The following is a 72,089-nucleotide window of genomic DNA, read 5'->3' on the forward strand; positions in this document are numbered from 1 at the left end:
ACCTGAGACTATAACAACATTGCTAATCAGCTATACCCTAATATAAAATTAAAAGTTCCAAAGAAAAAAATCTAAAAAAAAAAAAAAGTCAAATTTTAGATCAGTTTAAAAAAAAAAAATGGCTCATCAGCTGAAGAACTGAAGCCTCCAGCCACGAGCTATGGGAGTAAACCGGGAAGACAATCCTTCAGTCCTGATCAAGCCTTCAAATGACTGCAGTCCCTGCTGAAATCTTGAGCCAAAACTATCCAGTTAAGCCATTCCTAAATTCCTGGCCACAGAAATAGTGAGATAATAAGTATTTGTTGTTTTCAGTTCAGTTCAGTCGCTCAGTCATGTCCAGCTCTTTCTGACCCCATGGACTGCAGCATGCCAGGCTTCCCTGTCCTTCACCGTCTCCTGGAGCTTGTTCAAACTCATGTCCATTGAGTTGGTGATGCCATCCAACCATCTCACCCTCTGTCATCCCTTTCTCCTCCTGCCTTCAATCTTTCCCAGAATCAGGGTCTATTCCAATGAGTCACTTCTTTGCATCAGGTGGCCAAAGTATTGGAGTTTCAGCTTCAGCATCAGTCCTTCCAATGAATATTCAAGACTGATTTCTTTTAGAATGGACTGGTTGGATCTCCTTGCAGTCCAAGGAACTCTCAAGAGTCTTCTCCAACACCACAGTTCAAAAGCTTCAATTCTTTCGAGCTCAGCCTTCTTTATGGTCCAACTCTCACATCTATACATGACTACTGGAAAAACCATAACTTTGACTAGATGGACCTTTGTTGGCAAAGTAATGTCTCTGGTTTTTAATATGTTGTCTAGGTTGGTCATAGCTTTTCTTCCAAGGAGCAAGCGTCTCTTAATTTCATGGCTGCAGTCACCATCTGCAGTGATTTTGGAGCCCAAAAAATAGTCTCTTCACTGTTTCCATTGTTTCCCATCCATTTGCCATGAAGTGATGGGACCAGATGCCATGATCTTTGTTTTCTGAATGTTGAGTTTTAAGTCAACTTTTTCACTCTCCTCTTTCACTTTCATCAAGAGGCTCTTTAGTTCTTCTTTACTTTTGACATAGGTATGGTGTCATCTGTATATCTGAGGTTATTGATATTTCTCCCAGCAATCTTTATTTCACCTTGTGCTTCATCCAATTCAGCATTTCCCATGATGTACTCTGCATATAAGTTAAATAAGCAGGGTGAAAATATACACAGCCTTGACATACTCCTTTTCTGATCTGGAGCCGGTCCATTGTTCCATGTCCAGCTCTAACTGTTGCTTCCTGACCTGCATACAGATTTCTCCGGAAGCAGGTAAGGTGGTCCAGTATTCCCATCCCTTTAAGAATTTTCCACAGTTTGGGACTTCCCAGGTGGTGCTAGTGGTAAAGAATCTGTCTGCCAATGCAGGAGATCTGGGTTCGATCCCTGGGTCAGGAAGATCCTCTGGAGAAGGAAATGGAAACCCACTCCAGTATTCTTGCCTGGGGAATCCTATGTACAGAGGAGCCTGGTAGGTTATAGTCCCTGAGCTCAAAAAGAGTCGGACACGACTGAAGTGAATTAGCACTTCACAGCACAGTTTGTTGTGACCCACACAGTCAAAGGCTTTGGCATAATCAATAAAGCAGAAGTAGATGTTTTTCTGGAACTCTCATGCTTTTTCAGTGATCCAGTGGATGTTGGCAATTTGATCTCTGGTTGCTCTGCCTTTTCTAAAACCAGCTTGAACGTCTGAAAGTTCTCAGTTCATGTACTGTTGAAGCCTGACTTGGAAAATTTTGAGCCTTACTTTGCTAGCGTGTGAGATGAGTGCAATTATGTGGTAGTTTGAACATTCTTTGGCATTACTCTTCTTTGGGATTGGAATGAAAGCTGACCTTTTTGCAGTCCTGTGGCCACTGCTGAGTTTTCCAAATTTGTTGGCATATTGAGTGCAACGCTTTCACAGCATCATCTTTTAGGATTTGAAGTAGCTCAACTGGAAATTCCATCACCTCCACTAGCTTTGTTCATAGTGATGCTTCCTAAAGCCCACTTGACTTCACTTTCCAGGATGTCTGGCTCTAGGTGAGTGATCACATCATCGTGATTATCTGGGTCATGAAGATCTTTTTTGTATAGTTCTTCTATGTATTCTTGCCACCTCTTCTTAATATCTTCTGCTTCTGTTAGGTAGCAGAAAGACATTAATAAAGCATGTTTCTGTCCTTTATTGTGCCATCTTTGCATGAAATGTAACTTTGGTATCTCTAATTTTCTTGAAGAGATCTCTAGTCTTTCCCACTGTGTTGTTTTCTTCTATTTCTTTGATCACTGAGGAAGGCTTTCTTGCCTTTCTTTGCTATTCTTTGGAACTCTGCATTTAAATGGATATATCTTTCCTTTTCTCCTTTGCCTTTAGATTCTCTTCTTTTCTCAGCTATTTCTAAGGCCTTCTCAGACAACCATTTTGCCTTTTTTAATTTCTTTTTCTTGGGGATGGTCTTGATCACCATCTCCTGTACAATGTTAAAAACTCCATCCTTAGGTCTTCAGGCACTCTATCAGATCTATACCCTTGAATCTGTTTGTCACTTCCACTGCATAATCATAAGGGATTTGATTTAGGTCATACCTGAATGATCTAGTGGTTTTCCCTACTTTCTTCAATTTAAGTCTGAACTTTGCAATAAGAAATTCATGATCTCAGCCACAGTCAGCTCCTAGTCTTGTTTTTGCTGACTATATAGAGCTTCTCCATCTTTGGCTGCAAAGAATATAATCAATCTGATTTAGATATTGACCATCTGGTGATGTCCATGTGTAGAGTCTTTTCTTGTGTTGTTGGAAGAGGGTGTTTGCTATGACCAGCATGTTCTCTTGGCAAAACTCTGTTAGCCTTTGCCCTGCTTCATTTTGTACTCCAAGGCTAAATTTGCCTTTTACTCCAGGTATCTCTTGACTTCCTACTTTTGCATTCCAGTCCCCTATAACGAAAAGGAAATTTAAGTCATTAAAAAAAAAAAAAGCAAACAAACAAGAAAACACTAATCATATTCACAAGGATTCCACCACAATGACTTAATCGTCTCCCAAGGACCCCACCTCACAATATACTGTACTGGGGATTATTAGCTTTCAACACATGATCTTGGGGAGGACATAACCATTCCATTTACAGCAAATTTTATGTTCACAAAGCAAGCTGCTATAAAAATGGAGAAGATATCTTAGAAGCTTTTTTTAAAAGTACATCAAAATAACTTCAATGGGGATGCTGAATAGTATAAAGAACATTTCTGAAATTCAATGCATGAATAACTAAAAAAAAAATTTTCAAAAAAGCAAAAGTCAAAGAAATAGACATTTTAAGACTAAGATAAGAAATATGAGGAAAGATCTAAGAGAGTCAGACACTTAAATGGGTTCCAATAGACAATAATTTACTTGGAAGAGAAGCCATAATCCAGTAAGTAATAAAAGAAAATTCCCCTGTGCCAGAGAAAGACTTACATTTTCACATCAAAGGAACACAACAAACACAAGGCAGGAATACTAAATAGAAGACGGTCAACCCAAACCGCCATGGTGGAGTGTCTTTCATTTCCCCCAGCTTCTTTGAGGGATGATTAACAAATAATATTATACATATGTAAAGTATATAATAAAATGAGTTGATAGATGTGTACACTGTGAAATGATTATCACTCTGTCTTGGGTTTGGAGACAAGATCGTAAGGGGGCAAAAGGGAACAAACCAAGATACAGTTTATTGCGATGATCCAAGATATATGTGACATTGTTTTGGACAAAGATGGTATTAGCAGAGGAAGTGGAGATTTACACTGAAGACAGAAGCAACAGAATTTGCTAGCGTATTGAATGTGCAGAGTATGAGAGAGAGAATACAAGTTTGATTCTCAAGTTGTTGACCTGAGTAACTGGACTAATCATTTAATTAATTAACATAAACACTGGATTAATAGGGTGCCGTTCTCTGAGATGGAGAAGAAGAGAGGAAGAGCGAGTCTGGATTTGGTTTTGGACATGTTAAGTTTGAGATGCTTACTGAACATCCAAGTAGAGATGTCAAATTGGCAGGTGGAATATAGGAAAAAGGTCAGGACTGAGGATACAAACTTCAGAATCTGCGAAACATGGTGTTTAAATCCATGGGACCGGGTGAGGTCACTTAAAGTGTGCGGCACATGAAGACCAGAGGTCTGAAGCCTCAGTCTTGTGGCATTTTAGTATTAAGGAGTTCAGAAGAAGAGAGAATCAAGCAAAAGAGAATGAGAGGAAGTATGCTAGAAGTAAGAGAACAGTGGGATTCTATGGTGTCATAGAAGCCATAGGAGGAAAGTGACTTTAAGAAATCAATTCAGGGACTTCCTGGTGATCTGTGGTTGAGAATCTGCCTTGCAATGCAGGGACAAGTGTTCGACCCCTGCTTCGGGAACTAAGATCGCACCTACTGCAGAGCAACTCAGTCTATATGAGCCACAACTAGAGAAGTCTTCACACTGCAACAAAGATCTGGCATGCCACAACCAAGACCCAACACGGCCAAATAAATAAATGTAAAAAAAAAAAAAAAAAGAAATCTGTACAAAAAATCATTGACAGTGTAGTTACACGACTTAATTTAATATTGTTTGAAGGAGGTTTGAAATAGAAGATGGTGTTTTTTCAAAAAATTTTCTAAAGAGTCTGAGGAGTAGTTTGCTGCTGCTGCTGCTGCTGCTGCTGCTAAGTTGCTTCAGTCGTGTCCGACTCTGTGCGACCGCATAGACGGCAGCCCACCAGGCTCTTCCATCCCTGGGATTCTCTAGGCAAGAACACTGGAGTGCGTTGCCATTTCCTTTTCCAGAGGAGTAGTTTGAGGTGGTAGTTAAGATCTTGGGGAAAATGAGACAAGATGTGTAAATCAAACAAGGTACCTGGCATGTGGCACTCAGTAAGTAATACTTATATTTCCACTATCATTATCAGCTACAAAATCTAGGTTGTAGAGAGGTGAGTAGGGAGAGTAAGAACATAAAATTCTCAGACTGTAGAAACAGAAAGGAAGGTGATTTATAAATGCTATTTAATTCTTGATGTTGATGGAGAAATGAAATGTGGCTTGAGATAGGCTTGGTAAAAACTTAGAATATCTAGGGACTTCTCTGGTGGTCCAGCAGTTAAGAATCACCTGCCAATGCAGGGGAAAGAGGTTCAATCCCTGGTCCAAGAAGATCCCACATGCCATGGGACAGCTAGGCCAGTTCCACACAACCACTGACCCATGTGTCCTGGAGACTGTGCCCGACAACCAGAGAGGCTACCACAGTGAGAAGCCTGAGCACCACATCGAGGAGGTAGCCCTCACTTGCTGCACCTGGAGAAAGCCCACATGCAGCATCAAAGACCAAGTAGGGCCAAAGTTAGATTAATTAATTAATTAAAAATTTAAAATATCTAATAGTAAATTTTTTTCTCCCACCTTTTTAAAATTTTCTTTTCTTATTTATATATACGTTTTATTGTTGTTGTTCAGTCCCTAAGTCATGTCCAACTCTTTGCAACCCCCTGGACTGCAGCATGCCGGGCTCCTCTGTCCTCCACTATCTTTGGAGTTTGCTCAAATTCATGTCCATTGAGTCAGTAATGCTATCTAACCTTCTCATCCTCTATCGTCCCCTTCTCTTCCTGGCTTCAATCTTTCCAAGCATCAGGGTCTTTTCCAATTAGTCTTTTTGTATTAGGGGCTGAAGTATTGGAGCTTCAGCTTCAACATCAGTCCTTCCAATGAATAGTCAGTGTTGATTCCCTTTAAGATTGACTGGTTTGATCTCCTTGCAGTCCAAGGGATTCTCAAGAACCTTTTCCAACACCACAGTTCAAAAACATCAATTCTTTGGTGCTCAACCTTCCTTATGGTTCAACTCTCACATTTATACATGACTAATGGAAAAACCATAACTTTAACTATACAGACCTTCGTAAGCAAAGTGATCTGCCTTTCAATACTGTCTAGGTTTGTCATAGCTTTTCTTTCAAGGAGCAAGCATCTTTCAATTTCATGTCTCCACTTGCCATCTGCAGTGGTTTTGGAGTCCAGGAAAATAAACTCTGTCAATATTTTCCATCGGTTCGCCATCTATTTGCCATGAAGTGATGGGGCCAGATGCCATGACCTTAGTTTTTTTTTTAATGTTCAGTTTCAAGCCAGCTTTTTCACTATCCACTTTCACCCTCATCAAGGAGCTCTTTAGCTCCTCCTCACTTTCTGCCATTCGAGTAGTGTCATCTGTATATTTGAGTTTATTGATGTTTCTCCCGGCAATCTTGATTTCAGCTTGTGCTTCATCCAGTCTGGCATTTCACATGATGTACTCTGTTAAATAAGCAGGGTGACAACATACAGCCTTGATATACTCCTTACTCAATTTTGTATCAGTCTATTGTTCCATGTCAGTTCTAACTGCTGTTTTTGACCAGCATATATATTTCTCAGAAAGCAGGTAAAGTGGTCTGGTATTCCATCTCTGGAATAATTTTCCACAGTCTGTTGTGACCCACATAGTCAAAGGCTTTAGCAGAGTCAATGAAGATGAAGTAGATGTTTTTCTGGAATTCCATTGCTTTCTCTATGATCCAGCAAATGTTGGATATTTGATCTCTGGTTCGTCTGCCTCTTCTAAACCCACATTGAACATCTGGAAGTTCTTGGTTCACATTCTATTGAAGCCTCACTTAGAGAATTTTGAGCATTACTTTGCTAGCATGTGAGATGAGTGCAATTGTGTGGTAGTTTGAACATTCTTTGGCATTGCCTTTCTTTGAGATTGTAATGAAAACTGATTTTTTCCAGTCCTGTGGCCACTGCTGTGTTTTCCAAATTTGTTGGCATACTGAGTGCAGCACTTTCACAGCATCATCTTTTAGGATCTGAAATAGCTCACCTGGAAATTCTATCACCTCCACTAGCTTTGTTCATAGTGATGCTTCCTAAGGTCCAGGATGTCTGGCTGTAGGTGAGTGATCACTCCATCATGGTTATCTGGGTCATGAAGATCTTTTTTGTACAGTTCTTCTGTGTATTCTTGCCACCTCTTCTTAATATCTTCTGCTTCTGTTAGGTCCACAACATTTCTGTCCTTTATTGTACCTGTGTTTGCATGAAATGTTCCCTTGGTATCTCTGATTTTTTTTGGAAGAGATCTCTAGTCTTTCCCAATCTGTTGTTTTCCTCTATTTTTTTTTTTTTTGCACTGATCATTGAGGAAGACTTTCTTATCTCTCCTCACTATTCTTCAGAACTCTGCATTCAGATGGGTATAGCTTTCCTTTTCTTCTTTGCCTTTCGCTTCTCTTCTGTTTTCGGCTATTTGTAAGGCCCCCTCAGTTAACTGTTGTGCCTTTTTGCATTTCTTTTTCTTGGGAATAGTTTTGCTCACCACCTCCTGTACAATGTTACAAACCTCCATCCACAGTTCTTCAGGCACTCTGTCTATCAGTCTAATCCCTTGAATCTACTTGTCACTTCCACTATATAATCATAAGGGATTTGATTTAGGTCATACCTGAATGGTCTTTCTCTGCTTTCTTTAGGTTTGAATTTTTCAATAAGAAGTTCATCATATGAGCCACAGTCAGCTCCTAGTCTTATTTTTGCTGACTATATAGAGCTTCTCCATCTTTGGCTGCAAAGAATATAATCAATTTGATTTTGATATTGACCATCTGGTGATGTCCGTGTGTAGAGTCTTCTCTTGTGTTGTTGGAAGAGGGTGTTTGCTATGACCAGTGTGTTCTCTTGGCAAAACTCTCTTAGCCTTTTCCCTGCTTCATTTTGTACTCCAAGGCCAAACTTGCCTGTTACTCCAGGTATCTTTTGACTTCCTACTTTTGCATTCCAGTCCCCTGTGATGAAAAGGACATCTTTTTTTGATGTTAATTCTAGAAGGTCTTGTAAGTCATCATAGAACCGTTCAACTTCAGCTTCTTCGGCATTAGTGGTTGGGGCATAGGCTTGGATTACTGTGATACTGAATGGTTTGCCTTGGATATAAACCAAGATCACTCTGTCATTTTTGAGATTGTACCCAAGTACTGCATTTCAGACTCGTTTGCTGACTGTGAGGGCTACTCCATTTCTTCTAAGGGATTCCTGCACACAGTAGTAGATATAATGGTCATCTGAATTAAATTCACCCATTTCAGTCCATTTTTAGTTGACTGATTTCTAAAATGTTGATATTTACTCTTGCCATTTCCTGTTTGACCACTTCCAATTTACCTTGATTCATGGACCTAATATTCCAGATTCCTATGCAGTATTTTTCTTTACAGCATCAGACTTTACTTTTATCACCAGACACATCCACAACCGGGTGTTGTTTTTGCTTTGGCTCCATTTCTTCATTCTTTCTGGAGTTATTTCTCCACTCTTCTCCAGTAGCATATTGGGCACCTACCAACCTGGGGAGATCATCTTTCAATGTCCTATCTTTTGGCTTTTCATAATGTTCATGGGGTTCTCAAGGCAAGAATGCTGAAATGGTTTGCTATCCCCTTGTCCAGTGGACCACGTTTTGTCAAAACTCTCCACTATGACCCATCTGTCTTGGGTGGTCCTACACGGCATGGCTCATAGTTTCATCAAGTTAGACAAGGCTGTGATCCATGTGGTCAGTTTGGTTAGTTTTCTGTGATTGTGGCTTTCTGTCATATTTATTTACATACCATAAAAAATCTCCTTTCTAAAGTTTACAATTCAGTATATTTTAGTAATAGTCACAAAGATGTACAACTGTTACAATTATTTTACTACAATCACCACAAAAAGGAACCTCCATACCCCTTAGCAATCCAGTCCCATTTTCCCTTCCCCACACCCCTCTATCCCTGACAATCACAAATCTACTATTTATCTCTGGATTTTCTTATTCTGGATATTTTGTATTAATGGAATCATACAACTTGTGGTCTTTGATATTTGATTTCTTTCATTTAGTATGATGCTTTTAAGATTCATCATGTGGTACTATGAATCATTACTTCATTCCTTTTATTAGCGGAATAATATTCCATTATATGGATATAACACATTTTGTTTATCTGTTCATCAGTTGATGGGATTTTAGGTTGTTTTTACTTTGTGGATACTCTGAACAATGTATGAACATGAATGAACATTCATGTATAAAGATTTGTGTGAACATATGTTGTCATTTCTCTTGAGTATGTATCCAAGAGAAGAATTTCTGGGTCATATGAAAACTATATTTAACTCTTTGGTGAAATGTTAAACCCTTTTCCAGAGCAACTGTACAATTTTGTATTCTTGTCGGTAATGTATGAGGAGTTTAGTTTCTCCACATCACTGTCAACACTCATTATTGTCTGTCTTTGATTATAACAAACCCAATGAGTGTGAAGCAGTATCTTATTGTGGTTTTTATTTGCATTTCCCTAGTGATTAATGATATCGATCGTATTTTCACGAGCTTAATAGCCATTTGTAATATTCATTGGAGAAATATCTATTCAACTGTATCCCCACTTTTAAATTGGATTATTGCCTTTTTATTGTTGAATTTTAATCGTTATTTTGCATTCTGAATACTAGACCTTTATCAAGTTTATGATTTACAAGTATTTTCTCCCATACTATGGCTTGTCTTTTCACTTTCCTGATAGTGTACTTCAAAGCATACATTTTAAAATTCTTTATAAAATCCAATTTATCTATTTTTCCTTTAATTGCTTGTGGCTTGGTGTCATATCTAAGAAAAAGTTGCCTATTCCAAGGTAACGAAGATTTACACCTATATTTTTTTCTAAGGGTCTTTCCTGGTGGTTCCGATGGTTCTAAGAGTTCTTCAGTTTCAGCTCTTACACTTAAGTCTTTGATTCATTTTGAGTTAAATTTTAAAGATGGTGTGAGGTAGGAGATACATTTCATTCTTTTGTACTGTGGATACCCAGTTGTCCTAGCATCATTTTGTTGAAAAGATTATTTTTCCCTCATTGAATTGTCTTACAGTGCTGTTGAAAATTAATCAGCCGCAAATGTGTGGGCTTATTTCTGGACTCTCAATTCTAGTCTATTGTCTACATGCCAGTACCACACAATCCTGACTACTGCAGCTTAAGTTTCAAAATTGGAAACTCTAAGTTCTCCAGTTTTCTTGTTCTTTCTCAAGATTGTTGTGGCTATTATGGATCCCTTGTATTTTCATATGAATTTTAGGACAACCTTGACAATTGTTTCAAAAAGTAAAAGCTTGAACTGTGATAGAACTGTGTTGAACCTGAAAATCTCTTTGGGGAGTATTGCCATCTTCCTATCTGTGAACATAGGGTGTCTATTTATATAGATTTTCTCCAGTTTTTTTCACCTAATATTCTTTAGTTTCCAGTGTACAAGACTTGTACTCCTTTTGTTAAATGTATTTTGTGGATGCTATTGTAAGTGAAATTGCTTTCTTAATTTCATTTTTGAAATGTTCATTGCTAGTGTATGGAAAAACAATTGGTTTTTGTATACTGATTTTTTTTTGTAGATTCCTTAGGATTTTCTATATATAGAATCTTTTTCCTTTTAGTTTGTTTGCCATGGTTTCCTTCAGTTTTTTAAAACATATTTAACAAGACTGACTTACTTTGCGTAGTAAAGCTAATATCTGTGCTGCCTGAGAGACTGCTTCTATCAACTGCTTTTCTGCCTATGTGTGATAGTTCATTGCTTCTTTGCATGTCTCATAATTTTTTGTTGAAGATTAAACAAATAAAATAGCAAATTGATTGCTAACAAATTGAATTGTTAAACAAATTGAACAAATCAATTGTTAATAAAATTGAACAAATCTGATTTTCAGATTCCATCCCAGATTTTGTTGTTGTTGTTTGTTGTATGTTTGTTGAATTTTCTGAACTAGTTCTGTGAAGTGTGTATTCCTTGTTGTATGAGAACACTGAAGTCTCTGATTAGTGGTCAATTAATGATTCAGGAAAGGAGTATGCCAAGGCTGTATATTGTCACCCTGCTTATTTAACTTATATGCAGAGTACATCATGTGAAATGCTGGGCTGAATGATACACCAGCTAGAATCAAGATTGCTGGGAGAAATATCAATAACCTCAGATATGCAGATGACATTGCCCTTATGGCTGAAAGCAAAGAAGAACTAAAAAGCCTCTTGATGAAAGTGAAAGAGGAAAAAAAAAAAAAGAAAGTGAAAGAGGAGAGTGAAAAAGTTGGCTTAAAACTCAACATTCAGAAAACAAAGATCATGGCATCCAGTCCCATCACTTCATGGCAAATAGATAGGGAAACAGTGGAAACAGTGAGAGACTTTATTTTGGGGGTGTTCCAAAATCACTGCATATGGTGATTGCAGCCATGAAATTAAAAGATGCCTGCTACTTGGAAGAAAAGGTATGACCAATCTAGACAGCATATTAAAAAAGCAGAGACATTATTACTTTGCCCACAAAGGTCTGTCTAGTCAAAGCTATGGTTTTTCCAGTAGTCATGTATGGATGTGAGAGCTGGACCATAAAGAAAGCTGAGCGCTGAAGACTTGATGCTTTTGAACTGTAGTGTTGGAGAAGACTCTTGAGAGTCCAACCAGTCCATCCTAAAGGAAATCAGTCCTGAATATTCGTTGGAAGGACTGATGCTGAAGCTGAAACTCCAATAATTTGGCCACCTGATATGAAGAACTGACTCATTGGAAAAGACCCTGATGCTGGGCAAGACTGAAGGTGGGAGGGCACGGGGACAACAGAGGATGAGATGGTTGGATGGCATCACCAATCCAATGGACATGAGTTTGAACGAGCTCTGGGAGTTGGTGATGGATGGGGAAGCCTGGCATGCTGCAGTCCATGGGGTCGCACAGAGTCCCCTATGGGTATCCATTGCCCAGATTTTCCTTTTAAGCTTTTTGGTTAGCCTATTGTTTGTCCCAACTCTTATTCTACCATCTTAGGTGATCATGCTGTTCAATAATTGCCTCTGATTGTTTTCAACACACACCTCTATGGAAAAGACTGTCTGCACTAGATGAACTCTGAATGAGATAAAATAAAGACAATCTCACAAGGGGTGGGGGGGGTCTCCCAAAGAACTATCAGACAGTCAATTATGACATTACTCAAAGAATGGGGCTTCAAAAGAGCTTCAACCCCATTCCGCTCCCTCCAGTAGCCATTGGGCTGCTGGTTTTCGTTGTGATTGCAGGCTGTTGGATTTTGAGGCTGCTGTGGTGCTGGGGAGGCGCTAATGGAATACGACAGGAGAAAATGACACAAAGCTCATTGCTCCCACCAGGATTCAGCTATTTTTTTTTTTTGAATAAATGCTCCCAGATTGTTGCAAGCTTCTGGGTAATTTCCAGAGTTCTGAAAATGTTGATTCTAACATTTTTGCCAGCATTCTTGTTGCTTTTATGGAGGAGAGAGTTTTTGGAGGTCCTTATTTCATCATTTTTACTGGCATCTTAAAATGTAATTTTGATGGAGACTTTCAAACCTCTAAAAGTATGCCGTCTAGTACAGTAGCCATTAGCCACATGGGGCGACTGAACCCTTGAATCATGGCTAGTGCAAATTGAGATGTGCTGTAAATATAAAATACACACTGAATTTCAATACAATAAAAGGCAATACAATAAAAAAGAATTTTAAATATCTTCTTAAAGACTTTTTACTTTGAATATATTTTTAAAATTGGAGAATAACTGCTTGACAATGCTGCATTAGTTTCTGCTGTATACCAGTGTGACTCAGCTCTAAGTATACACATATCCCCTCCCTCCTGGACCTCCCTTTCACCCCACCCCCACCCCACCCCTCCAAATCATCACAGAGCACTGAGCTGAGCTCCCCGTATTACACAGCAGCTTCCCATTTTTGCACATAGTAGTGTATATGTCGATGCTATTCTCTCAATTCATCGCACCCTCTACTCCCCGCACTGTGTCCACAAATTCATTCTCTACATCTGCATCTCTATTCCTGCCCTACAAATAGGTTCATCAGTACCATTTTTCTAGATTCCATACATATGTATTAATATATGATATTTGTTTTTCTCTTTCTGACTTACTTCACTCTGTATAACAGGCTCTAGGTTCCTGTACATCACTTAAGGAATCTCCATACCATTCTCCACAGTGGCTACATCAATTTACATTCCCACCAACAGTGCAAGAGGATTCCCTTTTCTCCACATCCTCTCCAGAATTTATTGTTTGTAGATTTTTTTTGATGATGGCTATTATGACCAGTGTGAGATGACACCTCATTTTAGCTCTGATTTGCGTTTCTCTAATAATGAGCAATGTTGAACATTTTTTTCATGTGTTTGTTAGCCATCTGTATGTCTTCTTTAGAGAAGTATCTGTTTAGGTCTTTTGCCACTTTTTGTCCAGGTTGTTTGTTTTTCTGATGTTGAACTGCATGAACTGCTTGTATATTTTGGAGATTAATCCTCTGTCAGTTGCTTATTTATGATTATTTTCTCTCATTCTGAGAGTTTTCTTTTCATTTTATTTATAGTTTCCTTTGCTGTACAAAAGTTTTTAAGTTTCATTAGGTCCCATTTGTTTATTTTTGGTTTTATTTCCATTACTCTAGAAGGTGGGTCAAAGAGGCTTTTGCTGTGATTTATGTTAAATATATGTTGAAATAATATATTGATTATCTTGGATTAAGTAACATATGTCATTAAAATTAATTTCATTTTTTAATAAACCATTTTTAATGTGTGTGGGAGTCAGAATTCTCAGATGATCCCCAGTGAGTCATGTCTTCGTGGCTGCTAGAAAATTTTAAATTACATATGTGGCTCTCATTAGCTTTCTATCAGAGAGTGTTTTCCAGAATGAAAAAAGCACGGAGGAAACTACTCATCTGGTAAAATAAAACAAAAAAAAATCTATTAAAAATTAGAAGGAAATAGCAAGAAAGAATACTAAACAGAAAACATGAAACATGGCTACAGGAATGAGACTAAACACATTTGTTAGATTCTGTATGATGGAAGGAGAAGTAAAAGTTAGCAGCACAATCGAGTCCGACTCTCTGTGATCCCATGGACTGTAGCCTGCCAGGTCCTCTGCCCATGGAATTCTCCAGGCAAGAGTACTGGAGTGGGTTGCCATTTTGTTCTCCAGGGGAGCTTCCTGACCCAGGGATTGAACCCGGGTCTCCTGCGTTGCAGGCAGATTCTTTACCAACTGAGGTACTAGGGAATTCCTAGTATGATGGAATACTCCATGGATATTGAGATGATAGGCATTGTCTTGACTGGTGTGTGAGACACAGACTCTGAGATGGAGGTTTGAAGGCTAGAGTTCTGCTGGGAAATGCCCTCAGAGACAACCCCTGTGCAAGAGTGAAAGTGGCAGGAGGACATAAAAGGAGAAATTCAACTGAAATGCAGGTCTCACAGCAGTCTCAGGAGACTCTGAAGCTGGGAAGGCCTTTCAGAGTGAAGGCCAAGCCTTTATAACCCTGCATTGACCAGCCTCTGGAGGTGATCTGTCCCCTGGGAGAACGCGTCACTTTGGACAAGGGCAACTTCAGGGCGAGGACTTAGCTGTGATCCGTCACCAGTCAGCTTCCAGACAGCTGAGGAAATGAGTGTCTCGATTCTGAAGCAGGACCCGGGGAGCACACCATACCATCCACTGTAGTGGTTGTCTGCTGTGCATTAAGTGAAAATAAGCAGATTTTACGTACTGGTTCACATGTTAAGTATTAAAAAAGTATGTTTATATGCAGGCAAATCACTAGCAGAGCCTGGGGAGAGCTAAAGGAAGAAGAGCCTCTTGATGTGGGTGAAAGAGGAGCAGGAGAGAGCTGGCTTAAAACTCAGCATCCAAAAACGAAGATCATGGCATCCGACCCCATCACTTCATGGCAAACAGATGAGGGGAAAATGGAAACAGAGGCAGAGTTTTTTTCTTGGGCTCCAAAATCACTGCAGGCAACGACTGCAGTCAGGAATTTAAAAGACGCTTGCTCCTTGGAAGGAAAGCTATGACAAACCTGGACTGCATATTAAAAAGCCAAGACATTACTTTGCTGACAAAGGTCCATAGAGTCAAAGCTATGGTTTTTCCAGTGGTCATGTATGGATGTGAGAGTTGGACCGTGAAGAAGGCCGAGGGCAGAAGAATTTTGCTTTTGAATTGTGGTGTTAAAGAAGACTCTTGAGAGTTCCTTGGACTGCAAAGAGATCAAATCAGTCAATCCTAAAGAAAATCAACCCCGAATATTCACAGGAAGGACTGATGCTGAAACTGAAACTCCATACTTTGGCCACCTGATGTGAAGGCTCATTGGGAAAGACCCTGATGCTGGGAAAGATTGAGGGCAGGAGGAAAAGGGAGAAACAGAGAATGAGATGGTTGTATGACATCACCAACTCGATGGACATGAGTTTGAGCAAACTCTGGGAGATGATGAAGGACAGGGAAGCCTTGCTGTAATCCATGGGGTCACAAAGAGTCAGACATGACTTAGTGACTGAACAACAACAAAGGAAGGGTTGGCAGTGGCTATTATGGGGAAAAATTTGTACTTTCAGCTATTCTAATTTTTTATAATCTTTATAAATTATGGGGATGCATGCATGTGTGTTAAGTTGCTTCAGTCATGTCTGACTTTTTGTGACTCTATGGAGTGTAGCCCATCAGGCTCCTCTGTCCATGGGGATTCTCTAGGCAAGAATACTAAAGTGGGTTGTGGCCCTCCTCCAAGGGAATCGTCCCAACCCAGGGATCGAAGCCACATCCCTTACATCTCCAGCACTGGCAGGTGGATTCTTGACCACTAGTGCCACCTGGGAAGCCAACGGTGGATGGTGAACATATGGAAATAAACAGGTTTCCTGTATAGGTATCCCCTATGGTGATCAACTGTGGCTCAGGATTAAAAAGCTTCCAGTTAGAATTGCCTTCTGAATTTTGTCTCCAATGTGTCCCAAGACTCAAAAAATAGACAACAGCCCAGGTAGTTCTGACATTAAATAGAATGACCCCTTCTTCACTGAATTCATTCTGGGCCAGATGACAGCTGCCTCATTGTACAAAACTCATCTTTTTTAGGCCATATGTCTGCTTATTTTATTATTTCAGTGACTTTCGTACTGCCCCCTGCAAAAAAAAAAAAAAAATGGCTAACATTACTTCTGGACCTTGTCAGTGGAGGGTCTTTTCTCAACTTGATTTTCTCAGTCATCTAAACAAAAGCAACACTTAGGGAGTCCTTTCATCCTGAAAGAACCATGGAGGCTTTTCCAAGCAAAGGAATGCATGTCACCTGACACCACCCCAAATGACAACTGTTTAATGACTACTTGCCCCAAACAGCAGCAATTTAATGATCAGTGTAATAAAAAGCATTGGCCAATTAGAATGAGCACAGACCCTTGCGGACATTGGAAAGTGTCCAGTCAATGGTTATTTGGCAACCAACGTGAAAGTATTTCAATATTTTAATAGACTGAGCTGAACGTGCCGAATATCAGTCCTGCCCACAGGTGCAAATGCAGACACATGACGAGGAGGGGAGGTCAGTTAAGCTTACTGGGTGAACGAATGGTCTCAACTCCACGGTGGCCTCATGATCCTTCTAAGTAAGCCCGGGAACATGTCAGATGGACAGAAAAGTACACGCACGTCATTCACTCGCCCACCTGGTTCCCCATGATTTAACCCCCATGACTCGCCCACCTGGTTCCCCATGATTTAACCTGAGTCACCAGCGTCTGCTGGTCTGTCGTGCACTTCAGTTCAGTGAAGATGGAAGAGCCCAAACAAAGGGCGAATAGTCTTCATTCGATGGAAAGTCCGTGTGTGTGCTACCGGCTCCAACAAACCAGGAGTGGGAGGCAGGAAAAGGAAAGGGGAGGGCAGATATTACACTTTAAAATTCCTCCGGACCTGGGGTAAATTGAAACATTGTTTTAAGGAATTGTAGGTATTTCCAGGCAGGAGAAATATGAGATCAGCTCCATCGAACTAATGTTGACTTTAATTTTAAGTAGTGTTCCTTGGGCAGAAATCTAAAACCATTGTGGACAAATGGTTGTTCTAAAACACCTCACCGTGGGCAGAGCACCGAGGGTTTAGGACGTGCTCTCGCTTTTTATCTAAATTGAAGAACTGCACAAGCTGTCTCTTTCCATTGCCTCTGAACTTGGTCATTAGACCCCTGTATGGGTCAAATCAGGTGATGAGCCTCGCCAAAGTCTCGCCTCCCCACTCAGCCCAGATTGCCTCCCTGGGTATCCTTCTCCTCTCTGAGTTGCAACCTTCTTGTCCTCCCAACAAGGTACACCCTCCTCCCTGAGTCCCAACCTCCTCCCAGGCTCCCACACAATCTCTGGGTGCTCATCTCCTCACTGGTGCCACTTCCCACCAAGGGAAATGCTCTTTCATATTACCTGAATATGTATTGCCTCCCAACCGAGAACAATTATCACCCACTTCTGTGTGGCCTTGGCATTTGACCAACCACATTCATTCACAAGATCTTTTGGACCCTCATCATCACCCTGGGAGGAAGTCAGGGTGGTAGCATCTTCCATTTGACAGATGAGGAAGTGAGGACCTAGCAAGAGTAAACAACTCCGCCCACTTCCCCATCTTCAGACCCTGGTGCCCTGTTCTTTCCGTGGTGCTCTGAGGCATCACAGCACCTGCCGAGGTGTAGACTTTTGTGTTCCACCTGAAGAGGGCACGTGTGTGCCCATACCCCCATGAGGCCCTCACATTCCAGAATGCAGGCTCTCAGGTGTCTAGTTTGGGAAGCGATGGGGAAGTGTGAGCACCTGAAAGGAGTTACCCTACTGTTTCCCTGCCTCTCTTCCAGAGAAGCTGAGAAGATCAAGAGATGATGCAGGTCAAGCGTGTATTGTCAAGACTGGTCCAACAAGCAGCCACCATTGTTGCGAGTTAGGTAGAGATGAGGCTCGGGAGGAAAATCTCCTTGTAAACCCTGTGCAGCCCTTTTCCCGCCAAGGACAGTTACCCAAGCAGTTCCACCGCTCACTTGGCAGTGTCAAGCCTGGGGCCCTGTCCAAATAACTTCTTTTGCAAGGCCATGCACCACACCTCCCAGGAGGCTTCCACTTTTGTGCAAGCTCATGCTCATACCACATGCCGTGCTCACATTCCAGAGCGTTATGACTGCGCGGCAGGGAGAGGACTTGTCCCGCCGTGTGCAAAGCGGGTGCCCAGACCAACATCCAGCCAGGCCCGGCATGGGAGCCCCATTCAGTCACTGCCCATGGGCCATCCCTGAGTTCCGGGACTGAGATCCGGGATGGATCCAGCCCCCTGATATTGTACGAGACTCCCCTTGCCCCAGGGGGTCCCAAATTACAGTCGGGATCTTGAGTTCCCAAGGTTATCAGAACAGCCAGCAGACCATGGAAATATACCAGGGTTTATACGGATGTAAGCTCAGAAGCTCCAAAGGATGTACCAAATTTAAGATGGGCTCATAGGAAAGGTATGGCTTAGAAGGTTACAGTCTATGCACGCACTACTATGTGGGTATTGTAAATGGAAAGGGATGGGAGGAGTGTCTCAGGAAGCTTACAGGCCATTTAAAAAAAAAAACAACAACTCAGTGATCTGAACGGGCTTGAGGATCATGGGGGGATAAACCAGCTGACCCCCAAATTGCAGATCTCTTTCAGGTGTCAAAACTGGGCTCGCCAAGATTGCATTTAGAAAACAATTGCCTCTTTGTTCTTGAGTTTAACCTCAGAAAACTACTGGAATCTAGAGAGATCAGGGTTGGAAGTGGTCCTGGCACATTTTCTGTAGGTGAAAAAAAAAGCAGGAATAACAGAGACAACAACAACAAACAACCAGATCCGGCGGGATTTTCCCTCCCTTCCCTGGTGCCTTTTCTCTGAGTGTTTTATCAACTACTGCTGTGGGAGGCATCTGGCCTACTGGTGTTTTTCTACTTAAAGGAGCAAGAAAATTCCATTCACCGAAGAATAACATGGTTGACTGCCCCAATGGGAAAGGCATTCAGCGTGCTGCGTTCTTGCTTTCTGGGTCGCTGTCAGGACCCTGAGGTCCAGACTGGCTGGCTCCTGTTCCCTGGGTCGCCCAGGCCTCTGGGGTTGTGACTCCCACCCACAGAGAGAGTACAGTGCGTGCTAATGGGGCACACAGGGACAGAGGGAAGAGAGAAGAGGGTGGGAGGCAGGTGAATTATTTCTTTTTCAAGAAAAAAAATAAATAAAGACAAAAAAAAAGCCTTGCATAAATCTGTCCTAGAGCTCACACTGTGGGCTCTGGAAATACAATCAGGTCCTGGAATCATCCAGAAAGAATCCAGGAATGGACTCCCACCCATCTCAACAATCTCAGTCTTCTTATTTTTTGTGTTTTTTTTTAAAAGAGCATCAACTATCAAGTGTGTTGGTGGACATATAAGATGGTATAGTCACTATGAAAATTGGACATTTTCTATAAAGCTAAACACACACCTGCTCTATGCCACAGCAATTCCATTCTGAGGTATATTTACCCAAGAGAAATGAAACCATATGACTCACAAGGACCTGTATAAGAATACGCCCAGCAGCTTAATTCAGAAAAGCCCCAAATTAAAATGCATCAAGAAGTGAAAGGATAAATCAAATGTGATAGGCACCTCTGTCCATGGAATTCTCCAGGCAAGGATACTGAGCAGCCACTCCCTTCTCCAAGGGGCCTTCCCAACCCAGGGACTGAACTTGGGTCTCCTCCGTTGCAGGCAGATTCCTTACCACTTGAGCCACCGGGGAAGACTAGTATAACCATACAGTGGGACAATGATAATTTCCTGTTGCTGTATAATAATAATAATTTCCGGTATAACAAATTCACACAAACCGGATGACTTAACATAGACTTATTCTCCAATAGTTCTAGAGGTCAGAAGTCTGAAATCACTTTCACAGGGTTAAAAATCAAATTGTTGGCATAGCTGGTTCCTTTTGGAGGCTCCAGGAGAGAATGTTTGCTTGCCTTTTCCAGCATCCAGTGACCCCTCCCGTATTCCCCAGCTGATGGCCTTTCCACAGTTATCACTTCAGCCTGCAGCTCTGGTCACATTGCCTCCTCCCCCTCTGAGGTCAAACCTCCCTCTTCCTCCCATGCATTGTGACTACACTTAGGACCTACTTGGAAAATCCAAGCTAATCTTTCCATTTCAAGTTATTTTGCTTAATCACACCTGCAAAAGTCTGTTTTGCAACATAAAATAAGATCCGTAGGCCCCAGGAATTAGAACCTGGACGTCTTTGAGGCCATTATTCAGTTGACCACAGGAAAATACTACCCAGGAGGAGAGGATGAGCTGCTAACACAGGCAACATGAATGAAGTTTACAAACAGGATGTTGAGCGAAAGAGGGCAGACAAATAAAAAAAAGGAAAACATATATATGATTCAATTTATATGAAGTTTCAGAAGAGGCATAAGTAATCTATGCTGATAGAAATCAGAACAGTGATTGCCTGGAAGTAAGGTAATTTACTGGGAAAGGACACAGAGAACTTTCTTGGGGGATGAAAATGTTCTGTATCTTGACTGGCAAGTGTACATGAATGTGTACATTTATCAACACTCATGGAGCTGTACACTCCAAATCTGCACATTTCATAGCGTCTAAATTGTTCCTTGGGCTTCCCCAGTGACTCAATGGGTAAAGAAATCCACCTGTGATGCAGGACATGGCAGAAACTCAGGGAAGGGGGAAATGGCAACCCACCCCAGCATTCTTGCCTGAAAAATCCCATGAACAGCAGAGCTTGGTGGACTGCAGTCCAAAGGGGTCACAAAGAGTCAGACACAACTGAGTGACTGGACACAAACTGTTCCTTAATGGTAAAAAAAAAAAGAGTGTAAACAACAAAGGAAAAAAGAAGAAAGAGGGCAGGCAGAGTAAAGCAAAGCTCAATGCATATTTTTTAGGGAAGTTTTATTATTTTATTTTGGCTGTGCTGAGTCTTTGTTGGGCTTATTTGCAGGCTTAGTTCCCCCGGAGCATGTGGGATCTTAGTTCCCTGACCAGGGATCAAACTCACGTCCCTTGCATAGGAAGGGGGATTCTTAACCACTGGACCACCAGGGAAGTCCCAAGACCAAAGTCTTTAGGACACATTTTCCTCCATCACTATCACCAAGACAAGCTCCTGTAGTGGAAGGAACCTGGACATAGAAGAGGGAGGACCTGGGATCTCACACACTTGAGGTCAGCCAACCTCCAGGAGCTTGTAGCATTTAAGGTACCTGAAGTCTATCTTGAATAAATTTACAAGACAAGACACCCAATGAAAAACCTTAAATATACTGAAAACCTCCCTCCTCTCACAAGTGAGAGAATAACTATAAATTTTACATAAGAAAGTTTTCACTTTCTTACTCACTTCTAGAACTTTTACACATTCCTGTATATTTTCTAGATCGTTGTTATCATGCCAGAGGGATCATTTATCTTCTGCCTTTTTCATTTAACATCACACAAAAACACGTTCCTGTTTTGCTAGAGAGTCTTCATAAACATCCCCTTTGATCACTGGATAATATTTCAGTGAGGTGATTGAAATCATAATTCAGTTAGCCTTTTCCTTATTATTGGATATTAGGCTGTTTCTTTGTGTTTTGTTTTGTTTTTTTGCCCCCTATGGAAAAATAATGGAGCTCTGGTTGACTTTGTTCTTCTTTTGAATTATTTAAGAAATGAATATTGGAATAAGAAATCAAGAAGAGTAGAAGGAAGCTGCAAAGAAACCTGTAGCACAGAATTCAGAGCTTAAGGGACCTCCAGAATTATCTAGTCTAAAATCCTAACTTTACAGTGGAAACCAAGGCCAGGGCATATCTGAAGTCCAACACTGCAGCTGAGTCACAGAGTTAAGACCCAAGCTCAGAAGCCCTGAATTTAATTCAAACAAAATAAGCACAAGCTACAATCTACGGCAAGCATCAACAGGGATAAATTTCTCCCATCTAAGCTTGTCTTAAAGTTGTGTCTCTCAGATAAATTGTGAGAGAAGTTAACTTAAACAAAAGAGAAGAGTTGATTAACAGAGACACAGTGTTGTACATAAAAGAGATAAACAACAAGGGCCTACTGTATAGCACAGGGAAGAGTATACAGTATCTTTTAATAATCTTCAATGGAAAAGAATCTAAAAAAGAATGGAGATATATATATACATACATATATATATAACTGAATCACTTTGGTGTACACCTGAAACACTGTAAATCAACTATACTTCAATTTTTAAACTACTTAAATTAAAAAAAGAACCTGTAATGCTGGCATAAGATTAGAATTTAAGCCACCCTTTAGTTCAGCTGGGAAGGAAAATACTTCATCTGTAAAATGGAGAGAAGAGACTTGTCTTTGCCTTTGTGTGTCTGGGAGATCCTCTGATCACACGGATGTTAATATGAAAGACTGTTGGGTCTCAATTAACTGGACTGATAGCAGGAAACCCTGCGGTAGATCACACAAAGGAGAACCAGAGGTGAAAATAATTTGCAAGTGCCTTACATAATTTTCCAGCAACAGATACACTTTCTTACCTTTGCCACAAAACTTGGGTTTCTAGAATTTTCATCAGTTGGAGCATGGAACGTGGCCTGATCTAGATCTTGCTAGGAGGAGGCAGATAACAGCTATTTACAACGTGCCTACTTAGTGCCAGGCAATAAACCAGATACTTTACATACCCTCCCTGGTGGATTTTTAATCCCCAGTAAGTAGGAATGTGAGCCTGGACTACAGTAAGTAACTTTCCCAAAGTCACTCAATTACAGTATCAAAGTTGCAGCACTGTCTGAAGCTGAAACCCACATTTTCAACCCAACCAGAAAAATCAGATCACATTTTGTTCAACAAATACTTATTTATGGGCCACCTGTGTTTCAAATCCTGCTTAATAAGTAGCAAGGATATAAAAATGCATAAGAGAAATAGCATTCCTAGGTAACGCACCATCTAGCAGGTGAAAAGAGAAGCAGTGACACAGCAGATCCTGCGTAAACACTGGATCAATGAGGGAATGAGTCCTCTCAGGTTTGCGAAGCTGCTCATATCTGTATGGTGGGTCAATAACAGACTGGGAGATTTTTTAAAAATTTATTTTTTTCAAGTATAGTTGATTTATGATGTTGTGTTCATTTGTGTGTACAATAAAGTGATTCCACGATACATATATATACATTCTTTTACGTACTCTTTTCCATTATGGTTTATCACAGGGTATTGAATGTAGTTCCCTGTGCTATACAGGAGGACCTTATTGTTTATCCGTCCTACATATAATAATTTTGACCTACTAATCCCAAACTCCCAATCCATCCCTCTCCCGCTTCACTACTCCTTGGCAGCCTCAAGTCTGTTCTCCACCGCTGCAAGTCTGTTTGTGTTTTGTATGTAGATAAGTTCATTTGTGAATGACAGGCTTTAAAAAATGCCAATTGACATAGTCATATGCTTGATTGTTTCTTATAGAATGTGAATTTCATGCAAATATTCAGTCCTACTCTAACTCCAAGACAAAAAGTATTGTGATTCCCGCTTCCCAGTGCGTTGTAAAAAATTATCCAAGTCTGAGTTTCCTAAAACCTAGACCAGTCTTCACCTAAAATAAAATATAATAATCTAAGGGTAATAACTTGTTTAAATAATATAATTAAATTCATGATTTCTAAATGGGAATATTTTGTGTTGTTAAGTAAAAAAAAAATTCACTAATTTAAAACAGTTTAGTAATAGGAAAAGTTTGTTATTTCTCATTTAAAAAAACTAGAAAAAGCACATTCCCCAGCTTGATTAAATTGGCTATTTGGTGATGTCATCAAGAACTTAGTTTCTTTGCATTCCCCACCCACCCCGCCCCCGAAACTTTCACCGTTAGCTTGCTAGGTTAATTGCCTTCTTGGCTTGCACTGCAGCTGCCATAATTCCAGACATCACATGAATGGCTTTTCAACTCCAGTTCCCAAATACCTCTCCCCAGACTGCAATGGTCCTAGTTCACATTGTCGCCATCTTGCTCCCAGACAATTGTAGGAGTTTCCAATAGTCCCCAGCTGCGGAAACCCAGATATTATTGTCATTTTCACATTGTCCTTATTACCCTCGAAAGAAAATCCAAACTCTTCAACTTGGTTTACAAGCCACTTCAGGATTTGGCCCAACCTACCCGCTAGTCTCATCTCTCCGTATCTCAGCTTCCCAGGTGGCCAGTGGTAAAGAATCCATCTGCCAATGCAGGAGACACAGGTTTGATCCCTGGGTCAGGAAGATCCCTTGGAGGAGGAAATGGCAATCCACTCCAGTATTCTTGTCTGGAAAATTCTATGGACAGAGGAGCCTGGCAAGTTACAGTCCATGGGGTCACAATGAGTCAGACATGACTGAGCACACGCACACATAGGTTAATACTCCAGCCAAACCAAATGGTTGTATCCCCCCACCTCAAATTCTTATGTTTAAATCTGATCCCCGGTGTGATGGTAATTGGAGACAGGGCCTTAGGGAGGTGATTTGTTATGAAGGAGAAGCCCTCAGGAATGGGATTGGTGCCCTTACAGGAGAGACCCCAGCGAGCTCCCAGCCCCTGCTTGTGAGGACGCAATGGGAAGATGGCCAGCTGAGAACCAAGAAGAGGGCCCTCCCCACACGTCAAGTACACTGGCCACTTGGCCTTGAACACCCAGCAACCAGATCTGTGAGAGATAAATGTCAGTGGTTTGTAAGCTCCCTAATTTGTATATTCTCTTATAGTAGCCCCTCCAGACCAAGACACCAAACCCATCTGTGCTCTACAGCTCCTGGTCCTTGCTTATGCTTATTCCTCACCTAGAATATTCCTTCCTGTTCATCTAATAGTTACATTTCCCAATAATTCATTCAACAAATATCTGCTGAGTGCCTACTCTGCACTATGAACTAGTCTAGGCACTGAGGATAAGGATACAGTAGGGAACAAAAGAAGGTATCTGAATTTATGAACTTACATTTTGGCTGAGGGAGACAGACACAAAGCATAAACAAGCAGCTATGTAGCGTGTGTCAGATGGTAATAAGTGCATTACAGGAGAATAAAGCTAGAGGGGGACAGGGTGTACAAGAGGCTGGGCTAACTGTTTAAGTAATGTGGGTATGAGAGTCCTCACCCAGAAGATGATATTTAAGCTCAGCTTGGACATTCCTTCTTCTTAGAAGCCTTCTTGAAAATTTCCAAGTCCAGGCTAAGTGCCATATTTATGAACTTCCACACAGTCTCTATTTCCCCATTATAATACTTCACATGTCATAGAGTATTTTTCTGTTTATTTGTGAGTGTCAATTGTAAACTCAGGGGCACAGGGAATTGTAGATGTTCATGCTGTTTGCTGAACCAACAAATGAAGTAACTACCTGTTATTTACAAGTCCTACAGATAATTTATAAAATGTTTATGGTAGTACGGCTGTGTTTTTACAAGGCACTCCTGCACACTTGGTCTCCTGTGAGATGGGCAGGTGGCATTGTCCCCTTTCAACAGACTCTCCGAAAAGTTACATTTCTTGCCCAGGGTGTCACAATGAGAGTAAATTCCAGCTCAATCCCACCCCTCACGTCTCCAGAACCAACGTGCTTTCCAGAAAAATCCCACTGCCTTCCTGAAGCATGTTCTGTAAAAACACCAGCCACTGACCCAAGCACACTTGGCATACTCAGCCAATGTCTGTTCACTTTTTATCACGAAAAGACCTCGGCTCTTCCCCGGGGTTCCCATATTCCCAGCCCCTAGGAAGCTTTCACCAAATGCTAAAGCCATTCTGTGAACCCAGAGGTAAACCTTCAGGAATTCCTTGATGGAGCCGCTGCCCGGTCTGTCTGCCTTTTCACACTATTTTCCCAAATGTTTACTGCCCTCCTCCAAGTAAGCTTCTAGCAGATCCAATTCAGACAACCACAGAGTGAGGATCCACTGAAATATTCCCACTGCTTGCACTTTTGAGCCAATGTTGCCTTTGCGATATGTTAATTAAAACATGTGGGGTTCATAAAAGCTGCAGGCAGAATCACTGACAGGAATCTTAGCAAAAGTGAACACCCTCCTGCCCCAGCCTCCCCACCCCGCTTGCTGACAAGGAGTCACTCCATTTGGAAAAGAGGAACTGAAAAGGGGGCTGACTGGGCAAAAAAGTCAGTGTTTAGCAAAATCTCTGCCCCTTAGAGCTGTCCCATGTCAAAGGAGCGCAGGGGAGGGAAGTGAACCCAAGATCCCCTCACTTCAGAGAAGTGATTTAAGCGGCAGGTGGGGCTGAGCAGTTCTTGGTAGTTTTCCACTTGCTGCTCACACACCCTGACCCTCTTTGGTTCTTTGTCACTTGGCCCCATAAAAACGCCCACTTCAGGGAATTTGAACGCTTGCTCCCACCACCCACCGCCCCAGTGGTATGTGGGGAAGAGAGTTAGAAGTTCACATACTCTCACGCCTTTGTTTTCTTGTGTGGTTCTCTCTGCACAAGCACCTCTAAACAAGCCAAGTGGTTGTCATTGTTGCCACATGATTTTGTACCGGCAGCTTCCTTCCATCCTCCCATCCTCCAGGAAGGTGGGCAGCAGGAGAGAGTTAACTATTTGATGTACAGTTCATAACATGAGTGGGCACGGACAACAAAGCCAGCCTGGATGCTCTGAGATGGGCCGCTTGGTAATCGGAGGGCCTCTTTCCACCTGCAAGGCTTCTTTACAGTTGAATAGACACTGCAAAGAATAAGCACTCTTATCTTCCTTGGGGAAATAAATGTGTTTTCTCAGGGAGCTGGAAAATTCTCCCGTTAAGTATAAACATTTAGAGGGGAAAAAAAGAGATAAACTCCCTAATTCTACTAACTAGGGGTAACCTGTTGGATCATATGTTCTCGCCTCTATCACTGTTTATTTCTAAGGTCTGTGCAGCCAGAATTCTGTCCACATTAGTTTCAAGAAGGAAGAAGCAATCCTTCCATTCCTTTCCCTGCTTCCGACCCAGAGCGTTCAAACAGCTGGACGCCTTTGAGAAAAATGACTTTAATCATGACAAAAACATACTACTTGCAACACAGAACTGAGAAAGAAAAGAAAAACATTTTCTGTGATCGTTTTTCCTTTGCATTTCTGAAAAGTGAGGGAAATTTTCATTTTAAAAAAATGCCATAAAACTTTCTCAGGGTCCCCTCCACATAGATGAGAGAGGACAGCCATGAAAAGAAATTACAGAATGAGGAAGCAGCACTGTTCTGATCCTCCACTGCTTCTTTTCAGAAGTGGATCTTTCCAGAAACTTCTAAACATCTAATAAAAAGCCAAATGTTTTTAAGTTATGAGCGACTTTTCAGAAAGGTGTCCCATGGCCTCAAAAATGAATAAGATAAATCTGTATGGAAGCAAGAACTCGATCAAAATGAATCAGCTTCTTTCTCAGCTAGAGATTCGTCTAAAGGATTGTGTTGAACCATTATTCTTGGTGATTGTGGACTGATGTTTCTGGAAGTAAAAATGTCCTGGCCAAATGGGGGACAAAAGAATGTGGTCAGAAGAGTTCCTTGGAGTTTGTACTCAGTTCAAATACAGACTGAGTCATTTCCTAGTTGTGTCCTCTTGAGCAAATCACTCGGCTTCTGTAACCTGAGTTTCCTCATCTACAAAATGGAAGTAAAAATAAATACAGCCCCATCCATCATAGGTTCTCAAGAAGATGAAAAGATAAGATAAAGTGCTTCAAGATACTGACTTCTTAAGATGGCACCTGGTATCTCTTATGCAGTTGTTAAAAGAAAACCTCCATTATTATTACCATACAGAAGAATCACAAAGATGATTAACTGCTGCTGGTACACCTGACTTCTCCTCCTGGGTACAAGGACTTGAAGCTAAAGCAAATCGATGGAGGTTTTCCTATATAGAAGCACCTTTAATGTAGACTCAAAACCAGACTGAATCATATTCACAAAATCAACTAACAAAAAACTTCCATAGTGTCAGGTCCCAAGGGGAGGTTCTCAGGGATGAGAAGAGGACTAAATTTTGTCCTCCCAAAACTCATATGTTGGATACTGGGTGAAGTAAGTCAGACAGAGAAAGAGAGATATAATATGATATCCCTTATATGTGAAGGTATCTCAGTCGTGTGTGACTCTTTGTGACCCCATGGACTATACAGTCCATGGAATTCTCCAGGCCAGAATACTGAAGTGGGTAGCTGTTCCCTTCTCCAGGGGATCTTCCCAGCCCAGGGGTCAAACCCAGGTCTCTTGTATTACAGGTAGACTCTTTGCCAGCTGAGCCACAGGAGGACCCCAGATTCCCTTACAGGCAGAATCTAAAAAGAAATGATACAAATGAACATATTTACAAAGCAGAAACAGACTCACAGACTTAGAGAACAAATTTATGGTTACCAGGGGGGAAGGTTGGTGGGAAGGAATAGTTAGGGAGTTTGGGATCAATATGTACACACTGTTGTGTTTAAAATGAATAACCAACAAAGACCTACTATATAGCACAGGGAACTCTGCTCAGTGTTATGTGGCAGCCTGGACGGGAGGGTAGTTTGGGGGAGAATGGATACACCTATATGTATAGCTGAGTCCCTTTGCTGTCCACTTGAAACTCACAACATTGTTAATTGGCTATACTCCAATACAAAATAAAATTTTTTTTAATTTAAATTAAAAAAAATTCATATGTTGGAAGTCCAAACCCCCAAGTGGTTCTTTTAGGAGCTAAGTAAAGGTTACATGAGTTCACAAAACTGGGGTCCCAGTCAAATAGGATTAGTGGCCTGCTAAGAAGAAGGTGCCCCAAATGGTGCCCCAAATGCAGGCACCGATGACAAGCAAGGACAGAGCAAAAGGGTGGCCATGTGCAAGTGATGAAGACAGCTCTTACCGGGATCCGAACCAGCCAGTACGTTCATCTTGGACTTCCCAGTCTCCAGAACTGATAACGAATGTTGTTGCTCAAGCCACCCAGTCTGCAGTACTCTTTGTTTTTTATGGGAATTAGAAATAACTAAGAAAGATGTCACTTTCTTCTTTCCCCACCAGCAATAAATTGAAAATGTGCCTTAATGAATACAGAATGCCTCCTTTCTCAAATAGCTCTGTCCTAGTCTTGAAGGATGGCCAGTGTGTGTAAAATTTATAATGGTTTTATCTAATTTTGGAAGGTAAATATACATCAAATCCCATATTTTAGGTGAAGTAACTTTCACAAGAGGAAGAAAACTCACCTCCCACTGGAGAGCCATGATGTACACACCGTCAACTGGAGAATATATTTTGTTGCACAATTTTAAAATCTCGGCAGGACTGAGCAAGAAAGCCGCTCCCGACGACTTTTGTAAGAAACCTCCTTGAAGCTTGGAGGCTTAGTTCGCTGCTGACACACATTTCTGCAACCGATTCACATGTCTGAAAACAGATGTTATCATCAGTTATGGAAATTATAGTTTCCCCAAGGGAGTGGGCAGCGTACCAAGAGAGATGAAAATATAGATAGAGGATGAATAAATTCTAAAAAGTTCTAGTAATTTCTGCAGAAACAAGTTAGGTGGCCTTCAGCTCTGCTCTGAGCAAAATGTTGCACAGTCCTTTGAGCCCTCAATGGGTGGCTGGTGCCAGACAGTGGCAAAGGTTCTGGGCCAGGAGCCAGGAAATTCCAGTTCAAATCCACTAGCTCGATGACTATTCATTGAGGACCTAGTACACGTTATGGTAAAGTGGAAGGGAACACAGACAAAACAAAACTACCAGGTCCAGTCCTGGCCCTGCCTTTGGCCAGGGCCAGGTGACCTTGGGGGAGCTGGTCACTCTTCCCGTGCCCTAGTTTCCCCACAGTGGATGGGATGGACTGAGAACAGTGCCTGCACGTCTTCAGAGGCCCCATGTGTTTGCTGCCATCATCACTGCCACTTTGGCCAGGGTCCATCCCAGGACTGGCCTTGGCACCCCCTTCCCAATACTTCACAGCTCTGCATGGCTTTTCATGAAACATTTAGTCTGCCAGTGCTTCAGCTTCCTCATTCGTAGATTGGAGAAGGTAGTGCAGATGAACTGAAATAAACTATGCAAAATGCATGGTATAAAATGATTGTAAGGTTAATATTGGAAGGAAATCCAAAAAGAGGAGATGCACATACACATACAACCAATTCACTCTACTGTATGGCAGAAACTAACACAGCATTGTAAAATAACTATATTCCAATAAGGGCTTCCCAGGTGGCACCAGGGGCTAGAGAATCACCTGCCAATGCAGGATATGCAAGAGACGCAGCTTTGATCCCTGGGTTGGGAAGATCCCCTGGAGTAGGAAATGGCACCCAACTCAAGTATTCTTGCCTGGAAAATTCCATGGACAGAGGAACCTGGCAATCTACAGTCCATGAGGCAGAAAGGAGTCAGACACAACTGAGCACAAATACTGCAATAAAAATTAATTAATAAAAATAAGGTTAATATTCTTTTTCCATTCACTTCCATTTCTCCCACTCTCCCATTACCACTGAATTATTCACCGCAGAGAGTCCTTCGCAGACCCAGGCTACAGACACACCCTGATGATGTCCATGGGTGAGAGAGGGCATTGTGATTTCTTTTTTTTTTCCATTTATTTTTATTAGTTGGAGGCTAATTACTTTACAATATTGTAGTGGCTTTTGTCATACGTTGACATGAATCAGCCATGGATTTACACGTGTTCCCCATCCCAATCCCCCCTCCCACCTCCCTCTCTACCCAATCCCTCTGGGTCTTCGCAGTGCACCAGGCCCGAGCACTTGTCTCGTGCATCCAACCTGGGCTGCTGATCTCTTTCACCCTAGATAACATACATGTTTCGATGCTGTTCTCTCTAAACACCCCACCCTCGCCTTCTCCCACAGAGTCCAAAAGTCTGTTCTGTACATCTGTGTCTCTTTTTCTGTTTTGCATATAGGGTTATCATTACCATCTTTCTAAATTCCATATATATGTGTTAGTATACTGTAATGGTCTTTATCTTTCTGGCTTACTTCACTCTGTATAATGGGTCCAGTTTCATCCATCTCATTAGAACTGATTCAAATGAATTCTTTTTAATGGCTGAGTAATATTCCATGGTGTATATGTACCACAGCTTCCTTATCCATTCGTCTGCTGATGGGCATCTAGGTTGCTTCCATGTCCTGGCTATTATAAACAGTGCTGTGATGAACATTGGGGTGCACATGTCTCTTTCAGATCTGGTTTCCTCAGTGTGTATGCCAGAAATGGATTTGCTGGGTCATATGCAGACCTCGAATAGCCAAAGTAATCTTGAGAAAGAAGAATGGAACTGGAGGAATCAACCTGCCTGACTTCAGACTCTACTACAAAGCCACAGTCATCAAGACAGTATGGTACTGGCACAAAGACAGAAATATAGATCAATGGAACAGAATAGAAAGCCCAGAGATAAATCCACGAACCTATGGACACCTTATCTTCGACAAAGGAGGCAAGGATATACAATGGAAAAAAGACAACCTCTTTAACAAGTGGTGCTGGGAAAACTGGTCAACCACTTGTAAAAGAATGAAACTAGAACACTTTCTAACACCATACACAAAAATAAACTCAAAATGGATTAAAGATCTAAATGTAAGACCAGAAACTATAAAACTCCTAGAGGAGAACATAGGCAAAACACTCTCCGACATAAATCACAGCAAGATCCTCTATGACCCACCTCCCAGAATATTGGAATAAAAGCAAAAATAAACAAATGGGACCTAATTAAAATTAAAAGCTTCTGCACAACAAAGGAAACTATAAGCAAGGTGAAAAGACAGCCCTCAGATTGGGAGAAAATAATAGCAAACGAAGCAACAGACAAAGGATTAATCTCAAAAATATACAAGCAACTCCTACAGCTCAATTCCAGAAAAATAAATGACCCAATCAAAAAATAGGCCAAGGAACTAAACAGACATTTCTCCAAAGAAGACATACAGATGGCTAACAAACACATGAAAAGATGCTCAACATCACTCATTATCAAAGAACTGCAAATCAAAACCACAACGAGGTACCATTACACGCCAGTCAGAATGGCTGCTATCCAAAAGTCTACAGGCAATAAATGCTGGAGAGGGTGTGGAGAAAAGGGAACCCTCTTACACTGTTGGTGGCAATGCAAACTAGTACAGCCACTATGGAGAACAGTGTGGAGATTCCTTAGAAAACTGGAAATAGAACTGCCATACGACCCACTGTGATTTCTTTTGTGAGCTTTGTCTCTTTGATCATCTGTAGTCAGGGTCTCACACATACAGCACACACTGGAAATAGAAATAATTGTCTAAATCAGGGGTCTGCAAACTTTTTCTGTAAAGGGCCAGACAGTAAATATCTTTGGCTTTGTGGGCTACGTGGTCTCTGTCACAACTATTCAACTTGTGGAATGTGTGAAAGCAGGCTTAGACAATCTGTAAACAAATGAACACAGTTGTGTTCTAATAAAACTTTATTTATAAAAAACAGGCAGTGGGCCAGATTTGGCCTGTTGGCTGTACTTTGCTACCCCTGATCCGGACTCATCCATTCAACAGATACTCTGTGCCTCATACATGAAAGCTATTGTCCCGGGTGCTGGGGATATTGCTGAAAACAAAATAATGTCCTTGCCCTAACCACATCATAAAGGTGTTATTCTTGTCCATTTTTCACACTGAGGAGACCAAGTGAAGACACTTTTTCCCAAAAGGAATAATCGTCTGTGTGAGAGGCTACTAGAAGTGTGAATGAACTGAGGACTGAGAACTGACCACCAGATTCAACAAGGAAGAAACCACTGGGTGACGAGAGCAGTGTCCCTGGAACAGTGGAGACAGAAGCCTGTTGAGCGAAATCCAGCGGGACTGGAGGTGAGGACAGGGCAGAAGCGGGTTGTGAACGGAAGCGCGGGAGCGGGCGGAGGGCACTGGGGGCTCGGGCCGGGGCTGTACTGGGTCTTCATTGCGGCACGTAGACTTCCCATTGTGACGCCGCGCCAGTCGCAGCGCGCGGGTTTGGTTGCTCTGGGGCATGTGGGATCTCAGTTCCCTGACCAGGGATCAAACCTACATGCCCTGCATTGGAAGGCAGATTCTCAACTACTGGACCACAGAGAAGTCACGTGTTTCAAGATGAGAACCTTAGAGCACGTTTGCACAGAGCAAGATGCAAAAGTCTTGTCTGACTCTTTGTGACCCCATAGACTGTAGCCCGCCAGGCTGCTCTGTCCACGGGGATTCTCCAGACAAGAATACTGGAACCGGCTGCCATGCCCTCCTCCAGGGGATCTTCCCAACCCAGGGATCACCATCTGAGCTACCAGGAAAGCCCTGAGAGGAGATAAAGACATTCAAGACAGCCATCTCAGAGGGTAGGAGAGTGTATGGATCAGTGACAAGGAACCAGCTTGCCAGGCAGCACTGAGGTCCCTCCAGAAGCGTGTCTAGCCAGCAGAGCTATTGACCCTTGTGGGAAGAATCGTCCCACTAGGACCCCTGCCAGGCCGCTGGCCAGCCTACAGTGTGTACCCCTTCAGGTTGGATGTCTACTTCTGGTGCCATCAGAGGTGGCCTTGGGGCAGGAATCATAGGCTGCTCCCTCTGCTTGACTGTCCATGACTGTCCTGTGTTGAGTGGGGGTTATTTCCCAGAGGAATCTGTAGGCATCAAGACTTAGAAGTGGGTGAGAGTGAATAACAGTCTGGGGTTAGGTCTGGGAATATCCACTTGACGTCATGTGACTTTGATTTAGCCCATGACAATGAAATCCAGAAGTTGTACAATACTCAGCGTGTCTAAGACAACACTCAGATCCTGCTCTATTTTTTTTTTAATTCTTGCATACCTGAGGTGGGAGGCAACTCCAGTCTTGTACTACCATCTATCCTGTCCTTAATATGCACCAGACATTGTGCTAATAGTCATCAAAATATGTTCTTTCAAGTCATCCTTAAAACAATACTGTGGTCAGAAGTGCTACTGAGTCCATTTCACAGATGAAGTATCCAAAGTTGAGTATGCTCAAAGACACATGGCAGAACACGTAACCAGGTCAGGCAGACCTCAAAGTCTGTGCTCTCAACCACAAGCATCAACTGCAAATACCTCTCATTCAGTTAGAGGCGAGATTTGACTGCAAGTAACAGAAACTCCCAAAATATCAACTTAAACAAATTAGGGTTATTTTTTTTCCATCATGTAAAAAATAAAATTCAGTGGTAAATAGTGCAGGACTGGTATGGAAGCAGTACAACACCTTCTAAAAGTGACATTTCTCCTATCTTTCTGTATGCCTATCCTCAGTTTGTGAACTTTGCACTCATGGTCACCTCATGGCTACATGGTGGCAACTCCACTTCCAGCATCGCATCAGCATTCCAAGCAGAAGAAAGAGACAGATGGAGGACAAAAGATGCATGTCAATTTATTCCCTCACACTTCACCTCTTTTTCTGTGTTCTTTTAAAGAGTTTACCTGGAAGCCCCAACCCACAACATGTGCCTACATCACATTGGCTGCAACTGTCCCCAGCCCTCTCTGGCTAAAAGTATAGAATCTTAGCTGAGTCCAACCCTAAAGAAAGATGGTGCTCTACTACCATTTCCATTGTTTCTGTAGCAAACCCCCTTTGCCAGCACTGGTGAGGCACCATGAATTCTTTAAGATTAAAAAGCCACATAGTATCACTGGAACGTTTCTATACCTGTGCAGTGTGGTTATGTCACAGAGAAGCTCTTACTTATCATCTGAAGGAAATACTGAACGTCTTCAGAATGACTGATTGGTCCCCATGAGGAATAAGGTACCAAGAACAGCCCAACTGTCAAAATTCACCCACTGATTTCCCAAAGCATGCCCCAGGGGTCTGAATTTTCACAAAGGGGACAGGCACAATTCTTCCTGGCTCACTGCACCAACCCCTTAAGAGCTAGAAGAATTTCTTTCTCTTTCTTCTTGGAAAGAAGACTCCTCCCCTTTGAAAAAGAGACTAAGGAATTTATGCTTCCAAGGAAACAAGATGCTCTTAAATCAGTTCCATGTGTATCTGGAGGGTTGATGCTAATGTGTTTAAGGCTTGATGATAGCATCTTGCATTTGTGTGGTCCCTTTATTACAATTGATGAGCCAGTGTTGATACATCATTATTAACTGAATTTCATAGCTTACAAGGGCTCATTCTTTATCTGTGCTTTCTATGTGTTTGGACAAACGTATAATGATATGTATTCACCACTGTAGTACCATACAAAGTAGTGTTTTCACTGCTCTAAAAATCCTCTTGTGAGCCACTTTTTTATCCCACACTTCCCCGAGCCCTTGATTACCACTAACCTATTTACTGTCTCCATAGTCTTGCCTTTTCCTGAATGTCACACCATTGGACTCAAATAGAATGTAGCTTTCCCAGATTGGCTTCTTTCACTTAGTGATACGCATTCAGGGTTCCTCTATGTCTTGTCGTGGTTTGATAGCTCCTTTCCTCTAACTGTGGAATAATATTCTATTGTCTGGATGTACCACGCTATTTGTCTATTCACCTACTGAAGGAGTTCTTGGTTGATTCCACTTTGGGGAAATTAATGAATAAAGCTGCTATAAACCTACCTGTGCAGGTTTTTTGTGTGGACATAAGTTTCTAATTCTTTGGAGTAAGTATGAAAAAGTGGTACTGCAGGATTGTATGCTTAGAGCATCTTTAGTTTTATAAGAAACTGTCAAACTGACTTCCCAAGGGGGCTGTACCATTTCACGTTCCCATCAGCGATCAGTGAGTGTTCATTTTGCTCCAAATCCTCCCCAGCACTTGCTGTTGTCAGTGTCTTGAATATTAACCGCTTCAGTATTTCTAAATTCATTCATTCAATAAATACTTAATGTGCACCTACTGAGTGTCATACATTAGCGAGAGTCCTCTCTTCAGGTGCTCAGAGCTCAAAACACCTTTAGTTTTAAGGCTGAATGTTTGGGAGACTCCTGCATCTTTTTGATCAACGATTTCTAAGCTTTATCTGGCATCTGACTCAGAGGGCTTGTTAAAACATAGATTGTAATGGGCAGGAGCAGGAGGCAAGGCATACGTCCAGGGTGTCTGATTCAGTAGGTCTGGGATGGGACCCAAGAATTTATGTTTCTAACAAGTTTCTAGAGGCTGTTGATGCTATTGGTCCAGGAGCCACACCTTGAGATCACTAATCTAGATGTTTCTCAAGTTAAAGAAAAACATCACGTGAGACAACTACAACCTTCATAGTAAGCTCTATTTTAAGACTTTGGGGACACACCTGGTCCCAGTGAAAGTTCATGACATCTATGCTTCACCTGCTCCTAAAAGTTCTCAAGACTCTCTGGAGCACCTTAGTTTAAATACCTTTTTCCTTCCAGAACAGGTGTTATAGCCACGCTTTCCGGGAAACAGACTCACTCAGAAGGACAATGCAGATAGTGGAGTGCAGTTTATTACACCAGCGGGCCCAAGGCAGAGTCTCCTCTTAGCCAAGGACCCCGTCCAGCATTTGTGAAAATCTTTTATACCCCATGTGTACGTGTCCAAACCCACCACCTACCCCATGTGTATGTGTCCAAACCCTCCACCTACCCCATGTGTACGTGTCCAAACCCACCACCTCAATTCCCTTGAGACTTACATAAACAAAGGTAGGGTAAATACAACTACAATAACCCCATCATTCACGTGTTATGTGTTCAAACAGTCAATAATCAATAAGCCCGCAGTTACATTCCAACCAGTTAATAATCGATAAGCCTGTGATTTCATCCTGATAGATACGGAAAAAGTTTATGACCTGTCCGGAGACAGGGGTGATTACGGTATGCTTCCTCTTAGGAAATGAGTAACCTGGATGTGATCTTCAAGATTCCCCTGTCTGGAGGGGGTCTTATCCTTCCATTGTCATTCCCACAGGCACTAAGCAGAGAGTTCAGAGTCCACTGGAGAGGCAGCCGAAAACGATCAGCACAGACAGGCCTGAGATGGAGTCCTGGCCCTATGAATTCCTTCTTCACAGGAAGCATTTGATAGGCTCATCATCACTGTCAGGGGAGGCAACTCTGGTGGAAAACCCTAGCATGAAGATTCCTTCTGGAACATCAAGCATCCATTGACATCTGAGGCTATGTTAACGCATTCTGATAAGCATGAATCACAGAGACGGTGGTGGGAGAAAGTGGCAACAGCTGTCTCGTCCCCCTGGTGCTAAGTTTTGTGCTGAGCCCCCATACACCAGGTGACCCCAAGACCCCTGTCACTGATGGTTCACATCTCAAAAACAGTGTCATCTGCAGGACAGACCTGACTGTGACCCCGGGAGTCAGCCCGTCCGGCAGCCACTCCCTGGGCTTTGCCTTTACAGCCTCATCTGCATCTCTGTCCTAAGAAGTCACACTCAAGGTGATGCTGTCTCCAGAGGGAATCCAGTTTTCATTGTCATTCTGCTTGTCAGCATTCGTTGTTCCTGACTGTGCCAGACACTGTGCCAGGCATTCCACATGCCTTCTGCTGAATCTTCCCAAAGGCCTCCAAAGGTGGGTCCTATTGGCATCACCATCCCCAGTTTACAGATGAAGAAACCGAGGTGCAGTCCCGTGAAGACACAGGCTCCAGGCCACACAGCTAATAAGTGACAGAACCAGAATTTAAACTCAGCTCAGGCTGATATACCAGACTATAATGTAGAAGGGCAGATATGAGCCAAGCTACTAAGATATGGACCTAGAAGATAAGAGGTAAAGTCTAGAATCAAAAACAGAGACTTCTGTGAAATGGGTCTCCAACTGGAAATCGCCTTTCATCTTCCAGTTGCTGTGGAGCTCTATGCATACCCATGGACAGTGCTTCTCTTGGGCCATGCAGTAATAGAATTATTTACACTTCATTCGTCTCTTCTGCTCTGGAGTGTTGTCCAAGACGGCACTGGGAAAGGTATATGCTTAAGAAATGGATGGATGGATGAAGAGTGGTCAAAGTGAGCACATCTAGCACCGAGATCTTGGTTTCTAAAGCTGTTCTCCAATATAAGGATATAGGGCTCCTTAGAGAAATGGCTGACGTAGGAATAGAGCAGGAAATATACAAGATGAGCCTAACACGGGATGCAGTGCCAGAAAGTAAGTATGAGCAGATAGGGTAGGGAGTTCCTGGAAAAAGAGAAACTGGAATGGCTTTCTTCACAGAAGAGAAGCCATTTTTGCCTTAAGCCATTTTGTGATCTAAGCTTGACCACAGTGCTTGCCCTTGAACAGGTCTCAGTAGTTACTAATCGTAGAGGAACAAAAGAATACAGAAATAAAACTACTGGTTTCAGGCAAGAGAAGTAACCATAGCAAAGATAAAGTATCAGTTGTAAAGACTCTGGCTTCCCACGTGGCTCAGTGGTAAAGAATCCACCTGCCAATGCAGGAGACCAGGGTTCAATCCCTGTATCAGGAAGATCCCATGGAGAAGGAAATGGCTACCCACTCCATTATTCTTGGAAACCCCATGAACAGAGGAGCCTGGTGGGCTATAGTCCATGGGGTTGCAAAACTGGTTGGACTTGACTCAGCAACTAAATAACAACAAAAACTCCCAGTTCTGTTTCAATGCTAAATATTAGCCCGAAGGCTCAACCACCAGATCAGCTGGAACTTAAGAGATGATGGTGTTGACCTTTTCTAAACCTCATGACTTCAATCCACTAAAGCTTGAACTCTGTCAACAACACAAGCCTGTTTGTGAATATGCATGTACCCTTAGCTTAAATGGAGAAGGGAATGGCTACCCACTCCAGTATTCTTGCCTGGGGAATCCCATGGACAGAGAAACCTGCACGGCTACAGTCCATAGGGTTGGAATGAGTCGGACTCAACTGAGCGACTAACACTTAGCTTAAAACTTCCCCAGTGTTCTGTTCAGGGAGACACTGCTTTGGGAAAGATCTTCAGTGTTTTCCTTACTTACTGCAAGTAATAATAAATCCTTATTTCTCCTGATCTTTGGCTTGGTTGTGTTTTTTGGCTGAACACCCACCAAGAAGCAAGCTCAATTTTTGGGTAACATGGAGGAGGAGGGGATCAGTGCAGAAAAAGGAAAGCATTTACAGTTCACAACATGAATATTTTCCCATGAAAGATTCATGTTATAGATGTATCATTGCTCTAATAATTGCTGTATTTTCCTGACCATATTACTTTCAGTTCAGTTCAGTTCAGTCACTCAGTCTTGTCTGACTCTTTGCGACCCCATGAATCGCAGCATGCCAGGCCTCCCTGTCCATCACCAACTCCTGGAGTTTACTCAAACTCATGTCCATCGAGTCGGTGATGCCATCCAGCCATCTCATCCTCTGTTATCCCCTTCTCCTCCTGCCCCCAATCCCTCCCAGCATCAGGGTCTTTTCCAATCAGTCAACTCTCCCCATGAGGTGGCCAAGGTATTGGAGTTTCAGCTTCAGCATCAGTCCTTCCAGTGAACACCCAGGACTGATCTCCTTTAGGATGGACTGGTTGGATCTCTTTGCAGTCCAAGGGACTCTCAAGAGTCTTCTCCAACACCACAGTTCAGAAGCATCAATTCTTCAGTGCTCAGCTTTCTTCACAGTCCAACTCTCACATCCATCATGACCACTGGAAAAACCATCCTTTGACCACAGATGGACCTTTGTTGGCAAAGTAATGTCTCTGCTTTTTAATATGCTATCTAGGTTGGTCATACTTCCTTCCAAGGAGTAAGCGTCTTTTAATTTCATGGCTGCAGTCACCATCTGCACTGATTGTGGAGCCCAAAAAAATAAAGCCTGCCACTGTTTCCACTGTTTCCCCATCTATTTGCCATGAAGTGATGGGACCAGATGCCATGATCTTAGTTTTCTGAATGTTGAGCTTTAAGCCAACTTTTTCACTCTCCTCTTTCACTTTCATCAAGAGGCTTTTTCGTTCCTCTTCACTTTCTGCCCTAAGGGTGGTGTCATCTGTATATCTGAGGTTATTGATATTTCTCCTGGAAATCTTGATTTCAGCTTGTGCTTCTTCCAGCCCAGGGTTTCCCATGGTGCACTGTGCATATAAGTTAAATAAGCAGGGTGACAATATACAGCCTAGACATACTCCTTTTCCTATTTGGAACAAATCTGTTGTTCCATGTCTAACTGTTGCTTCCTGACCTGCATATAGGTTTCTCAAGAGGCAGGTCAGGTGGTCTGGTATTCCCATCTCTTTCAGAATTTTCCACAATTTATTGTGATCCACACAGTCAAAGGCTTTGGCATAGTCAATAAAGCAGAAATAGATGTTTTTCTGGAACTCTCTTGCTTTTTTGATGATCCAGCAGATGTTGGCAATTTGATCTCTGGTTCCTCTGCCTTTTCTAAAACCAGCTTGAACATCTGGAAGTTCACGGTTCATGTATTGCTGAAGCCTGGCTTGTTTAGTATAGCTAAAGAGTATAAGTCAGTACAACTATCCAAAGGCATACACCTTTCCTTGGAAAGAACCAGTATGGCTTAATAAAGAGCCTCCATCCAAAATTCACAATCCCTGAGCAGAAGAGGATCTCTGAAAGTTGTGATCCTTTTCTTAGAGGCCCTAGTTCCATTTTTAACCTCTATCAGAACCACCACACTGCCCCAGGCAGCCACAACAGGTAGATGATGCCAAGTACCGTTATTCCATGTGGTAGATAAAAGTCTGCATTTGCTTTGTCTGAATTGATGATCGTGGCATATCACAATCAAGCAAATAAATGATTCAGAAGGAAAGTTGCCCTACTGTGGCTGGTCAAGATGCTGGGCAAGAGTTCCAACAGTTCAATGAATTCCATATTTGACAACAGTCAGTCCTGCCGTATTCCAAGTGGAGTGACGTGTCCATCCACTCCTCCTTCCCCTATATTGATCACATGGAAACAAACCTCTGTTGATTGTATTTTCCAGTCTTCCTGGTGCAACTGGCTGAAGGACATCATTGGAAAGGGACTGAGGAGGAGGAAGGGAGAACCCAGGGGGCCACCCTCTTCCTCTCTTTGCTTCACAGGCTGTCTCAGCAGCTGCGGCATCTCCAGCATGGCTCCAGCTTCCACCAGATGCGCCCACCATGGGTGCTGGGTGACTCAGCTCCTGACTCTGCTAACACCCCTCCTTCCTCTGAGTCCCCAGCCTAAGGGACTGGGGGCTTCCTGCTCTTGCTGATTTTTGGATTCCTTCACTTCCCTTTGCTTGGCTTCTCAGAACTTTCATCAGCTGTGTAACCAATTTTCTGTATTAAATATCCTCTATTTTAAATAGTTAGAGTGGGACTTCCCTGGTTGTGTAGTGGTTAAGAATCTGCCCACTAATGCAAGGGGACACGGGTTCGATCCTGGTTCGGGAGGATCCCATATGCCGCAGGGCAGCTAAGCCCGTGTTCCACAACTACTGAGCCCACACCCTAGAGCCTGCTAAGCCTCAACTACTAAGCCCACGTGCTGCAACTACTGAAGCCTGAGCACCCTAGAGCCCGTGCTCTGCAACAAGAGAAGCAACTGCAATGAAAAGGCCATGCACCATAACTAGAGAGTAGCTACAGCTCATAGCAACTAGAGAAAGCCCACATGCAACAACAAAGACCCAGCACAGCCATAAATAAATAAAACTTTTAATGAATAAATTAAAAAAAGACAGAGTAGATTCTGATTTCCTGATTAAACTTTGCAATGTCTAAGACCTGATATTTTTTATTTTCATCCAGATCAAGTAAAGGAAACACATACATTTTGAGATCAGTTTTCATCAGCCCTGGTCACTTTATATCACTTATTTCATAAGTGTTTATTGGAACAAGGTGGATCCCCATCACTGTGATGGAGTAATAAGAGGACCTGAGAGAAGGGTCCAGGGAAGCATGGCTGGACTTTATAGAACCTCCTGGCCCAACAACTCCAGCAAAATCAATGTATCTCCTCTAAAACTAATAAATTTGTGGGCTATACACGTTCAAGGACTTCCCTGGTGGCTCAGACTGTAAAGAATCTGCCTGCAATGCCGGAGACCCAGGTTCAATCCCTGGGTCAGGAAGATCCCCTGGAGGAGGGCATGGCAAACCACTCTGGTATTCTTGCCTGGAGAATCCCATGGACAGAGGAGCCTGGCGGGCTACAGTCCACGGGGTCACAAAGAGTCGGACACGACTGAGCAGCTAAACACAGCACAGCACACACTTTCAGGACTCTCCAAAGCCACACAGTGAAGGAAGCAACATTCTTCTTTGCTTGCTAGGTTGTCCAGGACACCACCTTGGTATTTCTAGGTTAACTAGACAAACTACAAAGAGCTTCCTTGATGGCTAAAAGATTCCTTCATTCATAAGAAGAAAGATGTAGTTTTGGCTTAATGTTGATGTTTTCATTTTGTCTTCTTGACTCCATTTGGCCGGGCCCTAGATGCCGTGGCTTGGGGTCTGTTGGAGAACTAGAGTGGTTTTGCAGTAATTAGGGACTATTTGTTTGAAGAGCCCCTTGTTACTTTTCGGGGGAAGGGTTGTCATTTGTTTCCATTGCTGTCTAACGTAATAGGCCTTGCCTAAGGTAACCAGATAGCTTAAAACTAAATTTTTCCTAACATAAGCAGTGCAGATAGGGCTTCCCAGGTGGCACAGTGGTAAAGAATCCACCTGCCAATGTAGGAGGCACAAGAGATGCGGGTTTGACCCCTGGTTAAGGAAGATCCCCCAGAGGAGGAAATGGCAACCCACTCCAGTATTCTTGCCTAGGGAATCCATGGACAGAGGAGACGGGCGGATCACAATCCATGGAGTCACAAAGAGTTGGACATGACTGAGCAACTGAGTAGAACACACACATGTGTGCACACACACATACACACAAGCAATTCAGATCATTCAAATTTTATCAAAAAATTTTCAACTCCCAGCTACATTGACCTAACATGAGCGTCCTTTCAGCCACCAAATGTCATTCTAGATTCAGGTATAGCGCAAATTCCAAAAAGCATGCTTTTTGAGGACCAGGCAACTCAGACTCTTGGATGATTATATGTGCAGGGATCTGCATATGAATACACAGGCCCATATCCCTCCTATCATTAAGCTCCTGAACAGTGAGTTTCACTAAATTGCTTTTTTATCACTTGAAAACTGCTTGCTTCAGAAAAATGAGAAACTCAACAAAACAGTTTTATTGTTTTTCTCTTGCTTTTATCAATATGTTGCAATCACATACTGAAGGGCAAATTTCTTTCCAGAAGACACACAGAAACAACTTCTTAGAAACACTGTATTTGGGCAGATGGTGACCCATAACTGAGAACGGACAAGATACATGTATTAGTCAGCAAAAACAAAGACTCAGAAGGATTCCTGTCTTTTGTGGTTCAAACTTTCCCATCAATGGACACACAAGTTCAAAATGAAACCAATCTCATTCTCTTTACATCCACGGCTCACAAACTTTGGGGTACATCAGGATCACCTGTGGGTTGGCACAGTGCAAATTTTTGGCTCCAGTTCTCACATATTTGGTAGCTAGGAGCCCTCAAATCTGTAACTGAAATAGTTTCCCAGGTTCTGATGCAGGAGGGTCTCAAGAACATGCTTTGAGAAATGCTGAATGTGGCACCACTCGGAAGGCACAGCCCCAATCCCTGAATATAAGGTATTTTTACCTTAAAGCCAATTTCAATTTTAATTGACAGGTGCCACCAGCTGTTCATGCATGCTCAGTCACTAAGTCAAGTCCCACTCTTTGCAACCCCACAAACAGTAGCCCACCAGGCTCCTCTGTCCATGGGATTCTCCAGGTAAGAATTCTAGAATGGGTTGCCATTTCCTTCTCTGGGGATCTTCCTGACCAGGGATCCAACCCATGTCTCCTGCATTGGCAGGCGGATTCTTTACCACTGTGCCACCTGGGAAGCCCCTACCACCAGCTGTGCTGTAGTTGAATTAGCTGATGAGGACAGGTATGCTAGGAATCAGACAAAACCTTCTTCACTCGGTTCATACACAGAGGGTCCTTTCTCTTGTCTGAAACTCTTGTGGGGATACCAGAGATACACCATGTACTTTCACCCCATGTGCTCTCTCCCAAGGGGGAGAGGTCATTTGAAGAGCAAACCACTTACCCTCCTCAACCGGATTTCCTTGGGAGACTCTGCAAGTATTTTTTTAGAGCACGGCTCTCTGCCCAGACCTGGAGGTCCTCTCCTAATCAGTCCCTGGACAAGGTCTGACAGCCTGGGCCAAATTTGGAACAGGTTTCTGAAAGCCAATGTTGGAGTGTCTGTGACTGAGACCTGCCAAATGGTGTGTCAGGAATGTCTAGTTCCTTCCCCATGAAGAGTGACAGTGTTTAATGAAGAAACACAGCTCTGAAAATTGAGACATTCCCTGCATTATCTATATTCATTAAAACTGGAACAAAGCCCCAGGAGACGCAGACACCTCCTGTCATCGACACCTCACATTTTTCCAGTGGTTATTTAATATAAATGCCATGGAAGCTATTCTACAAGGACATACCACGTGACCACATCTGCCAGGCTGCTGTTTCCTTTTTTCTTGTCCAACCTGATACTGGCAGGTGGCAGGAAGGGGAGGTGCAAATTAAATGAAAACTTTAAGAACAAGATTCTGGCTGGGACCATCTACTGTACAGATTACCCAGGGGATAGGCATTTTATTTTGCTAAATGAAAGGGCTAGTTTATATCTCCCCTGGATCATTTTCTAATCTAACTGCAGTGAAAACATTCTCAGAAAGAAAGACTCACTTGTCCGCTTGCCCTTTATATCGCCACTGGTCATCCCACTCATGGAACTTGGGCAGGGATCTGCTGGGTCTGCTCGTGGACCAGGCCAGCAAACTCCTCCAGAAGGTGACTGACACCAGAATTTCACTGTTTCACAGTCAACCCAGAAGCCCTCAGCAGTGTCATGTGTAAGGATAGATGGCGTTCCAAGCCCATCTTTCGTGGACCGACATGGCTTGTTTCTGTGGCTCCTCTAGACAAGGAATCACAACTAACCCAAGCTGGGTAAATTCTATAGACTGGGTTTTTTGCTTGCTGGTTTGAGGCTTTATTTTTGCTGTTAAGCATATAACAGTTTTCCTCTGAAAGAATCCATGAAAAAATGGTTTCCCTATATAGCACAGAGAACTATACTCAGCATCCTATGAGAAACCATAATGGAAAAGAACACTTAAAAAAGAATGCATATATATATATGTGCATAACTGAATCACTTTACTGTACAGCAGACATGAACACAACATTGTAAATCAACTATGAAAGTGAAAGTGCGAGTTGCTCAGCCATTTCCAACCCTGTGCAACCCCCTGGACTGTAGCCCACCAGGCTCCTCTGTCCATGGGATTCTCCAGACAAGAATGCTGGAGTGGATTGCCATGCCCTTCTCCAGGGGATCTTCCTGACCCAGGGATTGAACCTGGGTCTCCAGCATTGCAGGCAGATTCTTAACCGTCTGCACCATCAACTATATTTCAATAAAAAATGAACAAAAAAAAAAAGCAAACAACAAAACAAAATGAACAAAAAATAAAAGATGGCACTCCAAGAACCACAGGAAATCCCCTACACCTGGTTCGTGGTAGGAACACCCAGGCTTCCTTCTCAGAATAAAAGCAAGGGAGCAGGCGTGGCCAGTGTCTGCCTCTCCCCGAGCCCTCCTACTTTCCTGCTTCTTCCTCTGACAGCAGTTGAGTGGCAAAAAGAGACCAAACCTAGAAAGCATTTGCATCCCAGCCCTCCAAGCCACGTGACTGTCGGCCAATTTCTGAGCTGTTCTGAGCCATCTTGACTCAACTGATAAAATCAGTGCGGGTAATCCTTCAAAGGATTGGGGAATGAATTCAGCGAGCTAGGGAATTAAAAAAAGGACCGAAAAGCTGTGTCTTTCTTTTTGTTTTGTCTTTTTTCCATGAGAGGGGGGAAAGATTCGAGGGTGGGAGGAAACTGTGGTTGTTCATGGGGTCCTTGGAAAATCTTTTCTTTGCTGATGCGTTAGGGTGTCTCCATTCCAACCACACAGCTGTAGTGATGCTTCAGTCATGTCTCTGCAGAGACCTGCCCATCTAGATTCAAGTGCACTGCACACAGCGTCCAGGGGGGCTTTCCATATAGCCTCTTTGATGACGATGATGAAGAAACCCTTTCCTGCCTGGAGGAACACAGTAATGCTTCTCACTAAAACTGATCTAACGTTCCCAGGAACATTCTTTGTGTGTATGTTGAGTGTAAATGGAAAACAACCTTTAAAACAGTCATTGTAGAGTTAGCTGAGGCTTTCAGATGACTTCATCTCTGAAATTATATGAATGATTATGTGTAGTGTGACTTTAGAATGAAATTTCCAAAGAGAAATTCTATAGCTGTACTTCCAGTGAAACTATAACGTGAGCCCTGTGTGTATGTGTGTTAGTTGCCCAATCTTTGCGAACCCGGGGACTGCAGCACGCCAAGCTCCTCTGTCCATGGGATTCTCCAGGCAAGAAAATTGGAATGGGTAGCCATGCCCTCCTCCAGGGGATCTTCTCAATCCGGGGATCGAACCCAGGTCTCCTGCATTGCAGGTGGATTCTTTACCATCTGAGCCACCAGGGTAAATTAATGTGAGCCAAACAGGTAGTTTAAAATTTTCTAGTAACCATGTCAAATAAGTAATTCAATCAATTCTAATACATTTTCTTTAACCCAATAATCCAATGTATTATCATTTGAACATGTCACCAATACAAAAAAAATTGTTAGTGAGACTTTACTTATTTCTCTCTCTCTCTCTCTCTTTTACAACAGGTCACATCCTTGTGTGCGTCTCAGTTCAGACTAGGTCTATTTCAGGTGCTCTACAGTCAGATGTGGCTCTCATACTGGACAGGGCATCTCTATACCTTTTTCAGCTTTTCACATCCCATTGCTAACAGGGAGCATCACAACACAGCAATCAACAGCAAAAGATTATCACTGAAAACTCCAAAACTGAATTCTTGGTGATCCCAGTAATAATTTACATTTCTCCTTACGAGTTCAAAAGGGCTTTCAGATAAATGATCTCATCAGATCCTCATAACAACCCATGACATGAACAAGGAAGATGTCATTTCCTCATATTACAACTGAGAAAACTAAAGCCTCAAAAATATTAAATAATTGGCCCAAACTCAAAGAGCTAGAGGTTAGTGAGTTAGGAACTTGAACTGACTCTGGGGATTTTAAATCCCCAGGTCTGGCTGAGAAAGAGGCAGCCACCTCCCTCTGTCATTACACTTCTGTGAAAGGGACGTCTGTTTGCATCCCTGACCAAAACATAGGGTCCAAGAGGGCAGGAACTGATAGACTCTGTCCACAGTGCCTGGCATGAAGCAGGCACATGGATCATATACCTGAATTAAATCCAACTGAACCAAAAGAGTCATCCACACCAGACCACTCATAGACATCACCCAAATCACCCCATCTCTGGGGATTTTGGTGGAGCCCCAACCACAAAAACCACCTACATGCTAAGGTCCTGAATTTACTTAGTTCACCCATTGATGTCCCTTTATTTCCCAACACACAAAACATGGGGATTTTTTTTTTTTTCTGGGCTTCATGTGGCTCTGTTTTAATTCTCACTTTGTACTTTTGAATGGGAATTTACATCTCTAGTGGAAAACACACCTTGAAAGTAGATTCAAAGTTCCTTAAAAAACTAAAAATAGAAAGAACTACCATATGACTCAGCAATCCCACTCCTGGGTATATACCCAGAGAAAACTGTACCTCAAAAAAAGCATGCACCCAATGTTCACTGCAGCACTATTAACAACAGCCAGGACGTGGAAGCAACCTGCATGTCCATTGACAGAAGAATGGATAAAGAAGACGTGGCACATATTTACAATGGAATAGTACTCAGCCATAAAAAGGAATGAAATAATGCCATTTGCAGCGACATGGATAGATCTAACGACTACCATACTAAATGGAAAAGACATATATCATATACATGTGGAATTTTTAAAAATTATACAAATGAACTGATTTATGTTCTGCCCGTAGTCCGAGTCCCCGGTCGGGAAAGAAGACTCCTCAAAACAATGCAACTTGCAATAGGGGAATTTATTACTGACTCGAGCCAGGGCCTCCCGCCCTCACCAAGGGTGTGAGGACAAAAAGGCCTTGAGCCCAGTTCTCTCGGGTATTTATTAGGTCAAAAAAGGCAGCAGGTAGTTGGCGCAAGTGGATTGGTTACACAGTTGCAAGGCAAATTTTGTTGGCCCAACATGGGGCTTTCAGCTTTCCCCTGATAGGTTCCCTTTTTTCTTGCTAGGCATATGTTGATTGGCTAGCTCCAGGAGGCCTGATAATTATGTTACCCCGGGAAACCAGGCCTACTCCTAATCTAGACTGCCTGTCATGGCGTTAACCGTGACAGCCTCACAATTTACAAAACAGAAACAGGCTCACAGATTTTGAAAACAAATTTAGGATTACCAAAGAGGAAAGGTTGCAGGGAGGGATAAATTAGAAGGTTGAGATTAACATATACACACTACTAAATATAAAACAGATAACCAACAGGAACCTACTGTGTAGCACAGGGAACACTCAATTCCCTGTAACAACATATACAGGAAAAGTCGGGAAGCTAATTGATGTATGTATATTATAACTGAATCACTTTGTTGAACACCTGAAACTAACACAAAATTGTAAATATGCTTCAATAGATTTTTTTTTTATTTTAAAAGAAAGGAGATTAAGTCTGACTTGTGATTTGGATGCCAATCTCTACCCACCCAGGTCCCTGGAGGAGCCCAGGGACCACCCGTGAGCCTGGTCAGGCACAGCACAAGGGAAACAGCTCACTGCCCCTCCACACTGCCAGCTGAGCTGGGCTGAGTCACGCACATTCCCGAGGGTGGTAAAAACCCCTGACAAGCACTGTCAGAGGGTGGCTTGAAACCTTGGTGGAGACACAGGTCTGCTCCCAGCAGCCTCCGGCACAATCTCCAGCTGGCCCCTGGCTCACTTCTCCGCCTCTGTCAGCACCAGCCCCCTCCACTGAAGGTCCCTTGCCTGCCTGTGCAGCAACCTGGCATTTGGGGTGACTGTGCCAGGATTTCACGGAGACCCTGGACCAGGTGCTGAGAGCTGCTATCTTCCCCGAGGTGTTAGGATGTCAGAAGGCGGCAGAGATCCAGGACTGACCCTGTCTGCCCCATGCCTTCATCAGCTGCTTCTTGCCAGCTTGCCATGGGCCATGAGAGAGGAGCTTAGAGGAAGAGGGCACAAGCAAAGGCTTATTCTGAACTTTGTGTGAGCTCCTTAAGTCACACAGGCAAGCATTCCATAGTTCAGGACCTCACACGCGCCCCTAAAAATGCAAACTGGGATCCAACTGAATCCCATACTGTTTCTGTCAAATGAGTCTTATTTTTGTAATGCTTCTCCATGAACTAGTTTTTCTGGAAAACGTCCAAAATCATGTTCACATTTTGGTTGAAATAATAATTTTTTAAAAGTTTTGTTAAATGAGCAAACCAAGCGAGGTGCACTGAAAGAGCTGTGATTAATTCCACCAATATGAGTACCTGTTGTTCCTGAATGACAAAGTTGCAGGCAGTAGAGAGACCGAGGTGATTAAACCACAGAGTCTCTTGTGAAGGTTATAATCTAGTGGGGGAGGGCAGACAAAAAATAAGAAAACAAATCAATAAGATCACTGTTATAATCACTGTTATAATGGTTATACAGCCAATGAAGAGCACAAAACAGGGTAATGGGGCATAGGACCACGCGGGGCTGGGAAAGACCACTTACAACAGGGGTCTGAGGAAGGTTTTCAGAGAAGGTGACACTCGGGCTGTGGAATGAACGACTAGGGACAGACAGCCACATGAAGATCTGGGGAGGAGTGTGTTGCACAGAAGGAACAGCCAAGGCAGGAGTGAGCTTGGAGCCCTGGGAGAGGCCAACGTGGCCAGAGTGGGGTGAGCAATGGAGAAAACGGTAAAGAATGATGTTGGGGGCTCACTGGGGGCCCCATGATGACACGCATGGATTCTACTATAAGCAGCAAGCAAAGTCATTGGAAGGCACCAAGCAGGGGAGCAATGTAAGCTCAGTCAGGCTTCCTGAGATCCACCCCAGCTGCCTCTGGGGATGGACGATGGAAGGGGCCAGAAGGAAAACAGTGGTGGAGCCAAGCCCGAGATGGCATGGAGAACACAGCATGAGTTGAACCCCTACTGGCGTGAATGTCTCCGTTTCTGCATGACATTAGTCTGCTATCAAATAATCATTCTCATTCTCTCCATCCCCACGGAGGACACAATTAGTGTCTTCTAGAGCCTGATGGAAACAGTGACAAATTTATTTTCTTGGGCTCCAAAATCACTGTGGATGATGACCACAGCCATGAAATTAAAAGACACTGGCTTCTTGGAAGAAAAGCAATGACAAACCTAGATGGCATATTAAAAAGCAGACACATCACTTTGCCAACAAAGGCCCGTATAGTCAAAGCTATGGTTTTTCCAGTAGTCATGTGTGAATGTGAGCGTTGGACTATAATGAAAGCTGAGCACCAAAGAAATGATGCCTTTGAATTGTGGTGCTAGAGAAGACTCTTGAGAGTCCCTTGGACAGCAAAAAGATCAAGCCAGTCAATCTTAAAGGAAATCAACCCTGAATATTCATCAAAAGGACTGAGGCTGAAGCTGAAACTCCAGTACTTTGCCCACCTGATGGGAAGAGCTGACTCATTGGAAAAGACCGTGATGTTGGGAAAGATTGAAGGGAGGAGGAGAAGGGGATGACAGAGGATGAGATGGTTGGATGGCATCACTGACTTGATGGATATGAGTTTGAGCAAAGTCGGGAGTTGGTGAAGGACAGGGAAGCCTGGCGTGCTGCAGTCCATAGGGTCGCAAAGAGTCAACATGACTGAGTGACTGAACCACAACAACTGATACCCTGAGCTGATACCCTCATCATGGGGTAGAGAGTCAATCTTTCCATAGGAACAGTACGGTCGCTTCCACGTGAGTAAGAGCAACAGAAAGACACCTTTGTCTTTCTTTGATGTGGGGAATTCATAAGATGCTGGAAGCCACAAAGGGCATGGCCTTATTTCCTGATTAGATACTAAGACACATCCTGGGTGGAGCTCACTTTGGTGAGACTGTGAAGCCCTCCTTATCTGCAGGGATCAGACTGTGACACTTGCTCTCCACGGTCCCCTGGATTTTCAGCTTACCAATTCACCCTGAAGATTTTGCACTTCCCAGCCTTCATAATCACGAGCCAAGTCTTTATAATGAATCTTTTAAAAGTTCCTTACAATAAATATAAATATATACACATATAAATCATATAAGATTTAGATAAATCTTATACTACATAAGATATATACATGTAACCTATAAAATAGTGTGTTAGTCAGTCATTTCTCACTCTTTGTGACCTCCATGGACTGTAGCCTGTCAGGTTCCTCTATTCATTGGGATTTCCCAGGCAATAATGTTGAGTGGCATGTTTATACTTTATTTTAATTTACATAAATCTTATACTTCTTTAATATGTATATAATTATATGTACATATATATGTATATAATGATAATGTATATAATTAAATACATAATAAGGATAGTGTATATATCCTTTCTCTGGCCTGACCAATAGAGCATGGTTGAAGAGTATCCTCCTGAGGTTCCCATTCCTGCCACAATGGAGAAGTCATACAAACCATTACCTGTCTCATCCAGAGTCAACTGAATGGAGATAGGAAACCCCAAATCTAGGAAACAAAAGAAAAACCAGGGACAGCGGCCAGTGTCATTGTAGGAGGATAAAGTAGGAAAAACAGTTTGAGTTCTGCTGTCTCCTATAATTGCCTTGGAGCAATCAATAGCTGCTCTTCCCCTTCAGAAATTAATAGTAATAGCCCAGACTGCTGGTCTAGGAGCAAAATTGGAGCAAAAAAAAAAAAAAAACCAGCTCAAAAGTCCTGTTCCTGTGAAGCATTTCTGAACACAAGTGAAAGCTGAGTAGACTCTGCATTCCCTGCTCTCCCAACCCAGGGCTGGGATGATCATCTCTGAGTTCCTCTTTCCAGGGCTGCCTCTACCTCAGAATCTGAAGGGGAAGACTGGGGCTCAAGAATTGCTTGGTGGATTATACCAAATATGAGTGTCCTATTTGGGGCTTTCTCTTGGACTTCCCCATTTTCTTTTCTTCTTCATGAGAACAAAGCAATAAAAAATAAAAATAGGGGGAAATACAAGGTATGAAAATTAAATAATGGGAATAAATAACACAGTAAGTCTTCTACATGGTTAAATGGATACAGCTGGAGAATGAATTAGTGAGTTGGAATATCAGATGAGATGTCTCCAGAAAGAAAATAGGGGAAGATATAGAAATAGAAAATATAAAAGGATAGTTAAGAAATTTGTAGAAGCACCAGTATCCAGAAAATAGGAGTCATGGAATAGAAGAAAAAAATAAAATAAAAATGGAGAGAAGAAAATATTTGAAGAATCAATGGAGATAAAGTCCTCAGAATTAAGGAAGATAAATAACTTCAAACTGAAAGGGTGTATAGAATTCCAAAAGGAGAGAGAAGGAAAATCCAACACTTACACACACTAGAATGAAATTTAAGAAAACCACACTCAAAGAAAAAATTCTGAAAACTCTCCAAAAGAGCACATCAACTGCAAATGAAAAAGAATAAAATGGACATCACATTTTTTAACCAAAATGTTAAATGAGAAAAGATAATAGAGTATCAGTTTTAAAGCACTGGAAAAGATGCTTTGAACTAGAATTCCATTCCCGTCAAGGCTGTCATTCAAATATAAGAATGTAATAAAAATATTATCCAACATACAGGCTTGAGGAAATCGGCCATGCTAAGAGTCACATTAAAACTTTTTGAAGATGTCATACTCAGGAAAACCACATCCAGAAGAAACTGCAAGAATTACGTGAAAGAAAAGGTATCACACATCTTGGAATTTTTGTTGTTGTGGATATTAACATGGGGAAAATGTTCAAAGACTATGAAAGCATGTTTAAGCTATATAAAAGATACAGATATGAAAATGTATAAATAACAGAAGCAGAAATCTTTTATTTTTAATCTTTTTACTGAACTTAAAATGAAGACAGACATATCAAAAAATTAAATAAATATAAATGGTCTAAATTTTCCAATTAAAAAACATAAATTTTTAGATCTTTAAAAACAAAATTCACATATGTACTATTTGTGAGATATATCTAAAGCATTAAAACATGAAAAAGTTAAAAATTAAAGAATTTCTAAAAGGTAGCAGACATATATTAGACAAAACATACTTGAAGAGAAAAAGGCATAATTAGGACTTGAGGATCACTCAGTAGTGATGAAAGAGTTCTCCAAGAAGACACAGCAATTCAAAATATGATTGCATCTAATTAACTAGCTTCAAAATATAAAGAGAAAGACTAGAAATTCAAGGGGAAATTGGCAAATCCACTACATCATGGAGGGAGATTTCAACTATTGATAGGTCTCAATTATTTAAAAGTTGGGCAGACAAAAATCAACAACACAATTAACAAGCTTGACCTAATAACCACAAACAGAATTCTGTACCCAGTAATTAGAAAATGCACAGCCTTCTCACACAGCATGAAACACTCTTATTTTTTTAATCTTCCAATAATCAATGAAGGATTCAGTTGAGTTCATAGAAACTCAAGAAAAAAACTACATCTCCTAGCTTCACTACATATGGCCACGTGACTAACAGCCAGTGAGATATGACTGAAGTGAACTATGCGACTTCCCCACAAGGCCCTTAAATAGCATCCCACTGCCTGGCTCAAGAAACAACCAAGAGGTATCTTAGATCATGCAAAGAGAGCAAAGCAATAAGACAGAAGGATCCTGGATTCCTGGACACTGAGTGCTGCTAATCTGCTTATACTCGGGATATTTCGTGAGAGAGAAAGAAAATTCGATCAAGTTGAAATCTCCTCTTGCAGTGGGATGAGGTCCTTTCGGTTTTGTCTCCCTCAGGATCTCTAGCACAGAGTATGTGTTGGAACTGGCAAATCTAAAGCAAAGCACACCAAACTCACTCCAGAAAGAGAAGACATTGATAAGGACAGTAGACAGGAAACCAGTCTTTTGTCTTGCAGCAAAAACTTAGATGCTGGTGGAGATTTTGAAGGGGACTCTCCACATGAGATCAGAATCTTTCACCAGTCAGTTCTGGGACACCATCAGATAAGCAGGGCCTGGTGAAAGGAGTCCTGCCCACCCTCATTCCCACAGAGGGGAAGGGCAGAGAAATAAAGAGGAACTAAGAGAGGAAACACGTGAAGGAAGTGACAGCGACTGGTACGGGAGGGCAGCCGTTACCTAAGAGGAGGCAGGCTCGTTATGCCAAAACCATATTTGTTTTGAGGTTGGATTGGAGGAAGGAGTGCTCCTTTGTTAAAAAAATAAAACAGTTTCTGAATGCAACAGGAAAACTGGGAGGCAGGTGGTTAAGCGTAGGCCATGGTGAAAAAATAAACCCCTTCACCACAAATCGCTGAAGACGGGTGAACACAAGCCTGAAGAGAACTGGAGATGGCGAACGACTCTGAGGAGAATAACTCTCTGTGGTGACGTTGACAGACTTGGAGTCACGTGATAGGGGGCAGCTCAAGCTTAAAGTCCCGGCAGAGAGCCCCAGCCCTCTCCGCGGTCACGGGGGAGGACGTTGCAGGAACTCTAGAAGCACAGTCAACTCATGAGGTGGAAAAGTAGCCATCTTTGACGGTTGTGCCGTCTTTTCTTTCCAAGGCTTTCCTTGGCCGGCTGACGTGTCGCACCCACCACCGGAAAGGGGCGAGGCTGGAGATAAGCCCAGATGCGGGGGCTGGACATGCACACCAAAACCCCAGCAGCTGGAGGCATCTTAAGTGCCTTCTCCTCTCCCTTTTGGAAGCCCTTCCTACCACCTAGACCTTCTCTACCCTGTCCCCTTTTTCCTCACCCCAACACATCCAACCCCTTCCAGAACATTCTTTCAGAGCCCTCTTCTGAACCCCTACGCTCCACACCATAAAGCCACTGGAATCCTACTGTGTGTCTGGGAAGGCAGCCATGGAAAGTCCAGAGCAGCACTACCTTCCCAGGGCTATTTACAATTTAAGATAGAACCCCATAGAACACCTCTTGAGAGTCCCTGGGAGTGCAAGGAGATCCAACCTGTCCATCCTAAAGGAAATCAGTCCTGAATATTCATTGGAAGGACTGATGCTGAAGCTGAAACTCCAATCCTTTGGCCACCTGATGCGAAGAACTGACTCATTCGAAAAGACCCTGATGCTAGGAAAGATTGAAGGCGGGAAGAGAAGGGGACGACAGAGGGTGAGATGGTTGGATGGCATCACTGACTCGATGGACATGAGTTTGTATAGACTCCGGAAGTTGGTAATGGACAGGGAGCCTGGCGTGCTGCAGTCCATGGGGGTCACAAAGAGTCGGACACTTAGAGTCACTAAGTCAGACTTAGTGACTGAACTGAACTGAACTGAACTGATAGAACACCAGTGGGTGCGTAGCAGCCAAGTCACTTCAGTCGTGTCAGACTCTGTGTGACCCTGTGGACTGTAGCCCGCCAGGCTCCTCTGTGCATGGGATGCTCCAGGCCAGAATACTGGAGCAGGTTGCCATTTCCTCCTCCAGGGGATGTTCCCCAACCAGGGGTCCCACCTGAGTCTCTTAAGTCTCCTGCATTGACAGGCGGGTTCTTTTACCACTAGCGCCACCTGAGACGTCCCATAGAACACCCATGAGCCTCCAAGTTGGTACCTCAACCCTGGTGAGGTATCTGAATCCAGGTGAGGTATCTGAATCCCCGTGGAGCTTTACAAAATACAGATTTTGGATGGCCACTCCTCATCTGGGTAAACAGAATATCCAGAAAAGGCGGTGGGGTGGGAATGTGCAGTTTTCAGTCATTTGCCTAAGGGATTCTGATGTCTGCCAAGGCTGAGAGCCAGGGCTGGAGTCAGTATCAGAGAGACTTTGATACTTTGTAGTTCCAGCTTCACTGACTCACAAAGGCTAGAAGGTTAAAAAGAGATCGAAGATGTACCAAGACCTACAGAGAGACTTCCAGTTGTTGTTCTTGCCTATTAAGGGCCTTAATTGGCTTGCTAATAGACATTCTCTGTTTAAGGACATGATCCTGAACACAGACGTTATCAACTTCAAATGTCATTTTCGTTGAGTTATCGTTGAACTCAACTGTGATCCCCCATCATGTCTTCAATTAAATTAAAACCAGATTTCCCACGAAGGCTCTCCACCGTGGCCCTCCCCTGCTTAAAAACCTTCTTCTTGTGTCCCTCTCCCCTAATGGATTTCTTCCATTCCCTCTTCCCGGGAATCTTCTCCTCACTGTCCTACCACAATCTCTCCTTCATCCTTTAGGATGGACACCCACACCTCCATCTTCCCTTTCTAGGAAGCCTTCTACATCTTTTCCAGCAAGGTTTGCATCTTCTTCCTCCAAGCCTGCCTCTACCAGAGCTCAGATACATTGTCTGGGGGTATCTACACCTCCATCCTCCCACACTTTGAACTCTACAAGTGCTGGAAATGGGGCTTGATCATCACTGTGTCCCCAGTGTCTTGCACAAAGCCTGTCTGTAGTAAATGGTCAATAATAAATGCTGGAGGAATTAAATGAAAGTACAAATGAAAAAAGCCCACTTGAAGCTTATGTACACAATGCTCTCTCTCTCTTCCATCTTCCTCAAAACTTCATTCTTTTGGCATGGAATAATCTGAAAACCACACACCTACCATGAGGGCAGTGATGGTGTCTCCTCCGTTCTCCCTTGTATCCCCAGTGCCTGGGACCAGGCTTGGCACATTGTAGATGCTCAAGAGCTCTCTGTTAACTAGGGGTCAATCCTTCAAACATATTGCTCTAAATCCACCTCCTCTACCCAACTTGCCCCACTCCCTCCCAGCACTGTCCCCAGCAGTACCTGCCTCTTGTTGTCACATCTTCATGGTGTGACTGAGTCAAACAAACCCATGCCTAAGTAAATTGAACATTTCAGGAGCTTCCTGCCCCAAAGAAGATATGATCTGATGATCTACTCACCACTCAAGCAAAGACAAAGTAAGTGTCAGAATGAAAAGCCACCTTCTGTAAATCTCCATCCGTCCTACCATTCTGTCTCCATCTAGAATTATGGTACAAATATACTGATTTGGAGCCTAGGTAAATTTTTTTCCAAGGCGATGCAGTCCAGAAATTGATTATGTACTCATTTTCCCCTACGTACAAAAGAGAAAAAAAAAAGTCTGTTGTGCAGACTTTATAGGTAACTATTAGTTATTATTAACAGTCAGGTAACTATTTGAGTAGGTGGAAGAACAGAGTATTCTGCTCCGTTAAACATGGTAGTAGACTGAAAATTGCTGTTTACATCATTCATTCCCTAAGTTTCCAAGAATTAGAACATAATGAAATACACTTCCCAGTAAAAACCTGTTGAACCTGAGCCCATCTTTCTTCACTGGCTTCTGGACCTATGTGATCCCAGGATCAGTCTGAGTGGCCTTATCTTTTTTACCAAAGGTACAGAAGTCCTGTGGTTAGAGGACCCATCTCAAAGGGTGCTGTGTGCGTTGGCTGGGCACACGCTGTCCCCTCCACACACACTGGGTCTGTCTGTGCCTCGGCGCTCAGCCTGTAACAGTTTCACATCAATAAACTTCAGTGCCTCCTTGTACTGGCCTGTTTGCTGATGAAGTCAGCCACTGACCTCCCGCTCTGGCTCTGCACTCCCAGGCTTCATCTGCTTGCATATTCTAACGGGAAGCTCAGTTGTTTTATTTTATACTACTTTTTTAGTTTCCTCCTCCTGACATTTATATTTGCACTTTGGGTATAGCCAACGAGCCATAGCTTTTATGAAACAGTGCTAGAGGGACATGTGCCACAGGATAAAACAGCACGAAAAAACTTATGCTTTGAGCTTAGGATAATCCTTTCTATTAAAACACCTGAATTTTGATGGCTGTCACTGTGAGGTGAGAAAGATGAGTTGACCACCTGTGTCCAGAGACACTGGTGAAAAATTTGGAAGACTGATCTAACGAGACCTTGTCGTTAAGCCTGGAGTGCATGACAGATGAGTCACCATATGGCTCTCCTGATATTTCTAATAATAACGTCAATAATGATAATAATAATGGCTACCATTTTATGGGGTAGGTATTATTATTCCCCTTTTACAGGTTAGAAAACTGAGGTTTAGACTGTAAAAAGCCAGGATCGAGAGCTCATAAGTGAGGTTGCTGATACTCTGACCCATCTGCTAAAGCTCATTCTCTTTGCTACTCTGCAATGAGAGGTCAATGCCATCCCCGTCTTGTGCGGGTGTGTGTGTGCACACATATGCCCCATCATTAGAGAGCATCTGTGATTATTTTGGTTACCCAGCATCCCTGGGTTTGGGGGATCCTTCATCCTGTGGGTGCATCTGGTGGGAGGCAAGGTCAAGAATGTCCTTGTACAGAAGCTGAACACGTGAACTACTCCCATTTCTGCTAAAATTGCCATTAAGACTCAAGCACATGGCCCACGCTCAGCCCATCTGGGATCTGACTCAGGAGTGAAGATGGGGAGAAGCAGGGACCACAGAGAGCCATCCCAGTGAAGCCACAGAGGCTTCCATGCTGCGAAGGGCCAGTGCTCAGGGTGTCTATGTGGGGTCCTGGCTGCGGTCTTGGCTTCCCTCTGTCCTGTCCGCCGTCTTCTGTTTTGCTTTATGAGCTTGGCTGTAATCAGAGTGTGTACACAAACCAAGACCAAGCATCTCAGCACTGAGGGTGTCAATGCCAACCAAGTAGGTCATGAGGATGCCTGGGGGTGGAGAGGGGCTGAACAGTCAGCCAGCCCCTCCAACCCCCAGCCCGTGACTCCTTACTGCACACGTGGCCGGAAGTGGGACCAGAGCTCGACAGCCTCCCCAGGCAAGAGGCCCCATTAACAGTCTGCTCGGGCTGCCGTGGGCCAGGCTGGCACAGCAGGCCCTTACTGCCTCACAGCTCCGGAGGCTGGAAGTCCACGACCAAGGTGCCGGGAGGGTTGCTCTGTGGATGTGTTCCCATACGGCCAGTCCTCTGTGCCTTTTTGTGTCTTATCTCCTCTTTTCATAGGACACAAGTCTGATTGGCTTAGGGTCCCCCCCCCGCTTATGGCCTTATTTTAACTTAATCACCTTTTGAAAGTCCTCCATCTCCAAATATAGTCACATGCTGAGCTACTGGGAGTTAGGATCTCCACATAAAGATTTGGGCAGGGAACACAATTCAGTCCATTGCAGTGTCAAATAATTTCGTTTGTCTTCATTATACTTTTGTGTCTGTGTGTTAGTCACTCAGTTGTGTCCAACTCTTTGTGACCCCACAGACCATAGCCCAGGCTTTGCAGGTGTTGCTAGTGGTAAAGAATCCACCCGCCAATGCAGGAGATGTAAGAGACACAGGTTCAGTCCCAGGGTTGGGAAGATCTCCTGGAGAAGGGAATGGCAACCCACTCCAGTGTTCTTGCCTGGAGAATCCCATGGACACAGGAGCCTGGAGGGCTACAGTTCACAGCGTCACAAAGAGTTGGGCATGACTAAAGCGACTTAGCACACAGACTGTAACCCACCAGGCTCCCCTGTTCAATTGTGTCTGACTCTTTGCAACCCCATGGACTGTAGCCCACCAGGCTCTTCCATCCATGGGATTCTCCAGGCAAGAGTACCAGAGTGGGTTTCCATTTCCTTCTCTAGGAGATCTTCCCCACCCACAGATCAAACCCACGTCTCTTAAGTCTCCTGCATTGGCAGGCAGGTTCTTTACCACTAGCGCCACCTGGGAAGCCCATCTATTGAATGGGGGTATGCTAATAAAACACTGAAATTGGTATTCCATTCATCACAGTATCACCGGGACTTGAAATTTTAATTTGAGAAAGTGGGAGACACATTAGCCTTTAAACAACAATGGTGCACAGTCTCGGTCAGCCCCTCACAATGTCCTCACGTCCCAGAGTCTGACACCCAGTTGCTGGGACCTGGGGTCCAGTCAGGGTGATGGTCCAAAATCCTAGCTGGCTGCTGCAGCAAGCTTCACAGAGAGGAACAACACTTCCTCCCTGCCTGCCTGTCTGGTCATCCTGTGTGTCCCCAGCTTCTTACTGATCACTTGGGATCTATAGGCTTGGATTCTGTGCTCTCAGCCCCACATCCATCTTGAGGTCATCAGTTGCTTGGAGCCTGCCTTTGCCTTGCTCCCTGAAGACGTCACACAGCAGAGACACTCACCTGTCACCAGGCTGGGTCCTCAGCCACCAAAATGTTTTACCTGCCACATGAGCCTGCGTTTAAGTGGAAAGAAGTGATTACCCAAAGGGTTTTGCTTTCAACTTAGGCTAAACAGCACCTGTGGGACTTCTCTTGTGGTCCAGTGGTGGAGACTCCACACTGCCAATCCAGATAGTGTGGATTCAATCCTTAGTCAGGGAACCGAGATCCCACATGCTGTGCAACACTGCCAAAAGATTTTTTTTTTTTAGTTTTTTTTTTTTTAGTTTTTTTTTTATCCACTGTTTAAAAAAATAAGTGTTCAAAAGAGATTGAGGGGAGAATTGGTGTGTCCTTAGCTGAATCAGTTACCCATTACCACAAGCCTTGTCTGTCTTTTTGTTTTAAATGTAATCCACAAAGCCTCTCCTCCAAGCTTAGGACAGTAAGACACCATATTTTCCCCCAGAAAAATGACTCCTGGGAGGACTGCAGACCTTCCAGGGAACTCTGATGCTCTTAGCAACACCCTCCCCATCCCCTCCCCTCTCCTTTTGCAGATTGAGCAGCCTCCATGGAGGGTCTTTCCCAAGGATATCTTCCTCTCTGAAAGAGCTGCCTGTAACCCAGAGACCATGTCAGGCTGGGAAAGGAGACTTGGGCTGGATTTCTGAAAAGAGGAGCTTCTTCTCACTCGAGGCTTACTGACTCGGGGACCTTGGGCAAGTCATGGCAGACTCTTTTCCCCAGCTCTAAAAATGGCAACAACAGGATGGCCCAGCCCACCAAGGAAGCTCTTTGAGGAAGCAGACAAGATAACACACCAGTAAGTGTCTGGGAACCACACAGAGCTCTTTAAACACTTGTCCCTTCCCCTTTGCTGCCTGCCAAGGTCCTGCCCATCCTACAAGGCCCATCTTTGCCTGCGGGTGGGGGGCGGTGGGGGCCTGAGATTTAGCTATGGGAATAATCCTAGAGTCTAGAGCCAAGTTGCAGGCCACTTGCCTCCAAGGACTAGAGGGACGTACTTGGGAATCCTGCCTCTGACATGCCATGATTTAGAGGGGGGTTGGGACATGGGGCAGCAGAGGGTGTCCTCACAGAGCCCCAAATCCAGAATGGACTCAGTCTAGCTTGGTGTTTACTTGCATTAACTGACACCCAGGCTATCAGGAGAATCTTGCTGAGGGAGGAGAGCTTAGAGGAGAACTGGTTCTGTTGGCCTTAATGACTGGGTTTGAGCCCCAGTGGAGAGAAAGCTACAAGAGCTTCTATTTTTGAATAAATGGGGTAAATGGGTGACAGTAGGTCTTTTAGTCTGTTTGGACTGCTGTAACAAAATACCACAGGTGGGGCAGCTTATAGACAACAGAATTTCTTTTCTAACAGTTATGGAAGTGGAAGTCCAAGCTCAGAGTGCTTGTGTGGTCAGGTGAGGGCTCTCTTCTGGGTTACAGACTTCTCACTGTGCCCTCACAGAGTAGAAGGCCCAGCAAACCCTCCAGGATCTCTACTGTAAGGGCATTAATCCCATTCATGAGTGCTCCACCCTTATAGTCTAATCCCCTTTTGACTCCATCACATTGAGCACTAAGATTTCAACATAAGAATTCGGAGGGTGGCACAAACATTCATTCTCCAACTGAATTCAAAGTTTCAGAGAATAGCAAGGAGAGATAAGAAGTCCCTGATGGCTTAATGGTAAAGTATCTGCCTGCCAATGCAGGAGATGTGGGTTCGATCTCTGGGTCAGGAAGATCCCCTGGAGTAGGAAATGGCAACCCACTCCAGTATTCTTGCCTGGAAAATTCTGTGGACAGAGAAGCCTGGTGGGCTACAGTCCATGGGATCACAAAGAGTTGGACACAACTGAACAAATAAACTTTCCCCAAAGTATCTGGCTGCCACTTTCTTACATGAACATTTTAAAGAGGTTTAGGAAAACAACAGAGTGGAAGGGACAAGGGATGTCTTCAGGAGAACTGAAGAAGTCAAGGGAACATTTCATGCAAGGATGGGCATGATAAAGGACAGAAACACTAAGGACCTAACAGAAGCATAAGATATCAAGAAGAGGTGGCAAGAATACGAAGAATACACAGAAGAACTATACAAAATAAGGTCTTAATAACCTGGATAACCATGTTAGTATGGTCACTCACCTAGAGCAGACATCCTAGAGTGTGAAGTCAAGTGGGCCTTAGGAAGCATTACTAATAAACTAGGGGTGTAGAATTCCAGCTGAGCTATTTCAAATCCTAAAAGATGATGCTGTTAAAGTGATGCACTCAATATGCCAGCAAATTTGGAAAATTCAGCAATGGCCACAGGACTGAAAAAGGTCAGTTTTCATCACAATCCCAAAGAAGGACAATGCCAAAGAATGTTCAAACTGCTGTACATTTGCACTCACTTCATATGCCAGTAAGGAAACCCTTAAAGCTGGCTTCAGCAGTACATGGATCAAGAACTTTTAGATGATCAGGCTGGTTTTAGAAAAAGCAGAGGAACCAGAGATCAAATCCTTTGGATCATAGAGAAAGCAAGGGAATTCCACTTCTACTTCGTTGATTACACTAAAGCCTTTGACTGTGTGGATCACAACAAGCTGTGGGAAATTCTTGAAGAGATGAGACTACCAAACCATGTTACCTGTCTCCTGAGAAAACTGTCACCTGTGTGGTGTGATGTGTGTAAGTGTGTAGGACAAGAAGCAACAGCTGGAACCAGACATGGAACAATGAAGTGGTTCAAAATTGGGAAAGGAGTATGACAAGGCTGTACATTGCCACCTTAACTTAAATGCAGAGTACATCATGCAAAATGCCAGGCTGGATGAATCACAAGCTGGGATCAAGACTGCCAGGAGAAACATCAGCAACTTCAGATATGCAGATGATACCACTCTGATGGCAGACAGAGCCTCTTGATGAGGGTGAAAGAGGAGAGTGAAAAAGCTGCCTTGGAACTCAACAGTAAAGAAACTAAGATCATGGCATCCGGTCCCATCACTTTATGGCAAATAGAAGGGGGAAAAGTGGAAGCAGTGAAAATTTTTATTTTCTTGGGCTCCAAAATCACTGCATATGGTGACTGCAGACATGAAATTAAAAGACACTCTCTCCTTGGAAGGAAAGTTATGACAAATCTAGACAACTTATTAAGAAGCAGAGACATCACTTTTCCAACAAAGGTCCATATAGTCAAAACTATGTTTTTTCCAGTAGTCATGTATAGATGTGAGAATTGGACCAAAAAGAAGGCTGAGCACCGAAGAATTGATGCTTCTGATCTGTGGTGTTGAAGAAGACTCTTGAGAGTCCCTTGGACAACAAGGAGGTAACCAGTCAATCCTCAAGAAAATCAACTCTGAATATGCATTGCAAGGACTGATGCTGAAGCTGAAGCTCCAATCCTTTGGCCACCTGATGTAAAGAGCTGACTCATTTGAAAAGACCCTGATGCTGGGAAAGACTGAAGGCAGGAGGAGGAAGGGTCAACAGAGGATGAGATGGTTAGATAGCATCACTGACTCAGTGGACATACATTTGAGCAAACCCTGGGAGATAGTGAAGGACAGAGAAGCCCGGCATGTTGCAGTTCATGAAGTCACAAAGAGTTGGAAACGATTTAGCAACTGAACATTAACAAGCAAAGATTAAGGAAAAGTAAGAGAGTTAGATGTGGTGTGATGTGAGGTGTGTGTGTGTAGTATGGGTATGTGTGTGGTGTGGTATGTGTGTGAGGTATGGAGGGGTGTATTGGGTATGTGTGTGTGTGTGTAGGGGGTGCTGGGTATATGATGCATGTGTGTGTGTGTATGTTTGGTGTTGGGGTGGTGTTGGGGGTGTGTGTATGTGTGGTGTGATGTACGTGTGGTGTGTGTATATGTGTGTCTGGTGTTGGTATATGAGTGGTGTGGTGTGGGGAGTTGGTGTATGTGTGGCATGATGTGATGTGTGCGTAGAGGGTATTAGGTATGTGTGGTGTGATGTATTTGTGTGTAGGGGTGTGGGTATGGTATGATGTGTGTGTGTAGGGGGGTGTGTGTAGTGTGATGTGTGTGTATGTAGGGGCATGTGTGTAGTGTGATGTGTGTGTGTAGGGTGTATGTGTGGTGTGACGTGTGTGTATGTAGGGGTGTGTGTGTGGTGTGATGTGTGTAGGGTGTATGTGTGGTGTGATGTGTGTGTGTAGGGTGTATGTGTGGTATGACGTGTGTGTGTGTAGGGGTGTGTGTGTAGTGTGATGTGTGTGTAAGGTGTATGTGTGGTGTGATGTGTGTGTGTAAGGTGTGTGTGTAGTGTGATGTGTGTGTAGGGGTGTGTGTGTGGTGTGACGTGTGTGTGTGTAGGGGTGTGTGTGTGGTGTGATGTGTGTGTGTAAGGTGTATGTGTGGTGTGATGTGTGTGTGTAGGGGTGTGTGTGTAGTGTGTGTGTAGGGGTGTGTGTGTGGTGTGATTGCGTGTGTGTAGGGGTGTATATGTGGTGTGATATGTGTATTAAGGGTGTTGTTGTGGTGTGGATGTGTGTGGTAGGGGTGTGTGTGTGGTGGTGATGTGTGTGTGTAGGGGTGTGTGTGTGGTGTGACCGTGTGTTGTTTATGTAAGGGTGTGGTGTGTGGTGTGACGTGTGTGGTATGAGGGGTGTGTGTGTGGTGTGAGTGTGTGTAGGGGTGTGGTGTGGTGGTGTGATGTTGTGGTGTAGGGGTGTGTGTGTGGTGTGGTGTGTGTGTAGGGGTGTATGTGTGGTGTGATGTGTGTGTAAGGTGTATGTGTGGTGTGATGAGTGTGTGTAGGGGTGTGTGTGTGGTGTGATGTGTGTGTAGGGTGTATGTGTGGTGTGATGTGTGTGTAGGGGTGTGTGTGTGGTGTGATGTGTATGTAGGGTGTATGTGTGGTGTGATGTGTGTGTAAGGTGTGTGTGTGGTGTGACGTGTGTGTGTATGTAGGGGTGTGTGTATGTGGTGTGACGTGTGTGTGTGTGTAGGGGTGTGTGTGTGGTGTGATGTGTGTGTGTGTAAGGTGTATGTGTGGTGTGACGTGTGTGTATGTAGGGGTGTGTGTGTAGTGTGATGTGTGTGTGTAGGGTGTATGTGTGGTGTGACGTGTGTGCATGTAAGGGTGTGTGTGTGTGGTGTGATGTGTGTGTGTAGGGGTGTGTGTGTGGTGTGATGTGTGTGTGTGTGTAGGGGTGTGTGTGTGGTGTGATGAGTGTGTTGTAGGGTGTGTGTGTGGTGTGATGTGTGTGTGTAAGGTGTGTGTGTGGTGTGACGTGTTGTGTGTGTAGGGGTGTGGGTGTGGGTGTGATGCTGTGTGTAGGGGTGTGTGTTGTGGTGTGATGTGTGTGCTGTAAGGTGTGTGTCTGTGGTGTGATGTGTGTGTGTAGGGTGTATGTGTGTTGGTTGTGATGTGTGATGTGTAGGGTGTATGTGTGTTGACGTGTGTGTATGTAAGGGTGTGTGTGTGTGGTGTGATGTGTGTGTAGGGGTGTGTGTGTGTGTGACATGTGTGTAAGGTGTATATGTGGTGTGATGTGTGTGTAGGGGTGTGTGTGTGGTGTGACGTGTGTGTGTAGGGGTGTGTGTGTGGTGTGATGTGTGTGTTGTAGGGGTGTGTGTGTGGTGTGATGTGTGTGTAGGGTGTATGTGTGGTGTGACGTGTGTGTATGTAAGGGTGTGTGTGTGTGGTGTGATGTGTGTGTAGGGGTGTGTGTGTGTGTGACATGTGTGTAAGGTGTATATGTGGTGTGATGTGTGTGTAGGGGTGTGTGTGTGGTGTGACGTGTGTGTGTAGGGGTGTGTGTGTGGTGTGATGTGTGACCCGTGTAAGGTGGTGTGTGGATGTGATGTGTGTGTGTAGGGGGTGTGGTGGTGTGATGGTTGTGAGGGTTGTATGTGATGGTGTGAACGTTGTTAAGGGTGTGTAGTGTGTGTGGTGGACGTTGTGTGTGTATGGTAGGGGTGTGTGTGTGTGTGACATGTGTGTAAGGTGTATATGTGGTGTGATGTGTGTGTAGGGGTGTGTGTGTGGTGTGACGTGTGTGTGTAGGGGTGTGTGTGTGGTGTGATGTGTGTGTAGGGGTGTGTGTGTGGTGTGACGTGCGTGTGTATGTAGGGTGTGTGTGTGTGGTGTGATGTGTGTGTCTGGGGGAGCAGGAGCAGGGAGGCGCCCTGGCAGCAGGCCGAGCTGGGAGGAACCACAGGCTCCCCCGCAGCCCCTGCTCCCCGCACCCCTTCCCCGGGTCAGGCTCCTTCTGTTTCTCTTCCCATCAGCCCAGCGCAGGGAAGGGAAGAGGGAGCAGGAAAGACAGACCAGTCCTTCCAAGATGCCCCTCCGTTTCTTCCTCCTCTCCTCCTGCCGCGAGACCCTGTGCCCAGCCTCAGCCTGGAGAACAGAGGTGAGTGGACACTTTCTTAGCAAGCAGCTCAGTTCAGGGCCCTGCAGCACAAAACAGACCTCTGTCTCCTTTGGCTGGAAAAAATGTTGGCAAGACACAAGCGCGTGCGCGCGCGCGCGCGCACACACACACACACACACACACACACACACAGAGTAAAAGCAGAAGATGCCACTGACCCTTCCACTGTTGATGTCCCTCGCCTCCCCAGACGAGCTATCTGAGTTATGGCCTCCGGCACAGGGTGGGAGCCGGGCACGGACTCACGGCCGCAGGAAGCGCACACACTGGGGCCGTGAGCCACTCTGGCGACGTGTCCGCTGCCCGTGGAATCCTGAGTCCCGCACAGACACCCCCACCCCGCGGAGGTGAGGCCAAGGCCGAAAGCCAGGCCTGGAGGCTGAGTCCTGAACATGCAGCGGGGCTCTCGCCAGAGCCGCGGAGCAGGGGCCCGCGAAAATTATGCGCCCTCATGTGCCCAGCGGGGCGGCTCATGCGCCTGCATATTTTGGACCTTCCTCGGGCCGGTGGGGATGGTTTGCGCGGAGGGACTGGGGTGCGGCAGGGCCAGGGGCAACTCTGTTTTTTGCAAACATCGTTTCCGGTAATAGCTTGGGAAGAACTAAAAACCAAAGTGGAATGCATCCAGGCGCCAGAAACACTCTCCTGCTGCATTCCCTGGACTGAGCCATTCTGACGTTACTGCCTCCTCAAACTTCCTCTTGCTGCTGCTTCCAGCCAGGCCTCCCTTCACTTCCAGAATGTTCTTCAAAGGACATCCCAGCAGGAACATACAGCAAGCTGTTTGGTCATCCAAGAAAAAAAAAAAGCATGGTCAGAAATGGCTCCAAGGACTTCACTGGTGGTCCAGTGGTGCAGACTCCACGCTTCCAATGCAGAGGGCACAGGTTGAATCCTTGGTCCGGGAACTAAGATCCTACCATTTGGTGCATCCAAAAAGAGAAAAAGACATGGCTCCAATCCATCCAGGAAATTAAAAGGCTGCTGTGTGAAAGGATTCTTCTCACCGACTCCCTCATGGTGCCCTGGGGGCATGGTTCCATGGGAGTTTTACCCCTACATAAGAAGTGGAGAGGTGACAGGTTCACATTGTCAGACCAAGGGATCCTTTGACCCCACATTCTTTGCATCCCTCTAGAACCCCAAGCATAAATAATACATTTACCTACATAACTCAACCCATTTGCTTGTATATCAATGTTATTGTGAGTTCGTGTGAGTTATTATGAGTTCATGGTGTGTGTCTGAATCTAAACTGAGATGCCTTTTCCGCTCCCCTAGGAGACAGAATGTTCTTTGAGGATCAAAGAGCTGTAAGAGTCAGCCCACAGTGCGCTGGAAGAATAAGGGGCTGGAGTAGAGAGGGCAGGAGAAGAAATGGTTCAGGACAAGAGGTAGCCTGAAGGGGCCAGCAGACCCATTACAGCAGAGTAAGGAGTTGTCGGGAGATTTGGGCTGGGGGTGAACAGATCCCCTAAGCTTGACTCTTCAGCCAGCAGGGCCAGGCAGCCAGGAAAAGGGACTTGATTAAGATCAAGTCCAAGACCAGGGGACTATCCCATGCTGGATAGGCCTGCCTCTGCCCCCAAGAGTACTGCAGAGGTCCTAGTCAGCTGCACCCACATCCTCACTCTAGGGTCAGCTCTCTGGTTCTGGAAGATCTGCATGAGTGACGGCCATGAGTGACCTACCAGGAGAGGTCCCTGAGGGGACCAGAGCGGGGTACCGCTGGCTATCCCCAGGGCCTGCAATCACAGCAGGAAAGACAGAGAAAAACAAGGAGCTGGCTTGTCCAGGAGGCATTATTGTGCTTAACAAACCAAGTGTTCAGACATTATCCAGGAGAAATTGAAATCATTATACATGCTGATGGAAGGGCAAAATGCTGCGGCCACTGTGAAGAACAGTCGGGCAGCTCCACCACAAATTAAACATATATACATGCCAGCCGCTCAGTCCTGTCCAACTCTTCCTGGTCCCGAGGAATGTAGCTTGCCAGACTCCTCTATCCATGGGATTTTCCAGGCAAGAATACTAGAGTGGTTGCCATTTCCTCTTCCAGGGGATCTTCCCGACCCAGGGATCAAACCCACGTCTCTTGTGTCTCCTGCATTGGCAGGCGGGTTCTTTACCACTAGCACCACCTGGGAAACCCTGAAAGAAGGATGCTACCAACATTGTCTCCGTCCTTATGGGAAGCCCATATGACCCAACAATTCCACTCCTAGGTGTGTACCCAAAAGAACTTGAAAGCAAGTGTTCCAACAAAAATGTCTACAGGAATATTTGTGGGAACAGTACTCATAAAAGCTGAAAGGTAGAACAATCCAAAGGTCCATCAGCAGATGAACAGATAAACAAAATGTAGCATATTTACACAATGGAATATTATTAGGCCATAAGAAATGAAACACACATGCTACAACATGAGTGAGTCTTGGAACCATTATGCTACGGAAAAGAAGCCAGACACAAAAGGCCACATGTTGGGTGCATCCATTTAAAGGAAATGTCCAGAATAGGTAAATCCATAGATACAGAAAGCAGATTTGTGACTGCCAGGGGGCAGGGGGTGGGGCTGAGCAGAAATGGTGAGTTACTGCTTGGCAGAAACAAGGCTTCTGTTTGGGATGATGAAATACTCTGGAACTAGAATGTACTTAATGCCACTGAATTGTAGTACACTTTGAAATGGTTAAAAAGATAAAGTTTCTGTTATGTCTATTTTACTACAACTGGAGAGGGAAAGGGAGGCTGGAGAAAAAAATAAAAGTTATCCAGTAATTTTTCCAGTTCACAAAATTTGATTTATTGGAAAGAAACTTGATCCACGACAGATGAGATGCTAAGTGTCAGGCTTTTAGTCATGCTATGATGTCAGGTTTGCTTCATCTGGAAACAACACTTTGCAGAGTGTGTGCTGAGTCCAGGGCTCAGATTCCCACTCATCCTCATGGTGACGCTGAGAGAGAGATGGGGAGCTGAGGTCCAAGGGGAGCAGGAACAGTGGCTTGCTGAAGGTCACACAGGCTCGGGCTGACAGGCCCTAGTCTCTGGATCCAGGCTCCTACCCCCCAGTCTCCTCGCTGCCTGTTCATGTGGCATCTCAGGCCTGAGACTTGAAATTCCTGGCAGAAAACCTCTACCTGAAACTCAAGACAGTCCATAGTGGGTTGCCTGAGCTCACTATGACATCAGAGAAATTTGTGTTCTTCTCCTGCCCAAATTCTGCCCATGGGGAGGCAGCCACTCCACCCAAAGGCATGAGGATCATAAAACCAATAAAGGGATTTTTTTTTTCCTTTTTCCTCCCCAAGGTCAGTCTCCTGGCTGTGTCCTTCAGGTTTTTTTTTTTTTTGTTTTTTTTTTTTGCTTTTGTTTTTGACTGCACTGGGTCTTCATTACTGTGCACGCGCTTTCTCTAATTGCCGCAAAATTTCTCTAGTTGCAGGGAGTGGGCTTCTCCTTGCGGAGGCTTCTCCTGTTGCAGAGAACAGGCTGTAGGGCTTACTGGCTTCGGGAGCTGTGGTGCATGGTCCTAGCTGCACCGCAGCACATGGGATCTTCCTGGACCAGGGATCGAACCCGTGTCCCCTGTACCTGCAGGTGGATTCTTAACCGCTGGACCACCAGGGAAGTCCTGGCTGTGTCCTTTTAAAAAAACATCTCAAGAACTCAGGCACGCTTCGATCAACCCACGTGACCTCTGTGTGTGCAAGTGTCATGGGTAGAACGGTATGTCCCAAAAAGTGTGTTGAAGTTCTCACCCCGGTGCCTGCGAGTGTGGCCTTGTTTGGGAATCAGGTCTTTGAAGATGCGATCGAGTTGGAGGTCACAGTGGATGAGAAGGGGCCTGATCCAATGACTTGTGTCCTTCTAAGAACACGGTGACACCGAGACGCAGGGGAGAAAGCGTGTGAGAACAGAACCAGAGACTGGAGTGAGGCAAGTATAAGCCAAAGGATGCTTCAGGTGGGGTGTCAGGAGCCGCAGAGAAGCGGGCTGGATCCTCCTGCGGACCTGCCGACACCTCCATTTCATACTTATGTGTTCTAAAACGATGAGAGAACAGATACCAAAGTTATGCAGCCTGTGGGCATTTGTTACAGCAGCCTACAGAGGAAAACAAGGCTAGACGTCAGCCATTTCACGTGAAAGTGAAAGTGTTAAGTCGCTCAGTTGTGTCTGACTCTTTGTGACCCCATGGACTGTAGCCCACCAGGCTCCTCTGTCCATGGGATTCTCCAGGCAAGAATGCTACAGTGGGTAGCCATGCCCTTCTCCAGGGGATCTTCCCGAATCAGGGATCAAACCTGGGTCTCCTGCACTGCAGGCAGATTCTTTACCATCTGAGTCTGACCTCAGCCATCTGGGAGATGCTGAGTAGGCCTGAATGCAGGAGGTGAGCACCGCTGGCTTGCTGGTCCCCTGGACCCCCAGGGGCAGTGGCTGACCCTTGACAGGCACTGCCCTGGCCTCAGCCCCTGCCCCTCTTCTCTGTCTTCCTTCTCTCACTCCCTCCCTAGGCCAACAAAGTAGCCACAGATGATACATCAACCAATGGGCACAGCCGGGTACCTAGAAAATGTTTTTGGTGAACACTGCCGTTTGAATCTCATATAATTTTCATGTGGCAAAAAGTTGATTCTTTTCAACATTTTTTTTTCAGTGTTACAGCTCTAGTTATTTAGATAATAGCAGGAAAATCCGTCTTCGAGGCGTGAGGGCATGTCGATCCAAAGACACGAAGAGAAGAGCACCCCATCGTGTGTGTGTGTGTGTGTGTGTGTGTGTGTGTGTGTAGGAGAGAGAGAGAGAGAGTGCGCATGCACTTTGGCTCTTCTTTTTATATGTCTTGTTTTGTTTTTTCCTAAACTGCTCTTAGCTAGCCCTTGGTACAAAAAGAGGCAGCAGGCTGGATTTGGCTCATGGGTGTCAGTTTGCTGACCCCTGCCTGACCTTGACAACCTCATTGGGCCCCATGTGGTTTGCGAGATCCTGCATGCCTCAGGGCAGCTAAGCCTGTGTACCAAACTACTGAGCCAGCAAGCTCTAAAGCCCAACAAGAGTAGCCACTGCAAAGGAGAAGCTAAATATGTATCAGTTCAGTTCAGTTCAGTTCAGCTGCTCAGTCCTGTCTGACTCTTTGTGACCCCATGGACTGCACTACACCAGGCCTCCCTGTCCATCACCAACTCCCGGAGTTTACTCGAACTCATGTCCACTGAGTCGGTGATGCCATCCAACTATCTCGT

General features: G+C 43.9%; 1 long non-coding RNA gene across 1 annotated transcript; it reads right to left on the bottom strand.

The window, feature by feature from the left end:
• Positions 1 to 28,241: 28,241 nt before the first annotated feature.
• LOC122428844 lies at positions 28,242 to 57,366 on the bottom strand. The gene is made up of 3 exons (XR_006265831.1): positions 57,216 to 57,366; positions 29,279 to 29,459; positions 28,242 to 28,366 (listed from the first exon to the last, which is right to left on the bottom strand). It is a non-coding gene; the product is annotated as an uncharacterized LOC122428844 (long non-coding RNA).
• Positions 57,367 to 72,089: the final 14,723 nt, after the last annotated feature.

This window comes from Cervus canadensis, chromosome 27, assembly GCF_019320065.1.
Source record: "Cervus canadensis isolate Bull #8, Minnesota chromosome 27, ASM1932006v1, whole genome shotgun sequence".
Classification (NCBI taxonomy): domain Eukaryota; kingdom Metazoa; phylum Chordata; class Mammalia; order Artiodactyla; family Cervidae; genus Cervus; species Cervus canadensis.